The sequence below is a fragment of the Oncorhynchus tshawytscha genome, linkage group LG09 (assembly GCF_018296145.1).
Source record: "Oncorhynchus tshawytscha isolate Ot180627B linkage group LG09, Otsh_v2.0, whole genome shotgun sequence".
Taxonomy (NCBI): Eukaryota; Metazoa; Chordata; class Actinopteri; order Salmoniformes; family Salmonidae; genus Oncorhynchus; species Oncorhynchus tshawytscha.
This window is the reverse complement of record NC_056437.1, coordinates 30050223-30122311: the sequence shown is the minus strand read 5'-3', so window position 1 is coordinate 30122311 and position 72089 is coordinate 30050223. Positions and strand designations below refer to the sequence as shown.

General features: G+C 41.6%; 2 protein-coding genes across 8 annotated transcripts; one reads left to right on the top strand and one right to left on the bottom strand.

The window, feature by feature from the left end:
* Positions 1-3194: 3194 nt before the first annotated feature.
* On the top strand, positions 3195-4147 carry LOC112259110 (olfactory receptor 52D1-like). Its single transcript, XM_042327845.1, has 2 exons — positions 3195-3758; positions 3864-4147. Exons 1-2 carry the CDS (start codon positions 3203-3205, stop codon positions 4145-4147), a joined length of 840 nt encoding a protein of 279 aa, XP_042183779.1. The 5' UTR covers positions 3195-3202.
* A 19511-nt stretch (positions 4148-23658) lies between these two features.
* Positions 23659-69170, bottom strand: LOC112257763 (connector enhancer of kinase suppressor of ras 2-like). Of its 7 annotated transcripts, none has more exons than XM_042326767.1 (22): positions 68563-69170; positions 60961-61124; positions 56190-56392; positions 50750-50855; positions 49559-49600; positions 49289-49408; positions 46973-47032; positions 46720-46788; positions 46402-46548; positions 44690-44823; positions 44212-44417; positions 43123-43212; positions 38735-38916; positions 38536-38584; positions 38205-38380; positions 37959-38032; positions 37601-37672; positions 37281-37348; positions 37026-37129; positions 36351-36840; positions 24961-25160; positions 23659-24856 (listed from the first exon to the last, which is right to left on the bottom strand). In XM_042326767.1, the coding sequence occupies exons 1-22, from the start codon at positions 68624-68626 to the stop codon at positions 24809-24811; spliced, it is 2868 nt and encodes a 955-aa protein (XP_042182701.1). In that variant the 5' UTR covers positions 68627-69170; the 3' UTR covers positions 23659-24808. The 7 variants fall into 7 exon arrangements, with proteins under 7 accessions (XP_042182701.1, XP_024287358.2, XP_042182702.1 ...); XM_024431590.2 differs by having other exon boundaries at positions 38205-38383; positions 50750-50837; XM_042326768.1 differs by having other exon boundaries at positions 50750-50837.
* Between the last annotated feature and the right edge of the window lie 2919 nt (positions 69171-72089).

Genomic DNA, 72089 nt, shown 5'->3' with positions numbered 1-72089 from the left:
GTGATGATCCAAGGTCCGGAGCCTCCAGTGACGATCCAAGGTCCGGATTCTCCAGCGAGGGTTTGCAGTCCAGAGTCTCCAGCGACGGTCTGCGGTCCAGAGCCTCCAGCGGCGGTCTATGGTCCAGAGCCTCCGGCAACAATCCGCAGTCCGGTTCCACGGAAGCTGAGGGATCAGCGAGCGGAGCGGGGTCTACATCCCGAACCGGAGACGCCACCGAGGCTAGATGCCCACCCGGACCCTCCACCATGGAGTCAGGTTTGGGTCCGCACCTTTGGAGGGGTGGTACTGTCACGCCCTGACCTTAGAGAGCCTTTTTATTCCCCTATTTGGTTAGATCGGTGTGTGATTTGGGTGGGCATTCTAGTTTTCCTATTTCTTTGTTTGGCCTGGTATGGTTCCCAATCAGAGGCAGCTGTCTATCGCTGTGTAACCTGCAGAACTTTATGTTTGTTTTGTATTTTGTTGTTTTTCGGAGTTCGTTTTTAAATAAAGGAAGATGTTCGCCTATCACGCTGCATCTTGGTCTAATTCATCCAACGAACGTAACAGAAAGCTCTTAGAGACTTACTCAGAAAGACTCCCATGTGTAATCGCTGCCAAACGTCATTCTAACATGTATTGACTCAGGGGGTTGAATACTTATTGAATCAAGATATGTTACTTCTTTATGATTTTTTTCCAAATGTTCAAATTTTTCTTCCACTTTGACAGAGTATTTTCTGTAGGGCATTGACAAAAAAGACAATTAAATAAATGTTAATCTCACTTCATAGCACCACAAAATCTGGAAAAAGTCAGGGTGTGTGAATACTTTGATGTTACAGTATCTGTTTTACTGTTTAATGGGGAATGTCCCCCATTTGAAGGTATCATAAGTATTTGGACAAATTAATTTACAGTGTATTGAATTTTGATCCCATATTGCGCAATGACTACATCATGCTTGTGACAACAAACATGTTGGATGCATTTGCAGTTTTGTTTTGGTTTTGTTTCGAATTATGTTGTGCCCAATAAAAATGAATGGTATATAATATATTGTGTCATTTTGGGGCACGTTTATTGTCTATAAGAATATAATATGTTTCTAAACATTTCTGCATTAATGTGGATGCTGCCATGATTATGGATAATCATGAATTAATTGTGAATAATGATGAGTGAGAAGGTTAGAGAAATAAATATCATACCTCACCCAAATTGGGGCAGCAAGAAGCAAAAGGTCACTGGTTCGAATCCCCAGGCCGACTAGGTGAACATCTTCAAGGCACTTAACCCTAATTCCTCCTGTAAGTCGCTCTGGATGGGCTAAAATGTACATGCACTGTAAGTGTTCAGTACATTTTACGAAACATATTCGATAGAGTTGGACTTTACCAGACTGTAGGTCATAAACTGCACGTGGTAGAAATGAATGCAAGTCACCAAGTCACCAAGTCATTTGTTTTGGAAAACCATTGTAATTGACATGGGCTGTCTAGGGACATGCAAATTACAGCTGGTGTACTGTGGGATGGTACTTGATGTCAGTAAAATGTGCAAGACAAATAGGTGACATCACCATGTTCTGACCTTATACTCCCATCATGCACATCACCATGTTGTTGTTTTTTACCTTGTGATTCCCATCATGTAGTCTACAAAAGCCGTGCGCAAAAATATCATAATGTTATACTTCTGGCAACCTGGAGAAGAGTGTTTGGCTTGGATAGATAGGGACTCTCAGAAACAGGTAAATCAGATCCACAATGATGTTTTATTTATTCATGAATATTCTGAATATCTGTTTGTTTTCTACTGAAATAGTTCATTTTAAAAGGCCTTCATTGGATGAATGTGTTGATGTATTCACTTGTTATCTGTTTGATTTAGTTACGATCATTTCATTTTCATCAACAGTGGGGCTTCACTGGGGCCATTAAATTGTATTAAGGATTTTCTTTCCAGTTTCAACCCGAAACAGAACTTCCAGTTTTCACACTGATTAAGGAAATTTAAAGGGATTTTCATAACATCGCGTCTCATCATTGGTGTGCCGTGAAGACCACCTTACCTGATTTGACAGGAGATCAGATTTAAAGAGTTCATAAGCTCTTCAATTCAGGTCATACAACTGGTGGGGAGATACAAGTACAAAGGTGAATGATTTTAATGTTTCCCATGTTTAATTTCTGTCTACAAAATGATGCTACAGGGTAGAAATGGCAAGAGCTGAATTTTTTATATATTTACTCACACACTGTTTAATATTCACACAAACAATGTCGATTTGTCTGCTAACTAATAGTACCATTTAGAGACCTATGCTGAATGTGAACTTATCACAATTCTGTCTTATGACCCAAAGTCTGAAAAACCTCATAACCCCAATAAGATTGTAACAGTATAGGAGTCAGTTGTAACTGTCTTTGATGGTGTACATGAAGGGTAATTCACCAATGTTATGATTTGAAACTGATATTTGATGAAAATATATTAAATTGACATAAAATATTTTCATATGATCTTTTAGGCATGTATTGGCAATAAAATTAGTTGCAAAATTGTATATTTTGTTTTAAATGTTAAACATGTTATTTTGTTTGTCTGTTGACGTTAACAAGTGCAATTTGATATAAATCTGTGAATGTGTCTATATACTATAACACTTTATGTAAGGGGTCAATTCTAACACTACCTTACAATTTAACACAAGCATAGAAGCCTTTACTTTTTAGAGTCATGAGAAAATACAACAAGAATTATTGTCATCAACTATACCTATCAAAATCCCTTCTTACTATATCATAAAAATGATATATGTTTAACACATGATCTTTCACAGGTTAATAATACAAAAAGAAAGGTGACAAAAATATATATTTGTTTTTAGCCTCAAATGTTTTGTCAATTAAACCCCCCAAAATGTATGGATTAACAATAAAAATACAAATATGTTTAGGCATGAGAGATATAACCATGGATCATACTATTGAATAACAGCCGTTTCTAATTTGAGTTATGTATGCCTGTTACAACTGACCTGTGAAACAATTGTCCCCAGTCTCCCCTACTTATTATAGACATTTCACATATAGCATATAATACAAATTAAAAGCAAGACATTTATGATGATGGAAAATTAGCTAAATGTAGGACATTACCTCTAACATCTAAGCATTTATTTTCTTACAGTATTTGAAGAAATACATTTCAGGTGATGGAAAATTCATCAGCAGTATCATCCATCATACTGTCTGCATACTTTGGAATGGAGGATCTTAAGTATTTGTACTTCAGCATTTTCCTTATTTTGTACATTGCAATTGTTGCTGAAAATGTCATTCTAATTGGAGTAATCTACACTGAGAAAACATTGCATCAACCAATGTATTTCCTGGTGTGTAACTTGGCAGCAAATGGTCTCTATGGTAGCACTGCGTTGCTGCCAGCACTGTTGAAAAATGTAGCTTCCCACCCTAGTGAGGTATCTCTAGCCAGCTGTCGAACACAGATCTATTGTATACATACATATGCTATTGTTGAATTTACAATTTTAGGAGTGATGTCTTATGATAGGTATGTTGCTATATGCCATCCACTGCGGTATCATACCATCATGTCTCTGACAAAAGTGTATAAACTTGTAGCATTCACCTGGATTTACCCTTTGGTAGCATTTCTCATCTTTTTCATTATAACTCTTCAACTGAGATTTTGTGATAAAACTATAGATAAATTATACTGCATCAATTACTTGCTTATAAAGCTCTCCTGTACAAATACGTCTGTTGTGAACATAATAGGATTAATGTCTGTGGTTTTGTATAGTGTACCACAGTTAGTTATGATAATTTACTCATATGCACATGTCCTGAGAGTCTGTGCATTATCTTCCAAAGAATCCAAACTCAAAGCACTGCGAACTTGCACTCCACACCTGTTTGCTATTATCAACTACTTTGTGGGTTGCTACTTTGAAATATTGCAAAGCCGATTTGACACAAGTCATTTACCTTACAGAACTCAAGTGTTTATGTCACTTTACTTTTTGATATTCCCTCCCATTCTTAATCCAGCAATCTATGGGTTAAGTATTCAAGCCATAAGAGTGAAGCTGTTGAAACTTTGTTATAATAAGAATAGGATATTGTCAATACAGTAGCCAATGATGTTGATTTGATTTCCATTGTACATGTTTCTCTATTTATCTATAATGTTTGTATTGTGTTGAAGTAATAGTATAGATTACACTGGTTGTACATATAACATAGATATTATATATCTAACAATCTATGAAATGTAATAAACTGCAGAACATCTTCTTAATGCTGTTTTATAATAAAATACATAATCATGGAATGACATTTTTCTTTTGAAGGAAATGGTTCAAGGGTGATGCTGGAGTGTGTAAACACACGGTTGCCAATCTATTTCCTTTTGCGTAAACTTAAGCCAATCCCAAACTCTAACCTTAACCAATTCTGATAATTTATTCGAGGCCTGAGAGGTTTTGCCCTCAAGGAAAATCCGTGCCAGAGCTGCCCTTAAAAATGTTAATGAAAGAGCCTTTAGTTGATCATTTATATGCAACGTGTCTTTGGCATCATTTAACTGAAGACTGTAATTTTATCAAACCAATTCTCTGTAACTATTATTACGTGTGTTAGGAAAATTATGATTAAATGACCGAACAAATCATTTTAAATGGAACTATAACTAAGTAAACTTATACTCTGTTTTATTATATCTGATTAACAATATGACTTAATAAGAAGGGATTGTGTGACACAGACAAAGAGTAATTCAAGTTAATGAGTAAACAGATAAGGTAGTTAACCTATGGTTGAACTGACAAAACTTAGCTCTGGGGTGTTTTAGATAAGACAGTGAGTGCATTCCTAGGTTTTCTGTTAATTAGAACTGTCAGCTAAGTGGTGATCGATAATGTTGAGGGGTCAAAAGTTAATTCAGTTATGTTGTGTGACCTGTGAGTGTGTTAGTGAGTTAGAATGAACTTTTAACCTCACTTGATTCTAGGTCAGGAGGAGGGGATTCATTCTAGAAGCAATGAAATGACGTCATGTTATTGTATATAAACTATTGCTCGTGGTAACGTGGGAGCGCATTCCGAGAATAAATTCTGTTACCTATTATTGATAAGACTGGTCTCCGTCTATTTTATGCAAACAAGAATCTTACAAATTCTCATAAAATAGATTAAGGGAATTCAATTAATGAAAACACATTGATATAATTAAATTACAGTAACAATTGGTCCTTCGAGCGGGATTCCACAAACTTGCCTCTGTCGTCCGAAGGGAAAGCCAAAAGCCGTGCACGGACGGGTCTGGACTCGTTATTTAAAGACCTGGCCTCTGGATCGAGGTTTTAAAAAACAGGCCGGTATATGATCTAAGGGCGACAGAGAAGGTGACGGAATCTAACCGGCATTGCTTTTCCCAGTCTACAGGACAAAGGTAAATAGTCTTTATTCTCGAATTTGGGAGGAATTATTTAAGGTATTTTTGATTGAATGTTTTAAATAATTAAACAGCAGCAGTAAAATAAATATACAGGAGGTATCAGTACGGAATCAATGTGCAGGGACACCGGTTAGTCGAGGTAATATGTACATGTAGGTAGAGGTAAAGTATGCATAGATTATTAACAGAGAGTAGCAGCAGCGTAAAAGAGGGCTCTGGGTAGCCCTTTGATTAGCTGTTCAGGAGTTGCTTGTGGGTAGAAGCTGTTATGAAGCCTTTTGGACCTAGACTTGGTGCTTTGGTACCGCTTGTCATGCGGTAGCAGTGAGAATAGTCTATGACTAGGGTGGCTGGAGTCTTGGACAATTTTTAGGGCCTTCCTCTGACACCGCCTGGTATAGAGGTCCTGGATGGCAGGAAGCTTGGCACCAGTGATGTACTGGGTCATACGCACTACCCACTGTGGTGCCTTGCAGTCGGTGGCTGAGCAGTTGCCATACCAGGCAGTGATGCAACCAGTCAGGATGCTCTTAATGGTGCAGATGTAGAACCTTTTGAGGATCTGAGGACCCATGCCAAATCTTTTCAGTCTCCTGAGGGGGAATAGGCTTTGTCGTGCCCTCTTAACGACTGTCTTAGTGTGTTTGGATCATGATACTTTGTTGGTGATGTGGACACCAATGAACTTGAAGCTCTCATCCTGTTCCACTACAGCCCCGTCAATGAGAATGGGGGTGTGCACGGTCCTCTTTTTCATGTAGTCCACAATCATCTCCTTTGTCTTGATCACGTTGAGGGAGAGGTTGTTGTCCTGGCACCACATGGCCAGGTCTCTGACCTCCTCCCTATAGGATGTCTCATTGTTACCGGTGATCAGGCCTACCACTGTTGTGACTTCTGCAAACTTGATGATGGTGTTGCAGTCATGCTTGGCCATGCAGTGATGAGTGAACAGGGAGTACAGAAGGGGACTGAGCACGCAGCCCTGTGGGGCCCACATGCTGAGGATCAGCATGTCAGATGTGTTGTTCCTTATCCTTACCACCTGGGGGCGGGCCATCAGGAAATCCAGGATCCAGTTGCAGAGGGATGTGCTTAGTCCCAGGGTCCTTAGCTTAGTGATGAGCTGTGAGGGCACTATGGTGTTGAATGCTGAGCTGTAGTCAATGAATAACATTCTCACATAGGTGTTGCTTTTGCCCTGGTGGGAAAGGGCAGTCTTGAGTGCAATAGAGATTGCATCATCTGTGGATCTGTTGGGGCGGTATGCAAATTGGAGTGGGTCTAGGGTTTCTGGGATAATGGTGTTGATGTGAGCCATGACCAGCCTTTCAAAGCACTTCAAGACTACAGATGTGAGTGCTACGGGTTGTTAGTCATTTAGGCAGGTTACCTTAGTGTTCTTGGGCACAGGGACTATGGTGGTCTGCTTGAAACATGTTGGTATTACAGACTCAGTCAGGGACTGGTTAAAAATGTGTCAGTGAAGACACTTGCCAGTTGGTCAGTGCATGCTCGGGGTACACGTCCTGGTAATTTGTCTGGCCCTGCGGCCTTGTGAATGTTGACCTGTTTAAAGGTCTTACTCACATCGGCTACGGAGAGTGTGATAACACAGTCGTCCAGAACAGCTTGTGCGCTCATGCATATTTCAGTGTTACTTGCCTTGAAGCGAGCATAGAAGTAATTTAGCTGATCTGGTAGGTTCGTGTCACTGGGCAGCTCGCAGCTGTGCTTCCCTTTGTTGTCTGTAATAGTTTGCAAGCCCTGACATATCCGACGGCCGTCGGAGCCGGTGTAGTACAACTCAATCTTAGTCCTGTATTGACACATTACCTCTTTGATGGTTCATCGGAGGGTAGAGCAGGATTTCTGATAAGCTTCCGGGTTAGAGACCTGCTCCTTGAAAGTGGCAGCTCTACCCTTTAGCTCAGTGCGGATGTTGCCTGTAATCCATGGCTTCTGGTTGGGGTATGTACATACGATCACTGTGAGGACGACGTCCTCAATGCACTTATTGATGAAGCCATTGACTGATGTGGTGTACACGTCAATGCCATCGTAAGAATCCCAGAGAGTGCTGTAGCTTAGCATCTGCTTCATATGAACACTTTCTCATTGAGCGAGTCACTGTTGCTTCTAGCTTTAGTTTTTGCTTGTGAGCAGGAATCAGGAGGATAGAATTATGGTCAGATTTGCCAAATGGAGGGCAAGGGAGACTTTGTACACGTCTCTGTGTGTGGAGTAAAGGTGGTATAGAGTTTTTGTTTTACCTCTGGTTGCACATTTAACATGTTGGTAGAGTTGAGGTCAAATGCATTTGAGTTTTCCTGCATTAAAGTCCCCAGCCACTAGGATGGCTGCCTCTGGATGATTATTTTCCTGTTTGCTTATGGCCGTATACAGCTCACTGAGTGCGGTATTTGTGCCAGCATTGGTCTGCGGTGGTATATAGACAGCTACAAAAAATATAGATGTAAATTATCTTGGTAAATAGTGTGGTCTACAGCTTATCATGAGATACTCTACCTCAGGTGAGCAAAACCTCGAGACTTCATTAGATTTCATGCACCAGTTGTTTACAATTATACATTGGCCGCCACCCCTTGTCTTACCAGAGGCTGCTGTTCTGTCCTGCCAATAAAGCTTAAAACCCGCTAGCTGTATGTTATCATGTCGTCGTTCAGCCACGACTCGGTGAAACAATAGATATTACAGTTAATGTCCCGTTGGCAGGATATACATGCTCGTAGTTCGTCTATTATATTATTGATTGATTGTATGTTGGCTAATAGGACCGATGGTGAAGATAGATTTCCCTCTCAGCGACGGGTCCTTATAAGGCACCCGGACTGTCGTCCACAATATCTCAATCTTTTCCTCTTGCGAATGGCGGGGATGAGGACCCTGTCGGATGTCCAAAGTAAATCTTTCCCGTCTGACTCGTTGAAGAAGAATTCCTCCAGTACGGGGTGAGTAATCGCTGCCCTTATATCAATAAGCTCTTTTCGGTCATAAGACATGGTGGCAGAAACATTATGTACAAAATAAGTTACAAATAATGTAGAAAACATACACAATAGCATAATTGGTTACAGGATCATAAAACGGCAGCCGTCTCCTTCGGCGGTATTATAAATAAAAAGCACAAATAGTGTACAGACATGAAACACAGACAATAAAGCCTAGGGAAAGTCTGAGGAGGTGCTGATGCGCGTAACGATGGTGACAGGTGTGCGTAATAATGAGCAGCCTGACAACCTTGAGTACTGGAGAAGGAGTATACGTGACAGTACCCCTCCCTGATGCGTGGCACCAGCCGCAGGTTGCCAACCAGAGGGACGGTCCCGAGGAGCAGGCCAGTCACTTCTGCTGAGGCGCAGGAACCTGTCGAGCCGGCAGAGGTGCGGGAACCTGATGAGCCCACTGAGGCGTGGGAGTCTGATGAACCGGCTGAGGCATGGGGAGCCTGACGAACCGGCTGAGGCATGGGGAGCCTGCCAAGCCAAACAAGTCTTGGGAGCCTGTCACACCAGCTGAGGCATGGGAGCTTGACGAGCTAGCTGAGGCATCCTCAGTAGACTCGGCAACAGACTTTTGATGGGTCAACCGGGTCTTGTAAACCTGACAAGCCGGCTGAGGCATGGAAGCCTGACGAGCCAGCTGAGGTATCCCCAGTTGCGGCACCCGGGCCTGACGTCACATACACTAACAAAAAAAATAAAAACACTCCCTGATGCTCCCCTTTGGTGAGGTGTTATTTTGTAACGTGTACGCTGGGAGTCAGGAAGCAATTTCGGGGAATAATAAATAACACAAGGAACAAAACAAGAAACACAAGTAGTGTACAGACATATAACACTGGAACAGGATTAATAACGCCTCACCAAAGGGAAGCAACAAGCCTCATCAGGCCCCCGCGCCTCAGCCGGCTCGTCAGGCCCCCGCGCCTCAGCAGAAGCGACCGGCCCGCTCCTGGTCCTCGGGACCGTCCCTCTGGTCGGAATCCTGCAGCTGAAGCTGAACATCAGGGAGGGGGTACTGTCACATATACTCCCTCTCCGGCGCTCGAGGTCGTCAGGCTGCTCATTATTATGCACACCTGTCACCATCGTTATGTGCATCAGCAACTCAGACTCACCTGGACTCAATCACCTGCTTGATTACCTTCCCTATATATGTCACTCCCTTTGGTTCTTTCCCTAGGTGTTATTTTTTCTGTGTTTCATGTCTGTACGCTACTCATGTTTATTGTTTTGTCCATGTTCGTTTATTTATTAAATTCGTTTCCCGACTCCTAGCATACACGTTACAGATGTGTAATTTTTTGAAAGCATACTTTACCATTTGAGCATGATGAAGATATTAATTACACTTTGGATAGTGTATAAGTGCACCCAGTCACTACAAAGCTACAGTACTCCTTCTTAACTCAGTTGCTGGAGAGGCAGGAAACCACTCATGGATTTCACCATGAGGCCAATGATGACGTTAAAACAGTTACATAATTTAATGGGAGAAAACTGAGAAATAGTTTTAATAGGAGAAAACTGAGGTTGGATCAACAACATTGTAGTTACTCCACAATACTTACCTAAATGACAGAGTCAAAAGAAGGAAGCCTGTACAGAATAACAAATATTCAATATCATGTGTCGTGTTTGCAACACAAAAGTAAAACTGCAAAAGTGTGCCAAAGAAATGAACTTAATGTCCTGAATACAAAGTGTTATGTTTGGGGCAAATTCAACATATAACATCACTGAATAATAGTGGCTTTATCATGTAATGGGTATGCTTGTCATTGGCAAGGACTAGATAGTTTTTTAGGATAAAAAGAAACAGAATAGAGCTAAGCACAGGCAAAATCCTAGTTTTGTCTGCTTTCCAACAGACAGTGGGAGACAAATTCACCTTTCATCAGGACAATAAGCTAAAAAACAAGGCCAAATCCAATTCCTCCTTTGGTCGTCTTTCCTTCCAGTTCTCTGCTGCCCATGACTGGAACGAATTGCAAAAATCTCTGAAGCTGGAGAATCACATCTCCCTCACTAGCTTTAAGCACCAGCTGTCAGAGAAGTTTACAGATCACTGCACCTGTACATAGCCTATCTGTAAACAGCCAATCTATCTACCTACCTCATCCCCATACTGGTATTTATTTATTTTGCTCCTTTGCACCCCAGTATCTCTACCTGCACATTCATCTTCTGTCGATCTACCATTCCAGTGTTTAATTGCTATATTGTAATTACTTGGCCACCATGGCCTATTTATTTCTTTAACTTACCTCATTTGCATTCACTGTATATAGACTTTTTGTTTTCTTTTGTTCTACTGTATTATTGACTGTATGTTTTGTTTATTCCATGTGTAACTCTGTGTTGTTGTATGTGTCGAATTGCTACGCTTTATCTTTGCCAGGTCGCAGTTGCAAATGAGAACTTGTTCTCAACTAGCCTACCTGGTTAAATAAAGGTGAAATAAATAAAATAAAAAAATAGCTATATATGACAATGCAATGTCATAAAGTCAACCGTGGGCACACAGAAACTGATCAAACGTGCCAAGTAGTTTTTACTTGTGTCCCCACATGCCAATGTAACCACTAACTGGTGCTCACAGTGAGTATGATATAAGACATTGGATGAGCAAAATGTTAGAGTCCAAACAAGGGCAACCATGGCTGTTAATTATAATGAAGTTATGGATTATAATCACAAGGCTAGCTATTCGACAATTATTGTGGCTCATGACGACATTGTAGCGCAATGGCATACAAATGGCAAAACCCGGTCAACAGCCATCCCAAACAGAACAGAGGACTGAAAGCTGCAAGTGTAGTGAACAAACCACATCTGCAACAAACATAATCCTTGAGGAAAAACATTAATCCCAGTGGCAAAACTGAATATCATTCTGGGAACAATCCAAAAGGGAGTTAAGGTGTCAATACAAGCAATAGAACCTATCAGCACATACATAGGTGAATGGAGAGTCTTCTGTATCGCAATAGTAAATACCAGAGCCATGTTGGTAGTCATTGAGAAACAGAAGCCGAAAAAGGAAGGAATGAAGAGGAGCCGTCGATACTCTTTCAGGGAAGTAAATTCAATGAAATAAAATTCTGAATGGGAGAAATTTCTGAAGGTTCCAAATTCCATTCCCATTCCAGCACTTGGGAGGTTAAATCAATACCTGCAACCAAAATAAGAAAACAGATATTAGTGCAGCTTTAGTCCATATTTCAACCTATCATGAAAACAGTGAGCAATGACTTAATCTAAAAGAAAGAAATCACTTTTTTCAACTGACCCCCAATAGTTCTCCAGCAGTATTCTTTAGACAGTGGTTTTCTGTCTTCGCTCAAAGCTGTGTATATGGGGTAATTTAAGCATATACATTTCATTAAAAGATTTAGCATTTGAAGTGAAGTCAGCAAGAAAATGTGATCAGCGGATGGTTTCTCTGTACCTTGTTGTTGATGTATCAAGGCATCCCATTATTGACCCTGTCATGTAAATGTCTCATCACTTCTCATAGACTAAAGAGAACAAAGGAAGGAGCACCAACAGTACACTGTCCACAGTGTCTTACCCCTCATCCTTATTGGCTATATTCTCCTCCTGGTCAAACAATGGCCCCATCTTAAATTCTCCTCCCAAATTCCCAATTCCCTTAGCACTGTCGCCAAGACCAGTTTGGGTTCTAATTGGTGTTAGAGTAACTATGACTGTAGTAACGGGTTGCTGCACCAAGGCCACTGTTATTCACAACCCTTTCATCATCACCACACAATTGACAAGACTTTCCACCTATATCATAACAAGTTCCTAAAGAACTTGCAACCGGGACCAAAGTTCAAAATAAAATTTGAAAACATGACCCGCTTCACACTACTCACTGCTTGTCTGCAACGTGCTGTTAGAATGACGATAATCCATCCTAACCAGGACAGAATAAAAAAATGTATAATGAATTCTGGTGTATGTATGTTGTTCCTCAAGCCTTGGTAGGGTCAAAGGTGATATGGAGATCTGTGGTGTGTTCATGAACACGCCATCATTTGCCATGTGGATGCCATTAACTGCTTCTCAGGTAAGGTTAAAATATTACTCAAGTAAGACATGATGAGAGTAATGCCATGGCCATGGAGCCTGTATACCAGAAACTCAATACCCACCACCCTAAACACACTTTACTGTATTTAGTGTGGCCCTGTGCAGACAGAGGTGACAGAAAACTTGCAGGTGAATCAAAATATCCCTCAAGCCGACACCGTGATGGCTCTCAAAGAACTACAGTACACTGGACTATGTGCAAACTGGAAACCCCATATCCTAAGGCCGCATTTATTGTAGCTATGGACATTAATAAAGGAAATCTGGGGACACATCTGCTGTGCTACATAAACATCACGTAATCAGGATCATTGCTACTCTCCCTTCTGGGACAGCTACAAGGCTCACCCCCGCCCACCCTTCGGCAAATCATATTACGCCTCCATCCTGCTCCTCTTCACCTATAGGCAGAAACTTAAACAGGACGCATCCATAGCAAGGACTGTTCAACGTTGGTCTGACCAAATGGAATCTATGCTATGTTTTGAACATGCTGACTGGGAAATGTTCCAGGTCGTCTCTGAGAATAGTATTGAAGTATACACTGACTCAGTGACTGGGTTCATCAGGAAGTGCATAGAGGATGTTGTTCCCACAGTGACAATTAGAACTTATCCAAACTGTGGATAGATGGCAGCATTCCTGCAAAACTGAGAAGTGCAAACCAATCAAGAAGAAAAACGACAGTACATGGACAAAATGGAATCTCAATTCAACTGCTCAGACACGAGACGTGAGATGTGGCACAGATTCCAGACAATCACGGATTACAAAGGGAAAGCCAGCCACATCGTGGACACCAACGTCTCGCTCCCGGGTAAGCTAAACACCTTCTTCCGCCGCCAACGTGGGCCCGCTTCGTTCATGAGGACAGTGTGCTCTCGTTCTCAGTGACCAATGTGAGTAAGTCATTTACTGTAAGCGTGCTAAAGTGACCAGTGTTCAATGACTATGTACAGTACCAGTCAAAAGTTTGGACACACCTACTCATTCAAAGGTTTGTACATTGTAGAATAACAGTGAATACATCAAAACTATGAACACATATGGAATCATGTAGTAACCCAATAAAGTGTTAAACAAATCAAAATATATTTTATATTTGAGATTCTTCAAAGTAGCCACCTTTTGCCTTGATGACAGCTTTGCACACTCTTGGCATACGTAGACTCTGGGAGTCGAGAAGCAGGTGCAGGTGGTAAGTTTAATACGACAAAGAACATGGAACAATACAACATAGCACGGAGTAGCGTCCCGAGTACCAAATAAAGGGGAGGTAATGAGTGAGGTAATGGAGTCCAGGTGTGCCTCATGATAAAGTGCAGGTGCGCGTAATAATTGATGCCAGGTGCACGTAACGATGGTTTCCAGGATCAGTGGTTAGTAAACTGACGAGGTCGAACGCCAGAGAGGAGGAGCGGGAGTAGGCGTGACATAGTTTTAGAATGGCCCACAACATGGTTTATGAATGTAAAAATATTTATTGGTGATCCGCTATAGGAAGATAAAAATGTTGCGCCAGTAATATAGGTCAGATATTTTGACCTGGTTGGGCTAGCAGCAAGCCATTTTGTTTGGAGTAATGGTGCAACCATGACACTAACGAATCTGCAATCGATTGTTTCTCTAGGGCGTACAGAAACAACACTACAGCAAAGTCTTATCATTACAACAATTATTATCTGGGAGATTCTTTTCATAGTCGCACAGTGCTCCCCAAAAATAAAGCTCCTGGTCACAGACCAAAATATTTTGTCGCACATGCGAATTGGTCACACTTCAGAGCCCTGCTTAATGTAGTTGAATAACCAAAATATAGTTTTTCAAACTCAAGGTGTCATATCATAGCTGGCACACCTTTTGCAAAGATATTTTGTATCTTAATTCTGAGTAGATTTGAAACAGGGTTTGGGAAAACTTTATTTCTGCTTCTTCAAGTAAATGGGTTTTTGTAAGATTTTGTTTTGTTGATTTTGTTGAAAATGTTACATATAGTCAAAGAGTTTTGCATAGAGCTGTATCGTTTGTTTAACTATGCAATCAATGTTTTTTGTTTGGTAAACATTTTAAAGTGAAAATCTGAATCTCAGTATCATTCTGGTACCGTGGAATTACACACATACACAGTGCCTTCAGAAAGTATTCAAACGTTTTGTTATGGCAAGCCTAAATAAGTACAGGACTAACAAGACTTGCTTAACAAGTCACATAATACATTTCATGGACTCACTCAGTGTGCAGTAATAGTAGTTAACATGATTTTTTAATGACTACCCCATCTCTGTACCACACACATAACATTATATGTAAGGTCCCTCAGTCGTGAATTTCAAACACAGATTTAACCACAAAGACCAGGGAGGTTGTCCAATGCCTTGCAAAGAAAGGCACCTGTTGGTAGACAGGGTGAAAATTTAAAAAAGCAGACACTGAATATCCCTTTGAGCATGGTAAAGTTATTCATTACACTTTGGATGGTGTATCAATGCTCCACAATACTAACCTAAATAACTGACAGATTTTATGGGGATTTTTGTATTATGCTAATTATATTTCAGTGGGGGACATCAACCTTAGAGGGTTAAATACACATTGGATGGTGTGTCAATACACCCAGTCACTACAAAGATACAGGTGTCCTTCCTAAAGCAGTTGCCGGAGAGGAAGGAAACCGCTCAGTGACTTTAAAACAGTTACAGAGTTTAATGGCTGTGATAGGAGAAAACTGAGGATGGATCAATAACATTGTAGTTACTCCACAATACTGATGCAATTGACAGAGTGAAAAGAAGGAAGCCTGTACAATATTCTGAAACATGCACCCTGTTCGCAATAAGGCACTAAAGTAATGCTGCAAGAAATGTGGCAAAGAAATTAACCTTTTGTCCTGAATAAAAAGTGTTATGCTCATGGCAAATCCAACACAACACATCACTGAGTAAGACTCTTCATATTTTCATGTATAGTGGTGGCTGCATCAGGTTATGGGTATGCTTATGACTGTCAAGAACTATGGAGTTATTTAGGATGAAAAGAAACGTAATAGAGCTAAGCACAGGCAAAATCCTAAAGGACAAACTGGTTCAGTTTGGTTTCCAACAGACACTGGGAGTCAAATTCACCTTTCAGCAGGACAATAACCTAAAATGACAAATATACGCTGGAGTTGCTTACCAAGATGACATTGAATGTTTCTAAATGGCCTAGTTACCGTTTTGACATAAATCGTCTTGAAAATCTATGACAAGACTTGAAAATGCCTGTCTAGCAATGACCAACAACCAACTTCACAGAGCTTAAATCATTTTAAAAAAGAGTAATGGGAAAGTATTGTACAATACAGGTATGCAAAGCTCTTAGAGATTTACCCCACACTCACAGCTGTAATCACTGCCAAATGTGATTCTAACATGACGCTGCCAAAGGTTATGATATGGCTTCCAGGACACATACTTTAGTCATTTTAAAAAGAACAAGCTCAAACAATTTAAAATATATTGAGATGTTCACCCCCAATCGATAGAATCTTTGTTTTCTAGCTCGTCACACTATTTTTCCAATCACCTTGATTTTGGAGTATAGACCCATTTCCCGACCGCTTCATGAAAAGTAGTGTGGTTAATAATGGGATGGAAATCCTTTTTAGTTACATATCCTTAGGAAAAGCTTATATTACCACAACAAGGTTGTTGGTTGAAGTTTATGTCTTTATCTCTTTGTTCAATTAATGTCAATTAATTCGTAATTTACTCAAGCGTAAGGCTATTTTCCTGTATTGCAAACGGTTTAATGCAGAATCATACTTTTTACAAGCTTGTTCTTCCAATCTATCTTTTTGGAAAAATCAATGGGGTAACACTATCTGGTTATCATATGGCAACAACCACTCTGCAGGTGTAGCAATTTTAAGAGGTGCATTTAAAGAGAAGATCATCAGTAGTAAGACTCTGGACTTTGTAAGACCACTCTGGATGTTGGTTAATTTTAACAGTATATTTCAACAGAAAAATGTTTTTATTAGGGAATATTTATGCATCCAACAACAAACAAAACAACAGGATATTATTTCAAGAATTTGAAGAAGAAATTCACAGAGTTATAGGTGTATTTCAAGATATCAAAATTATCTTAGGTGGAGATTTTAATTCTGTATCTAATGTGATGATTGACAGATATCCACCTCCTATGTATTGGTCTTGGATTAGTAGATATTTGGAGATCTAAATGTCCTGATAAAAAGGAATTCACTTGGAGTAACAATGACATGCCCAGACAGTCAAGAATTTACTTCTGGTTGATTTCTAATTCATTAGATAATTCTGTAGTCAAGGTATCAATTGAACCATCAATTCTTACTGATCATAAAGTTATATTCTTATCTTTAAATATGAATGGATCTGAAGTTAAACCGAATCAGAGTTATTGGAAACTCAATAGTAGACTGTTGGAAGATGATAATAACAAATGTGTATTTTGTGATTGTGACCCAGAGACTCTTGACCATTTATTTTGGGACTGCTCTTATGCCAGAAGACTTTGGTGTGAGTTAGAAGATTTTATTTTAAAAGAAACAACTATGAATGTTAATATGAAAGACTCTGATATTATGTTTTATTTTGAACCAAATGATATGGACCCTGATTTAACTTTCATTGTTCGTTTGTTTATCTTTCATGGAAGATTCTTTGTCCATAAAATGAAGTGGGACCATAGCAACAGACCTTGGAACTCTACATGAATAACCAATAGATGTTATCCTGCTGACTCCTCTGAAAGGAGTCAACAGGAAAAGAACCAAGAGGTGTAACCATAGTTGGCCATAACAGTTACAAGAATAACCACATGCATGTCTCGTGGTGTCCAATGACCTAGAGCACATAGAGTGAACCAGTTTTGCTGGCTCCTTCTGAAATAAATAATTGCCACATACACACTGAAAAATTCACAATAGCGGTAACTCTCTGTGGTTCTAAATCAATAATTGTTTAGCAGTCCGAAAATATCGGAAACATTACCTTGCTTGACCATGCTGTAGGTCATGTAACTGTTTGTTACATGCAATATGTTTTGTAGACTTCACCAGACAGATGTCTCTCTCCGGTTTTGTAATGAAACAAATGTGTGGTTGAATGTATTCTGCCACTGTGTCTTCTTATTGCCTCGGGTTTAGGCCTATATACTGTATCACGGTGTCAAGGCATATGAGCGAACAGGTTGTAGATCAAACAACGCAACACATAGATTGTAATATGGCTGTTTTTCTGGATTGGCTTCCCCAGTGAGTTTACCCACGCACCGCTACTAATTGGATGTGACATGGTTAGACATCCCCTTTTGTTTAACATACTGTTAAGCAAGTTGATTTGTGTGTTCAGTGTGTTATTCATGCAATCTGTGTAAGTTGATGTATGTAATGACAAGTGTAATAACTATGCATTGTGGAGCAGACTTATAAATGCATATGTTAAAATTTATTGGAATCCAAACTGGATTCAAGACCAGCAGGTTAAGAATATTGTTCTGCATTGAGCTAGGTACACTACATTACCAAAAGTATGTGGATACCTGCTCGTCGAAACATCTCATTCCAAAATCATGGGCATTAATATGGAGTTGGTCCCCCTTTACTGTTATAACAGCCTCCACTCTTTAGGGAAGGCGTTCCACTAGATGTTGCTTTGCTGCAGGGATTTGCTTCCATTTAGCCACAATAGCATTAGTGAGGTTGATTACTGATGTTGGACAATTAACCCTGGCACACAGTCAGCATTCCAATTCATCCCAAAGGTGTTCAATGGGGTTGAGGTCAGGGCTCTGTGCAGGCCAGTCAAGTTTTTCTACACCGATCTCGACAACCGTTTCTGTATGGATCTTGCTTTGTGCATGTGGGCATTGCAATGCTGAAACAGGAAAATACCTTCCCCAAACTGTTGCCACAAAGTTGGAAGCACAGAATCGTCTAGAATATTCTGTGAGCTTGTGTGGCCTACCACTTCGAATTGTTGTTCCTCCTAGATGTTTCCACTTCACAATAACAGCACTTAAAGTTGACTGGAGCAGCTCTAGCAGGGCAGAAATTTGATGTACTGACTTGTTGGAAAGGTGTCATCCTATGACGCTGCCACTTTGAAAGTCACTGAGCTCTTCAGTAAGGCCATTCTACTGCCAATGTTTGTCTATGGAGATTGCATGTATGTGTTCTCGATTTTATACACCTGTCAGCAACGGGTGTGGGTGAAATAGCCGAATCCACTAATTTGAAGGGGTGTCCACATACTTTCGTATTGTGTAGGTAAGAGTTAGTGTATAATGAGTTGGGGTTGATCTTCATCCCAGATCATGAGATGATCTCCTGTTGATGTTCGTTAGATTTGATCTGTGGTGTCCCTTCCGGCTGCTGCTGCTACTACCTCATTCATCAACCTCCTTATAAGCTGACAGTAATGTTGAAGCTTCTCCCTTCTCTTGTCTTTAAATGGATATTATAGAGAATGTTCGGAGCTTTTCAAAAGCGTATCCATATAAGAGTTTACAGGTAAGAGGTACTTATTAATGCTCACTGCTGATATAAAGAACCATCCAACATGGAGGGAGAAACTTTTAGAGGAAACGTTTTATTTATCTTCTACAATCTGGGACAAGAATTCACCCTGGCATTTTATCGACACCAGCCCACATTCCTGCAAGCGCCACAGACTCACTATGCACATTAGTAGCTGTCATACAGTATGTGTTCCCCTGAATCCACACCTACCCTAAGGGCTCTATAAAATCTGTAAAGCTGAAGCATTACAGATTCCGCAATAGAAATGTAAAGGTCATTTCCGATTGAGCCGACATATGCAGAGTTTACCGTGAATGTAGTCTCCGCTAAAATAGGAACATTGCCATTCAATTTCAATGACGTTGTAAATCTGAACTTTCGCAATACGGATTGAATAGAGCCCTAAGTGTTCTGGTTATACCGAGATAACCTGAAGTATCTATAGTGCCCTGTCCAATCCAGGGAACGGGACGCTAACCACCTCTAGCACCCCGCTGCCGGTTAAGGGGCGGGGCTGAAGGTTTCGTATCGCGACAGCACCCTTTCCGTTTTTATGATCCATGATCTTAGCTGTCTAACTGATGATAGAGTCAGAAGAGCAGGTATCTTTGTTGATGCCACATTTGACTTAGAATGTGAGTTTGCATTACCTCATCTCAGAAAACCGGGCCAGCCGTTTCCCACTGATCAGCCAAAGGCTCCTTATAGATCAGTATAACAAAGAAATTGCAAAAAAAATAAAGTTAAAAAATGACAAATTAACAGGCCCATGGGCCGCTGGCCACGTCACCTTTTACATTATTTTTTTTACACCAAACAAAAAATGGTCCAGCTCATCTGGCATTTGCAAGAATTGCCTGATGGCCAATCCGCCCTTGTCCCCTCATCAGGAATAGAGCACCAAAGAAAATATTTGAAATGGAGGAATCATCATTAAGGGAGAGTTCTGGAGATGGACAAGCCTTTGTTTATTATTATTGAATAAAAAAGTAAATTAGCCACAATACGGCAAACATGTGCAACTTCCATATATTTCAAATGGCATGGTATTCTGTTTAAGTTATACAAAGCATGCTCAAACATTGAACAGTTTATAAATACAGTTATTTACCTTTTAGCAGAGATCACTTCAAAAACAAACACTTTCTCCTGTCGCTTTTACTTAAATGTAAAATATTTCTTTGAAACACAATGTGGACGATGGGTTCACACCAGCAGTTTCCAGATCACACACACACACCTCGGAATACAAAACCATTTACAAACATTTGGATAGATAGCATGCATACAAAAATAAACACGTGTTTCTGATCAATGCTTCACAATTTACAGTACTGGTTTATTATTGCCAGTCCTCTTCTCTGTGCACCAGTTTCTGTTTATTATAAGAGAGAAATTCCACCCTGCAGCCATAATCTATGTTCACCCAGTCCTGGAGTGTTAATACTTTCAGAATCTCTGAGGCACAACACTGAAGTTGAAAGATAATCTCCTTGCATTTTGTGCTGACATAGCAGTTGCGTGATATCCAGTTTATGAAATAAATATATACGCTTAACATACTGTACACTCTCATAACACACAGACATACAGCACATACTCATTTACCATTCACACATGCATAACATAAACATTGTAGACATCAAAAATACAATTGCTTATTATAGTTAATTTAGGATCAAGATTAATTGTAGTGATACTGTGCACAACCCTGGCAGAGTCTTTAGAACAGACAGTACTGTACAGAAGCAGAAGATTCTAACATGGCCATGCAGGTGAGCAGTGAGTTAAAGGGCGCCCCACTAATGCAGTCTTTCAGAAGGGTGGAAATATCCAATATCATCAAACCAGAAAAGGCTGTAGATGTCATGGTTGCCTTCTAGAAAAATAAATCAAACAATACATTCCTCCACAGACAATGTTCTGAGTACGAGTGGGAGAGTGAGTGAGTGAGTCAACGAGATGGGGTGGACAGAAACCCAGAGTGAGATGTATGTGTGTTGAAGAGCCTCTGAAATAGGTGGAGGGAGATGGGCGTAAAGACACATAACGTGACATTATCCTCATACAAAACAATGAACTGTGCAAAAAAATACCATCAAACACAGGCCAGGATTCAATCAGATCAGCGCTAACCCCAGTAGTGACAAACGCATAGCTAAATATTGCTTTTGACAGATCCAACACAGTTACACCTTCCACCGCCTAAACAAAAGCAATATTTAAACCTCTTTGGGGCTAGGGGGCAGTAGTTTGACGTCTGGATGAAAATCGTGCCCAAAGTAAACTGCCTGTTACTCAGGCCCAGAAGCTAGGATATGCATATATATATATATAGAGAGAGAGAGAGAGAGATTTGGATAGAAAACACTCTAAAGTTTCTAAAACTGTTAAAATAATGTCTGTGAGTATAACAGAACTGATATGGCAGGTGAAAACCCGAGGACAAACCATCGCAACAAAAAAAAGATTCAGTTTACCACTGTTTATAATAGCTATCATTTTTAATATGAGGCGAAAATCTCCCAGATTGCAGTTCTTAGGGCTTCCACTAGATGTTAACAGTCGTTAGAAAGAGTTTCAGGCTTGTTTTTGGAAAAATTAGCTAGAATGTGTAGTCTTTCTAAGTTGTTGTTTGACTTGTTTGGAGAAGTTTATTGGTAACGTTCGGGATTAATTTTGTATGCATTGTGAAGGAGGGAAACCGGTGGATTATTGAATGAAGCGAGTTTTGGGGATATAAAGAAGGACTTTATCGAACAAAAGGACCATTTGTGATGTAGCTGGGACCTTTTGGAGTGCCAACAGAAGAAGATCTTCAAATGTAAGGCATTTATCTTATCGCTATTTCTGACTTTCGTTGCGCACCTGTCTGGTTGGAAAATGTTTTTAATGCATTTGTGTTCGGGATGCTGTCCTCAGATAATCGCATCGTGTGCTTTTGCCGTAAAGCCTTTTTGAAATCTGACACAGGATTAACAAGAAGTTACGCATTATTTTCATGTATGACACTTGTATTTTCATGAAAGTTAAATATTACTATTTCTGTCATTTAAATTTCGCGCTCTGCAATTTCACCGGATGTTGTCGAGGTGGGTCGCTAGCGGAAAGCCTGCGCCAGAAAGGTTAAGCCATGCATTTGTCGGTTACCGTGGGTTAACGCTGATCTGATTGAATCCTGGCCTCACTATATTCTCCAGTGCAATTTCTGCTGTAACTTTCCTTTAACCTTTTCATACTTGAGTTCCAAATATCTCGAACTGTCGCCCCTGTGTGAGTTTTTTCATGAGCGTGATGTCAGAATGCTCTCACTGTTCAAAAATGTGAGTGTTACACAACAGGACAGTTACCCGCGCTGCCCTCAAACCAAGGCACGCTGCCTGCTAATTATTAATAGGCTATGTTTCGACTTGTCAATTTCAAAATATTTTCTAACAAGTTTGGATTGAGGTGTGTTCCGCCTCCTCGTTAATTTGCATAAGAAGTAGCCCATTTCACTCTTGCTGACAATTTATGTTTGAGGCTTTACTGAGCAGACAAACTTCTCTCTTCAACTTGAGCCCAAGACATTGCGCATCTCTCATCAGAATAGGCCTTGCACAAACGTTTTTCCCCAGCACATTTTCTGGCTGGGGCCCACATTGTCTTCATGGTTCTTTGTCTTACAAATTGGACTTTGGGCATGTTATTTATGTTTTATTTAACCTTTATTTAATAAGGCAAGTCAGTTAAGAACAAATTCTTACTTACAATGACAGCCTACCAAAAGGCAAAAGGCCTCCTGCGGGGACGGGGGCTGGGATTAAAAATCAATTTAAATGTAATACAAATATAGGACAAAACACACATCACGATCAAGATATTTGTATGGATCATAATGTGTTGACTCTTTTATTAACATGTTTTCAAGTACTGGTGACAAATAATGTATTCCGATTCTTGCATAGATTGTAATGGACACATATGATGCGTGTAAAATACTTGAATGTTGTACTGATTATGATGAGCTAATGCTAAGCTATTTGCCGGCTATGTGTGGCGCCATGTTTGTGAACATTCTGTTTGTCACGTTAGCGTCTGTCAGACCAAAGATGTTATAACAACTCGACTGACTTATGGTGCTTTCAAGACAACTGTGAACTCTGAAAAAAACTAAGCAAAATCATGGCATCAATGATCTTTGGGTCAGAAAGTTGGAGCTCTAGAAAGAGGCCCGAGTTCCCAGGTTGGAATTCCGAATTGGATAACCGTTCAAAACTTTTTTCCTAAGTTCCCAGTTGTCTTGAACGCGGCATCAGATTGTAACTTTGGTACCTCAGGGTTACCAACTCCGATCCCTCTTTCCAGGGGGTTTATTTTTATTTAGCATATAACCTTCTTGTGTTTGCCCCCCATTTATTGATAAATCCCCCATCTTAGTAGTATTTCCTGCATCCTATCCCCACAAGATACCTTCCCCCATTTCTACCCCCAATGGATTTGAAACCCCCCACAAATGAAAGGAACCCCCACAAACCCCCTAAAATGGTTTCATCCCTGTTTAGGTTTTGCACTATGGTTAGGCTAGGCAGTAGGCTTGTATTTGATGTGATGCTCTGTGAGGTAAAAACCTTTATTTGCTTTGTGATCTGTCAGAAACGGTTAATGACTTGTCAAGTCATGTGCTCCAGTTCTTGTATACACTGTAACAAGTACATCAACAATTTGTAATATGCTGAAAAGTGGCTAAACTAAGTTAATATTTTTCAGGCAATAAGCGCAGCAATCTTTGATTTTGTTTATTTTCGTTTTATAGTGAATAGCATTCTGGGATTAGAGTTTTTGCTTGTCAAACGTAAACCAACATGGCTGCCATCTTAAAGAATTGAGCTGTTGTTAGCTTAGCTGACACGCATTTCTTTTCTAAACAACATTACGTTAGTCTCATGCTCACCAGAGATGTGGTACATTGTAAACTAGCCTAGCTGTTAGGTCACTAACTTCAGTTTTATTTTTTTGTCAGCGCAACCTGTTATTTAGACTGGTTTATGGAATGAGTTTGGCTGTGGATGTGTTCCGTGTGATGCTTGGATGATGAAGTTCGCATTTATCTTTTACAATAAAATATAAAATTGAGGAATAAAGTTTAAGAACTTTATTTTCCATCAATACAACAAAAATATTTAGATGCTGTTCAGACAACAATGGTGTTTAGACGCGTTTGTTGCATCATACATTCTGTTACTACTGTTCCAATTACGTATTTGAGATCGCACGCTGCAGGGACCACTCAACAATGATCACAAAAATATGTGTTTGTACGCGTCAAAGGATTAACAATGTCAATGAGAAGAAGACTATTATTGAACCAGAGTTTAAGTAAATAGTGTGAACATGCATTGCACGCATTTTATGATGCAAAGTCATCTCATCTATTTAATCTGTTATCATTATTTTGCTCACTGAACAAATTATTTTGCATGAGGAAAGGTCCTTAGAAGCAGATGTGGGCATGCAGAGAGAGTGAGATTGAGTGAGTGTGTGAGAGAGAAAGAGAGGGGTGTAACACTGGTTGTTATGGTTGTCTTCCAGGGATGAGGGGATGTCTGGGGTAGGGCAGTAAGGGCACGTCCCTTGGCAGGATGTATGGGATGACTGTAATGGCGCTGCTGTGTCCATGGTCTGTTCCACATAGGCTATCCTAAAAAACCCAACGATGGGTCAGAGTCCTGAAGAGGGACATTCTGTCAGGAGGAGAAAAGAGTACGATTTAAGAGGTAATACACTGTATACACTACACAGTACACACACACTGTACATACACTATATTCTATAGGTCCTCTCATACCTTGAGAGCACTCTGTAGGATGCGGAGACGGTGCAGCTTTTCACTGAGCAGTGGGTCGTTGACGCGGCGGACGAAGGAGCGTTTGTACTCCAGACGGGAGGAGGGCCGGTGATCGCCTATGGAGGACAGGTTGGCCCTCTCCAGGGCCCGGTACAGGTCCCCCAAAGAGTCAGCCTGAGGACGTCCCTCCCGCTCGCAGCCTGAGGACAAGCAGATTCACCATACGTGTCATTCATGTGCTGTTTTATTTTGCACCACATAAACAACAACAACAACATACATGTGAATCTAGATCTCAGCACAGCATTGCACTTCCTCAAGGGCAGGCAACACACACACGGTAGGCTGCTACTGTGGAATTTCCCATGTTATCCTTTACATACAGTGCATTCAAAGTATTCACTTTTTCCACATTTTGATACGTAACAAGCCTTATTGTCAGGTATGCGTAAATGGCTGTATGGGAGTCAGGTGCAGGAGAGCAGATATTGGGTAGCCAATATTTAGGCAAACAAAAAGCACATGGCAAAATAAACACTAAATAACAATTTGGGTTAACATAACCCAGCACAACAGACTAACGTGCGCATAACATGAAACAGAATAAACAATACCACACAAAGACATGGGGGAAACAGAGGGTTAAAAACACAACACATAATGAGGGAAATGAGAACCAGGTGTGTGGAAAAACAAGACAATACAAATGGAAAATGAAAAAGGGATCGGCGATGGCTAGAAGACCAGCGACGTCGACTGCCGAGCACCGCCCAAACAAGGAGGCATTGACTTCGGAAGAAATCGTGACACTTATTCTAAAATTGATTAAATTGTTTTTTCCCCTCATCAAAATACACACAATACCCCGTAATGACAAAGTAAAAACTGTTTTTTAGAAATGTTTGCAAATTTATTACAAATAAAAAACTGAAATATCACATTTACACAAGTATTCAGAACCTTTACTCAGTACTTTGTTGAAGAACCTTTGGCAGCGATTACAGCCTCAAATCATCTTGGGTTTGATGCTACAAGCTTGGCACACCTGTATTTGGGGAGTTTCTCCCATAATCTGCAGAGCCTCTCAGACTCTGTAAGGTTGGATGGTTAGCATCGCTGCACAATTTTCACTATTTTCAGGTCTCTCTGTTAGATGTAAATCGGGTTCAAGTCCGGGCTCTGGCTGGGCCATTCGTGGACATTCTGAGACTTGTTCCAAAGCCACTGCGTTGTCTTGGCTAAGGCTCATTGTCCTGTTGGAAGTTGAAACCCCGCCCCAGTCTGAAGTCCTGAGTGCTCTGGAGCAGGTTTGCATCAAGGACCTCTCTGTACTTTGCTCTGTTCATCTTTCCCTCGATCTTGACTAGTATCCCATTCCCTGCCGCTGAAAGACTTCCCCACAGCATGATGCTGCCACCACCATGCTTCACCGTAGTGATTGTATTGGCCAGGTGATGAGCGGTGCCTTTTTTCCTCCAGACATGACGCTTGGCATTCAGGCCAAAGAGTTCAATCTTGGTTTCATTTTGGCTAACTCCAAGCGGGCTGTCATGTGCCTTTTACATTTCCTCATCTCTCACCCCTTCTAATACGACTAGCCCCGATGCTCCTCCATATTTTTCCCCTACTCCGCTACAAAGTTTCTCCCTGCAGGCCGTCACTGAGTCCGAGGTGCTAAAGGAGCTCCTTAAACTTGACCCCCAAAAAACATCTGGGTCAGATGGTTTAGACTCTTTCTTCTTTACGGTTGCTGGCCCTATAATCGCCAAGCCTATCTCTGACCTTTTTCACCTGTCTCTTCTCTCTGGGGAGGTTCCCATTGCTTGGAAGGCAGCCACAGTTCGTCCTTTGTTTAAAGGGGAGATCAAGCTAATCCTAATTGTTATAGGCCTATTTCTATTTTGCCCTGTTCATCAAAAGTGTTGGAAACACTTGTCAATAATCAACTGACTGGCTTTCTTGATGTCTATATTATTCTCTCTGGTATGCAATCTGGTTTCCACTCAGGTTATGGATGTGTCACAAGTCCTCAATGATGTCACCTTTGCCCTTGATTCTAAGCAAGGTTGTGCTGTTATTTTTATTGACTTGGCCAAAGCTTTTGATACGGTAGACCAGGTATTTCCAAACCCCCAGAGGTACGAGCAATGCCGTCGGGGGTACGCCAAATAAAAATTTGATTCACATGAAAAATTATTATTATTATTTATAAAAAACATTTTCAAACAGTACATTTATATTTTCCAATGAGACTATACATTTGGGTGAGTTTTTTTTCTCTCCTGAGTAGCCTCGTTTCACTGCCAAAAATAAAATTAAACCATCTAGTGTTCAGCGAAATAACATAATGTCAAATACAGGTATCCTAGTCTAATAATTAACATCCAATCACATTAACCGTTACTCTCTCGCAGGAAACCTTCACTCTTGCTCAGACATTTAGAAATGAAACATGACAATTTGAAAAATAAGCCATGGGAGTTTTTTGAGCGAGAATAAAGATGACTTTTGAGTAGTAAGACATGTATAAAAGCAACAGATACCATTTATAAGAAGGCTAGAAGTGTCTTCTATGGTGAGCTACCGAGTGGCTAGGACAGGCAAGCCCCATACTACAGACTTAATTCTTCCTGCTGCCTTGGATTTGGCTGGGACAATGCTGGAGGAAAAGGCCAAAAAAACTATACAGACAATGCCTTCATCAAACAACACTGTTTCACAACGCATCAGTGACATGGCATGAGATGTTTTGGAACAATTACTGCTTTGCATACAAGTCAGTGAATTATATACATTACAGCTGGATGAGTCAACAAATGTAGCAGGCTTGGCACAGCTCCTGGTATATGTCCATTACATTTATGGGGGGTCAATTAAGGAAGCCATCCTCTTCTGCAAACCACTGGAAACCAAGGACAACATGAGAGGATATTTTTTAAGTACTGGACAGCTTTGTGACATCAAATGGACTTTGGTGGTCAAGATGTGTTGGTATCTGTACAGATGGCGCAAAAGCCATATCAGGGAGACATAGTGGAGTGGTAACACGCGTGCAAGCAGTTGCTCTCGACGCCACTTGGGTACACTGCAGCATCCATCGAGAGCTTCTTGCTGCCAAGGGAATGCCTGACAGTCTGAAAGATGTTTTGGACACGATTGTGAAAATGGTTAACTTTGTTAACTTCTTATGGCTACAATCCCGTTAACGGGAGCGATTTGACAACAACCAGTCAAAGTGTAGGACGCCATTTTCAAAACAGCAAAAATCTCATAATTAACATTCCTCAAACATACATGTGTCTCATACCATTTTAAAGCTATTCTCGTTGTTAATCCCACCAAAGTGTCCGATTTCAAATATGCTTTTCAGCAAAAGCACTACAAACAATTATGTTAGGTCTCCACCAAACCACAATAAGCACAGCCATTTTCCAGTGAAATATAGCATTCACAAAAAGCAGAAATAGAGACAAAATTAATCACTAACCTTGAATTATCTTCATCAGATGACACTCATAGGACTTCATGTTACACAATACATGCATGTTTTGTTTGATAAAGTTCATATTTATATAAAAAAATCTGAGTTTACATTGGCTTATTAGATTCCCTAGTTCCAAAAACATCAAGTGATTTTGCATAGCCACATCGTTTCAACAGAAATACTCATCATAAATGTAGATGATAATACAAGTTATACACATGGAATTATAGATATACCTCTCCTTAATGCAACCGCTGTGTCAGATTTCAAAAAAAGTTTACGGAGAAAGCAACCCATGCAATAATCTGAGACGGAGCTCAAAACAGAAGCCAAATTAGCCGCCATGTTGGAGTCAACCGAAACAAGAAAATACATGATAAATGTTTCCTTACCTTTGATGAACTTCATCAGAATGCAGTTCTAGGAATCCCAGGTCCACATTAAATGCTTGATTTGTTCGATAATGTCCATTATTTATGTCCAATTAGCTACTTTGGTTAGCGCATTTGGTAAACAATTCCAACGTCACAAAGTGCGTCCACTATAACGTGACGAAATGTCCAAAAGTTCCGTATCAGTCAGTAGAAACATGTCAAACGATGTACTGAATCAATCTTTAGAATGTTGTTTATATATACTGTATCTTGAATAACGTTCCAACCGGAGAATTAAAATGACTTCAGATGACCAGTGGAACGCAGGTCCTTCCCCTGTGAACGCGCATAGTGAAAGCATGGTCAACTCGTGGCAGTGGTGACTATTTCCTGTCTCATTCGACCCCCCTTCACATTAGAGTCATCAGACAAAGTTCTATTGACTGTTGACATCTCGTGGAAGGCGTAGGAAGTGAAAACTCATCCATATCTCGCTGTAATTTCAATGAGAGCTTGGTTGAAAATCTGCCACCCCCAGACAAAATACAAACAGGAAGTGGAACTTCTCAGGTTTTTGCCTGCAATATGAGTTCTGTTATACTCACAGATATAATTCAAACAGTTCAAACTTCAGAGTGTTTTCTATCCAATACTAATAATAATATGCATATATTAGCAACTGAGACCGAGGAGCTGGCCGTTTACAATGGGCACCTTTTCATCCAAGATAGGATATGCATATAATTAGTAGATTTGGATAGGAAACACTCTAAAGTTTCCAAAACTGTTAAAATAATGTCTGTGAGTATAACATAACTCAAATAAAAAATCAAATCAAATCAAATCAAATTTATTTATATAGCCCTTCATACATCAGCTGACATCTCAAAGTGCTGTACAGAAACCCAGCCTAAAACCCCAAACAGCAAGCAATGCAGGTGTAGAAGCACGGTGGCTAGGAAAAACTCCCTAGAAAGACCAAAACCTAGGAAGAAACCTAGAGAGGAACCAGGCTATGTGGGGTGGCCAGTCCTCTTCTGGCTGATATGGCAGGCGAAAACCCGAGGAAAATCCAACCAGGAAGTACTATTATTTTGAAATGCTGTTTTTCCATTGAAAGCCTATCCACCATACAAAGACTTACGACCCAGTTCACGGGCTGTGTGGCTTCCTCTACATGTGGCCAGTCTTTAGGCATTGTTTCAGGCTTTTACTCTGAAAAATGAGGGAGATACAGCACTTTCAATCATTGGCCAATGGAAATTTCCATTCATCAGCCTGATCGGGAACGCACCTTTCTTGTTTCTCCTTTTCTATTGACGAAGCTTTTGTCCGGTTGAAATATTATTGATTATTTATGAATAAAACAACCGGATGATTTATTTTAAACATCGTTTGGCATGTTTCTACTAACTTTATTGTACTTAAAAAAAAAACATTTCTCTGGACTTCGTGCACGCGCCTTAAGCATTCGGAATACTGGACAAAACGTGCGAACAGAAAGGAGGTATTTGGTCATAAAGGGGGACATTATCAAACAAAACAAACATTTATTGTCTAACATGGAGACCTGGGAGTGCCACCAGATGAAGATCATCACAGGTAAGTGATTTAATTTTAATGCTATTTCTGACTTTTGTGACACTCTCCTTGGCTGGAAAATGGCTGAATGGGTTTCTGTGGCTAGGTGCAGACCTAACATAATTGCAAAGTGTGCTTTCTCCGTAAGGCCTTTTTGAAATCTGACACAGCGGTTGCAATAAGGAGAAGTTTATCTTTAAATGTATGTTAAATACTTGTATCGTTTATCAATGTTTATGATGAGTATTTCTGTAATTTGATGTGGCTCTCTGCACTTTCACCGGATGTTTGTTTGAGACAATGCATTTCTGACCATAACGCCAATGTAAACTGATATTTTTGGTTATAAATATGAACTCTATCGAACAAAACATACATGTATGGTGTAACATGAAGTCCTATGAGTGCATTCTGATGAAGATCATCAAAGGTTAGTGATTCATTTGATCTCTATTTCTGCTTTTTGTGACTCCTCTCTTTGGCTGTAAAAATGTCTGTATGGTTTTCTGTGACTAGGTGCTGACCTAACAGAATCGCATGGTGTGCTTTCACAGTAAAGCCTTTTGAAATCGGACACGGTTGGATTTAAAAGAAGTTTATCTTTAAAATGGTGGATAATACTTGTATGTTTGAGGAATTTTAATTATGGGATTTCTGTTGTTTTTTAATTTGGTGCGTCCGACTTGTACCAGAGAAGTTAAAGTTTTCTTTACTGACCCTAATATTCACTTGTCTGACCGCTTGCATGATGACGAGTTTCTCACACGGCTGGCCTATCTGGGTGAAGTTTTTTCTCGCCTGAATGATCTGAATCTAGGATTACAGGGACTCTCTGAAACTATATTCAATGTGAGGGACAAAATTGAGGCTATGACTAAGAAGTTGGAGCTCTTTTCTGTCTGCATTAACAAGGACAACACACAGGTCATTCCATCATTGTATGATTTTTTGTGTGCAAATTAACTTAAGCTTACGGACAATGTCAAATGTGATATAGCGAAGCACCTGAGTGAGCTGGTTGCGCAATTACGCAGGTACTTTCCCGAAACAGACGACACAAACAACTGGATTAATTATTCCTTTCATGCCCTGTCTCCAGTCCATTTACCGATATCTGAACAAGACAGCCTCATCAAAATTGCAACAAGCAGTTCTGTGAAATTTGAATTTAATCAGAAGCCACTGCCAGATTTCTGGATAGGGATGCGCTCAGAGTTTCTTGCCTTGGCAAATCGCGCTGTTAAGACACTGATGCCCTTTTCAACCACGTACCTTTGTGAGAGTGGATTCTCGGCCCTCACTAGATACAGTTACAGACTGTGTGTGGAAAATGATTTAAGACTGAGACTCTCTCCAATACAACCCAACATTGCAGAGTTATGTGCATCCTTTCAAGCACGCCCTTCTCATTAACCGGTGGTTAATGATGAACAAATAAGGTTTTATATATAAGATGGCTAAATAAAGAGCAAAATTATTGATTATTATTATATTATTATTTGTGCCCTGGTCCTATAAGAGCTCTTTGTCACTTCCCGCGAGCCAGGTTGTGACAAAAACTCACACTCATTCTTATGTTTAATAAATGTATCGTATAGTGTGCATGTGTGTGGCAGGCTTACAATGATGGCAAAAAACTACATTTGAGAGTGAGCTGACACTGGTGCTAGAGGGGGTACACAGCTGGAGTTTGAAGAGGTACAGGACTATAAAATGTTTGGGAACCACTGCGGTAGACCATTCCATTCTTGTGTGCCGGCTAAGGTGTATTGGTGTCTCTGAGGGGTATTTGGCCTGGTTTGCTAACTACCTCTCTCAAAGAGTGCAGTGTATAAAGTGTAAGGGATTTCCTCCTCTTCTTCCGAAGAGGAGAGGCGAAAAGGATCGGAGGACCAATATGCGGCATGGTAAGTGTCCATGGTTCTTTTAATAAGAAATAGTACACATCAACAACTGAATACAAAAACAATAAACGTGGAATGAACGAAACCCAAAACAGTATCGTGTGGTGAAAAACACAGACACGGAAACAAACACCCACAAACACACAGTGAAACCCAGGCTACCCAAGTATGATTCTCAATCAGAGACAACTAATGACACCTGCCTCTGATTGAGAACCATACTAGGCCGAAACATAGAAATCCCCAAATCATAGAAAAACAAACATAGACTGCCCACCCCAACTCACGCCCTGACCATACTAAATAATGACAAAACAAAGGAAATAAAGGTCAGAACGTGACATAAAGTCAGAACATCTGCTGTCTCAGACACTGCCTGTCACCAAGAGTGTACCCCAAGGCTTGATCCTAGGCCCCACGCTCTTCTCAATTTACATCAACAACATAGCTCAGGCAGTAGGAAGCTCTCTCCTTCATTTATATGCAGATGATACAGTCTTATACTCAGCTCTGCCCCTCAAAGGATGGTGTGTTAAACACTCTACAACAAATCTTTCTTAGTGTCCAACAAGCTTTCTCTGCCCTTAACCTTGTTCTGAACACCTCCAAAACAAAGGAAGAAGAAGAAGAATGCCCCTCTCCCCACAGGTGTGATTACTACCTCTGAGGGTTTAGAGCTTGAGGTAGTCACCTCATACAAGTACTTGGGAGTATGGCTAGATGGTACACTATCCTTCTCTCAGCACATATCAAAGCTGCAGGCTAAAGTTACATCTAGACTTGGTTTCCTCTATCGTAATCGCACCTCTCTCACCCCAGCTTGCCAAACTAACCCTGACTGAGATGACCATCCTACCCATACTAGATTACAGAGACGTAATTTATAGGTAAGGGTGCTCTCGAGCGGCTGGACGCTCTTTACCATTCAGCCATCAGATTTGCCACCAATGCTCCTTATAGGACACATCACTCTTCTGTAAACTGGTCATCTCTGTATACCCGTCGCAAGACCCACTGGTTGATGCTTATTTATAAAACCCTCTTAGGCCTCACTCCCCGCTATCTGAGATGTCTACTGCAGCCCTCATCCTCCACATACAACACCCGTTCTGCCAGTCACATTCTGTTAAAGGTCCCCAAAGCATACACATCCCTGGGTCGCTCTTCCTTTCAGTTCGCTGCAGCTAGCGACTGGAACGAGCTGCAACAAACATCCAAACTGGACAGTTTTATCTCAATCTCTTCATTGACCGAATTGCAAAAATCGCTGAAGTTGGAGACTTTTATCTCCCTCACCAACTTCAAACATCTGCTATCTGAGCAGCTAACCGATCGCTACAGCTGTACATAGTCTATCGGTAAATAGCCCACCCAATTTTACCTACCTCATCTCCTTACTGTTTATATTTATTTACTTTTCTGCTCTTTTGCACACCAATATCTCTACCTGTACATGACCATCTGATAATTTATCACTCCAGTGTTAATCTGCAAAATTGTAATTATTCGCCTACCTCCTCATGCCTTTTGCACACAATGTATATAGACTCTCTTTTTTTCCTACTGTGTTATTGACTTGTTAATTGTTTACTCCATGTGTAACTCTGTGTTGTCTGTTCACACTGCTATGCTTTATCTTGGCCAGGTCACAGTTGCAAATGAGAACTTGTTCTCAACTAGCCTACCTGGTTAAATAAAGGTGAAATTAAAAATTAAAAATAAAATTCAAAATTCAAAGACTCAATCATGGACACTCTTACTGACAGTTGTGCTGCTTTGCATGATGTGTTGTTGTCTCTACCTTCTTGCCCTTTGTGCTGTTGTCTGTGCCCAATAATGTTTGTACCATGTTTTGTGCTGCTGCCATGTTGTGTTGCTACCATGTTGTTGTCATGTTGTGTTGCTACAATGCTGTTCTGTCATGTGTTGCTGCCATGCTATGTTTTTCCTCTTATGTCTCTGTTTATGTAGTGTTGTGTTGTCTCTCTTGTCATGATGTGTGTTTTGTCCTATATTTCTTTTAATTTAATAAAAAAAAATAATCCCAGCCCCGGTCCCCACAGGAGGCATTTTGTCTTTTGGTAGGCCGTCATTGTAAATAAGAATTTGTTCATAACTGACTTGCCTAGTTAAATTAAGGCCCGATTGGTGGAGTGCTGCAGAGATGGTTGTCCTTCTGGAAGGTTCTCCCATCTCCACAGAGGAACTCTGGAGTCACCATCTCTGCAGAGACCTGAAAATAGCTGTGCAGCGACGCTCCCCATCCAACCTGACAGAGGTTGAGAGGATCTGCAGAGAAGAATGGGAGAAACTCCCAAAAGACAGGTGTACCAAGCTTGTAGCGCCATACCCAAGAAGACTCAAGGCTGTAATCGCTGCCAAAGGTGCTTCAACAAAGTACTGAGTAAAGGGTCTGAATGTAGTATTTCAGTTTTTGCTTCGTCATTATGGGGTATTGTGTGTAGATTGATGAGAAAAAAATGATTAAATTAATTTTAGAATAAGGCTGTAACGTAAGAATGTGGAAAAAGTGAAGGGGTCTGAATACTTTCCCGAATGCACCGTATACTGCCCTCTTATGGTGCTATTGTCACATAGCTCTTATTTTATGTTAAGTTATCTGGCAAGCTTTGTGGACTCAAACAGCCCCAAAGGTTTTGTGTCTGGTGGTTGTCATACTATGTTGTCCATTTGTGAGACGTGCTGTGTGTTTCGGGGGTCAGTTGTAAATCGGTGCCTCTTGAAGTGTATCATGCAGTGTTTGCTGCATGTTTTGTGTTAGATATAGTCTACAGAGAGAGCAGTAGAGAAATTAGGACAGAAAAAAAGTCCCCTTAGGCATGTTTCTTTGTCCTCTTCAAAATTCAACATTAACATGGGCTGAAAGGACACGGATGCGTTTCTGTGTGTGTATGTGTGTCTATTTGTTATCTTAGGGCAGGCTTGAACATTTAAGGACATTTGTCTGCTTGCCTCTACACATGACAGCGTCCGATTGAATATTTACGATATGGATTTATGGAGATGTTATATGTATCTTTTAAACTGAATTAATTGCTGTGTCTGTGTTTGTTATGTACTGTATATGGATGTATGAACTTGTCAGGATATGGCTGTAAGCTACCTCTCTCTGTCTCTCTATAGGGCATGTACATCAAATCCACATATGACGGCCTGCATGTCATCACTGGAACTACAGAGGGAGTGAGTAAATCTTCAACATGCTCAGTCAGGGCTATGAAGCCATTTGGCATGTAGATCATTCTCCTATGATACAGACGGAGAAGTGTCACTCATGGCTGTGTCACAGTGAATCCCATTAATGACAGTGAACAGCATCAGGCCAATCTGTTTTTATAGCTGTGTGATGTGTCTTCCTCTCCATAAGTCTCTGGCTGACCGCTGTAAGAAAATCCACGCAGGCGATGAAGTCATCCAGGTCAATCATCAGACAGTGGTGCATCTCTCTCTTTTCTTACCTTATATTATCTCTCTGCCCATCCCCTTTATCTTATTGTCATTGTACGTTTACATACTGGTATATGACTACCCTATGATTTCTACTATGCTTGTGTGAAAGGTCGCCCTATGTGTTTTTCATTGTGCGTGTGTGTGTGCCTGGAAGACATCGAGGAGGGGGTTGGGCTGCCAGGATGAATTAGTGTCAATTAGGACACTAAGATTTCACTTCACTTTAGAATAGTGTCCTGGAGGTCTGTAGGGATGGGGGATGGGGCCGGTCTAAATTTCAGACAATCAGCAGTGTCTGTGACACAGACTGTCTGAACAATGCCTTTAATTAGCAACGTCACTCACTTCTGGTTACCAGGTTATAACCCTACAAGTAATAATTTCCATTTAAGTATATTCAACTATTTATACCCATCAAGTTATATCCTAGAATGTGGCAGAGAGTGTGAGAGTGAGGTTGTTGTCAAATCTCTTTCTTCTCTGCCTCACAGTGTCATGTCTCTCCATTTCATGGCGTCATCGTGGCTGTCACATCTCTTTGTCCTGTGTCTCAGTCATGTCTCAGTAATGTCTCACCTGTGTCTCTGGCCAGCTGGTAGCGGTGGTGGTCCGTGTGGTCAGAGGCGCTGGCCGAGGCTGAGAGGATGGCATGGAGCCCACTGTCTCGGGGAAGGGTGAAGCTACGGGGTTTCCCCCCAGCCTCTACAGGGACACTGGGGCTGAGTTGCAGGGGCAGTGGGCCATAGTGCTCCTGCATCAGGCTGCGCTGAGCAGGGAGGGTTGACTGGCGGCGGTACTCCACAGAAAGGCCACCTCCTCCAGGGGAACGCAGCAGGGCCTCCTCCAGGGGCAGGGTCTGCAGGTAGTGGAGCCCCGTGCTGCCCAGGGGAGTCTCAATCAAGTCCTGCCACGAACGCCGTTGACTGGAAGACTTCTGACCAGGGGAGCCGCTCCCGCTGCCCTCCTGTGGCTCGGGGTGGAACTCCTCATGAGAGGAGTGTGACTGGAAGGTTTCAGAGGAGAGGCGGCCGTGTTTGGGCTCCAGGTATGGACTCATCTGGGACACCTAAAGAGAACCAGACAGAGAGGTGTAATGACATTGTAACGGTTATTAATATAAATACCAGAATGATAAAAAAGGAAGAGACACAGCTAGAGAGGTATATAATGGCATTGTAAAAATAATGTAAATAACATATTAAAACTACGCACAGAGTTGTTGTCTAACTTTTTAAAGAGAGATTAACTTGCCGAGGGGGGCCTGGGGTAGCTGTCGTAGGGGGGTGGAGGGCTGTCCTGTTTGGGTATGGTTGACGGCATCTCCGTGTCCTCATGATCACTTTCACTCCAGTAGTCTGGTGACAATGGCAAGGAAGAAGAAGAAAAGAGGACACGTCACCATCAGAAAGAGACAATGTGGGGGGGATTTTCTAAAGTAGGGCAAACAAAGCAGCTATTGTCCTTTATTATTGCCAGCTTTATTAATGTGTATTCATGTATTCTCACCCTGGTCCTGTCGGATCCTCTCCTGCTCCGAGTAACCTGCCACTGCCATGGTCAAACGACTCAGCCACCTGTGAGGGAACAACACTGATGAAACGTGACAGCTACACACCATTCCAGATCTCACACACCACATACCATTCTGTTATTCCCTGTTGTTTTTGCATCTCACATCAGCTCACCTGGTCATTTGCCTAGCCCTATTTTCCTAGACTTTCCAGGTTTCTGTCAGTCTGTCTCACCTCCTTGTCTCTTCCTGTCTCCCCCTCTCATATCTCAGCTCTGTGTCAGCTACAGTAATCATCACTGACAGTGACTCTCACCTATTCATGTCATCCACATTGTCTGCTGCAAAGTAGAAACTCTTGATCTTTGGATGGCAGGCCTTGAAAGCACTGGAACACAGAAACATGATGTTAAGGACAGATTCCACTATACTGTAAATATCCTGGGGCACATACACAGACTGCATATTCTGTACTGTACATAGAGACACTAGACACCCATAAACATATCTTGCATTTAAAGACACACACACACACACACACACACACACACACACACACACACACATGTTCTCGACATATTCAAACAAACACATGTTGAGGTTCACAGAGACAAACAGACCCCAAGACTCAAATATGAATGAATCGGTATAGAAACACAAATACATGTACTCACTACTTCCTACGGCACTCAGATGCACGATCAATCTTGAATTCAGGGAGACTTACAAAGCCCTCTGCCTTTTCATCCTGAGGGGGGGAAAAACACAATATCATATATTGTTCTGACATCCATTAATTTTCTGACACATACAAAAAATATAAAGGGATGGTTCACATTTTAGATCAGATAATCAGGACAGGAAGCCACAGTACTACAAATCAGCAAGTCTGTCAGTGTCAGTGTCACTCACACACTCACCTCCTCATTCATGTACCAGTACAGGCAGGTATCTTTCAGGATGAACCAGTACTTTTTCCACTTCTGGGAGAAATAACTTTTAGCATCCTTCTTCTTCCACAGCCAGCCCTCACAGTCCCCACGTCCCAGGTCCTTACATGAGATACGCCTCTTACTGATGGAGGACAGAGAGCCACCTACTGAAGTGAGGAGAGAGGAGGAGATGGGTAGCAATGAATGGACTGTATTGGGTGATCTGCGTCAGCATACATTTATGTATCTACAGGAGGTGTATGTACTGCATATTTGAGACTGTACATAGGGTATCAACTGTAGGTTTTGAATAACTCACCTTTACTTTTCTTCCTAGACCTTGAGAGCAGCGAGGATCGTTCAAACATCTACAAAATAGCACACATTAAATTGAGAGATAGCAATACACATTGATTCGTCTCCACTGTTATCAGTCCTCAAAATAACTTACCATAATTACAACAAACAATCTGTATAAGCCAGTGTTGTCTCAGGGGTCTGGGACCAATGGGACTTACATGGTAGAGGGTGGCAGAGTCAGAGCTGGATGTGGACATGGAGACCTCCATCTGGAGGGCTGGGTGGAGGGCGTAGTGGGCAGGGCTGCTTTTGTCACTCTTCTTCCTGCTGCGTCCAGTCAGGTACTCCTCTGGCATGGCCTTGTCCTCACTCTGACTCACATAGCGCAGCAAGGAGTTTTCTATGGGGGCAGGAAAGGCCAGCAATTCTATCACTTTGTCTAATGCCATTTGATTCTATAGACCTACAATGTGTACATTATTTCTACCTACGGAATATTAACTGCGCTGTAACTTAGTTAAAACCCTGAAATCGGGACAGTTGCTACTCAATATTTGACTTGAATGGCATTGTAAACAAAAGCCAACTTTCCAGGGCATAGACATGTCTTATATGGTCAGAAAGCTTAGATGTTGTTAATCTAACCACAGTGTACAATTTACAGTAGCTATTACAGCTAAAAAATACCATGCTATTGTTTGAGGATAGTGCACAACAACATAACACTTTTATCAAGGCAACTGGTTTGATACATTCACCTCTGATGGTATATAATGTACTTACATTCGGTAATCTTGCTCTGATTTGTCATCCTGAGGGTACCAGAGACAAAATGTAGCATAGTTTTGTTTGATCAAATCTATTTTTATATCCTAACACGATCCATGTTTTATACAGCGTTTTGCATGAATTCCAACTCTTTCAACTTGCAACAAAACAATCTATGAAATCTAACCAGCTAAACCTTGTTTCACCCGGTCAAGTTTGGTTTCTGTGCAATCCTCAGACACTTTAGAAGGCAACCCAAAAAGTGTTAATCATTTTACATTACGTAATGGCTACACAACATGTTAATTAGCCCATGAAGGACAGCCATCATTATGCTTTACATGAGTATGTGATGGCCCTTTGTAGGACTAATGGCCATTGTCCTATGGCTGCGCGCAACACAATTCATTCCCCATTGAAAATCCACAAAGTTTTCTCAAAACTGAAAAAGTACAACATGGCTGCTAAGAGTATAAACGCTAAATCGAACTTCAAGTATACACATTTGGATGATATTATTGCAGAAATTGACCGTGAGAGTGACAAGAGGAGTCCTGCGAGCAAGAAAGTTTGGAAGGAGAAGGTAACGTTACTTTTATATCTGTAAGTAAAATACCTTTTTTCTTCTCGTGCTAATCCAGTTGTTTAAATGGATGCATATTCATTTAAGATATTTGTCTTTGATTTCTATATATGTACAGTATATATAATATATAGACCTAAGGCATACAATATATTAGTATAGTCTGTGTATGTTATGTTGGCTATGACATGCTGTGGCTGTGGCTTTTGACCGTCTTATAGGCTATTGGTCCTCGTATTTCATTATAGTGATTGTGTTCCCCATACTCTATGTAATATCCATATAGATACACTACCGGTCAACATTTTTAGAACACCTACTCATTCAAGGGTTTTTCTTTATTTTTATTATTTTCTACATTGTAGAATAACAGTGAAGACATCACAACTGTGAAATAACACATAACACATCCCAAACCATCTCAATTTGGTTGAGGTCAGGGGGATTGTGGATGCCAGGTCATCTGATGCAGCACTCCATCACTCTCCTTCTTTGTTAAATAGCCCTCACACAGCTTGGAGGTGTGTTGGGTCATTGTCCTGTTGAAAAACAAATGATAGTCCCACTAAGCCCAAACCAGATGGGATGGTGTATCGATGCAGAATGCTGTGGTAGCCATGCTGGTTAAGTGTGTCTTGAATTCGAAATAAATCACAGACAGTGTCACCAGCAAAGCACCACCACACCATAACACCTCCTCTTCCATACTTTATGGTGGGAAATACACATGCTGGGATAATCCGTTCACCCACAACGCGTCTCACAAAGACACGGCAGTTGGAACCAAAAATCTCACATTTGGATTCCAGACCAAATGACAAATTGCTACCGGTCTAATGTCCATTGCTCGTGTTTCTTAGCCCAAGCAAGTCTCTTCTTATTGGTGTCCTTTAGTAGTGGTTTCTTTGCAGCAATTCGACCATGAAGGCCTGATTCACACAGTCTCCTCTGAACAGTTGATGTTGAGATGTGTCTGTTACTTGAACTCTATGAAGCATTTATTTGGGCTGGTAACTCTAATGAACTTATCCTCTGCAGCAGAGGTAACTCTGGGTCTTCCATTCCTGTGGCGGTCCTCATGAGAGCAGTTTCATCATAGCGCTTGATGGTTTTTACGACTGCCCTTGAAGAAACTTTGATAGTTCTTGAAATGTTCCGTATTGACTAACCTTCATGTCTTAAAGTAATGATAGACTGTCATTTCTCTTAGCTTATTTGAGCTGTTCTTGCTATAATATGGTATTTTACCAAATAGGGCAATCTTCCTTATACCCCCCTCCCCCACCTTGTCACAACACAACTGATTGGCTCAAACGCATTAAGAAGGAAAGACATTCCACAAATGAACTTTTAAGAAGGCACACCTGTTAATTGAAATGTATTCCAGGTGACTGCCTCATGAAGCTGGTTTAGAGAATGCCAAGAGTGTGCAAAGCTGTTATCAAGGCAAAGCTTTTGACCGGTAGTGTTTGTGTTGTGTATTTGATGTATTGATGTAGTGCTAACCCCCTACTAAAATAAAGGTTAAATAAAATAAGTAATGGTAATCTTGAGTTCTAACTGATTTTTTAAAATCCTCAATAGTGTTAGAGACTCCTCCATCCCCCACTCATTCAAACATAGGACCTGAATCCTCCAGTCAGACCCCCTGCTGTGTCTCGCTACACACCCTAACCCCGCCCGGCAATCTAGAGGTGTGAAGGTTAGTACCTTTTATGTATGGAAGCTAATGATCCATCATGTATGACATTCCTAGGAGTGTGTAAACTTTATTACCATAGCATTTTTGTATGTTCCCAATTTGGCCACTTGGGTACATTTGGGCAAACTCGGGACACCTGGGAGACTTGATACAAAATATTATGTAGATCTCTCATTCTTCAATGTATCAGTCTGAAACTTTGCGCACACACTGCTGCCCTCTTGTGGGAAACATCTAAATTACACCCAGCTTCCTAAGTCAATGTATGGCCTTTCTTTTGCATTTCAAAGATGATGCAACAAAAATAAAAATAGAGAATGCATGCTTTTTTGTTTGTTTTGTCTTTTACCAGATCTAATGTTTTATATTCTCCTACATTAATTTCACATCTCCACAAACTTTAAAGTGTTTCCTGTCAAATAGTATCAATAATTTGCACATCCATGCTAAAGGTCCTGAGTATGTCATTTTGGGCAGAAATTGAGCTGAAGGGTCCGATCCTTAAGAGGTTTAATGCAAATTTAAACAACAGCGGAAAAACAAGCCAAGCCAAAATCCAATTCTTGAGATTGTGTAATGATTGCTTGGATGAAAGTGGACAGTTGTGTGACTTGTGAGCATTAAGGCCTTATGACTGGAGCAAGGCCCATTGATGAATGTCCTCCATCTGACTTATGGGCAAGTTTTGTGAGTCATGTCATTGGGAAGTGTAATTGATGTTTTGTGTAGTCCTGTGGTGTGTCCAGGCATTCGACTTTAGGGCTCTAAGGCTTTACTCTGCCTTGTCATTCAGACAAATATCTAGACTTCACTCAAACTCCATTACTGCACTGAAACAACATAGCCATTCCTAAAGGACTGTCATTATTTTGATATCTGCAGGGCATTTCCCTCAAAAATAGAAATAAATGTTGCATTCAGGAAGAAATTCAATATGTCAAAGATACTGCCTCTTGCCAAAAAGGCAGATAAATATAGCACCCTCACTGATGCTGAAAACCCCACAGGAACAATAGACTGCCTGCCACCACCCCCTTCAGGAAGCACAAACATAACACCACAATGTCTGCCTCTCAGACTGAAACAAGGCCATTCGTTCTCTTCCTACTCTGTTTGCCACTGGGCTTGGCAGCAACCAATGAAAGGCACGAATCTTGGGAAGATCCTGGCTACAGTTGCCAAGGCAACGACATACAGTACCTTCAAGACCCAAAAGCAGAGAAAGAGACCGAGAGAAAGAGGTGAGAGAGGAAGAGAGAGAGCAGGAAGGACTAATTGAGATACACAGAAAGAAGATACAGGAAAAGAGGGACAGATAAAGAGGAAGATAGCTAATTCAGTATCATATCTATCATGCACTGAGCCCTGCCTCACATGGCTGCTCAGCCTCCTGGTCCCTTGGCTAAGACATCTGAGATGGGGAGGTAGAAAACCCGTCCCTGGCCCAATTATGAGAGATATCCACCCACTCACCTCTGCTGCTTTATCTCTCTCTTTCTGTCTCCCCTCTCTCTTTATCTCTCCCTCTCTCTCCATCCCAGCCTCCCACTCACCTCTCCTGCTCTCTCTTTTCAGCTTGGCCGAGTCTTCATAGTCTCCCACCCAGTTATATTCCACTGGCATGGAGATGGGCCTAAGCCTGCCTGGAGCACACAGCACACATAACATACAACATTACAGACCTACCCAGGAACATCAAAGAGCTACAAACAGCCTATATTAACACCATAGTGACACAAACACTAACATTACAAACACATAAGGGATTGCATAGGAACAAGTGCACCACAGGCATCCTTCATCCAAACACACAGCCTTGGACTGGGTCATGCCATATGTGGGAGATTGACATCCCACATCCAAACACACAGCCTTGGACTGGGTCATGCCATATGTGGGAGATTGACATCCCACATCCAAATACATAGCCTTGGACTGGGTCATGCCATATGAGGGAGATTGACATCCCTCATACAAACACACAGCCTTGGACTGGGTCATACCATATGTGGGAGATTGACATCCCACATCCAAACACACATTCTTGGACTGGGTCATACCATATGTGGGAGATTGACATCCCTCATCCAAACACATAGCCTTGGACTGGGTTAATGCCATATCTGGGGGATTGACATCCCACATCCAAACACATAGCCTTGGACTGGGTTAATGCCATATCTGGGGGATTGACATCCCACATCCAAACACACAGCCTTGGACTGGGTTAATGCCATATCTGGGGGATTGACATCCCACATCCAAACACACAGCCTTGGACTGGGTTAATGTCATATCTGGGGGATTGACATCCCACATCCAAACACACAGCCTTGGACTGGGTTAATGCCATATCTGGGGGATTGACATCCCACATCCAAACACACAGCCTTGGACTGGGTTAATGCCATATCTGGGGGATTGACATCCCACATCCAAACACACAGCCTTGGACTGGGTTAATGCCATATCTGGGGGATTGACATCCCACATCCAAACACACAGCCTTGAACTGGGTCATCCCATATGTGGGGGATTGACATCCCTCATACAAATACACAGGCTTGGACTTGATCTTACCATACAGTATGTAGGGGGCTGACATCCCTCATACAAATATGCAGGCTTGGACTGGGTCATACCATAAGTGGGGGTGCTGTCTCTGCGGGCAGGTGGAGGTCCATGGTTCTGGTCGTACTCGTAGCAGTAGAGAACGGCATCCTCCTCCACCAGAGGAAAACGTCGGCGACACTCCTGGTCCAGGAAGGAGTTGGGGGACTCAGAGCCCTTGGCTACCGGGACTTCAGCTTGGAGGTCATCGTCACCTGGTAGATTCCCCTTGTCATCTCTGCAGCACAGATCATGGAGAGAGTCTGTTTGCCTATGGAGCATCGACTGCATAGGTAAACCTAAACAAACTCATATACTACAAGGCACATATATCACCCCTCAAAAGGGAACAAACTGACTAAATACACAGACTATCGTAATTACACAGGTAAAACCATTGTACAATATTTCACTGCAGTTAGCTTACTCACAACATATGAACAGTGACTACACTGTAATCCCTAAGGTAAGGCATACAGTATGTCATAGTGAGGCAGCTTGTGTGTGTACCTGGGGGTGTATGGTTCATCAGGGGGCGGGGGGATGAAGAGGTCCTGCAGGGCACAGCTGTCTCTCCTGGACGGGGTGCTCAGGGTACTGGTGGGCGTGGCCACACTGCTGCTGGGGCTCTGAGGGATGATGGGCTATGAGGAGAGAGATAAAGAGGGGGGAGAAGGGGGAGAGAGGGGGGGGGGGTTACTTTTCTGACATACTGCAGTGATGTGTAGTCTCGTAAACAGTTTAAGTCTACGCTTAATCAAACCATTAGAGCTTCAATATGTGGGAATTCTTTGTTTCTCAGTTGGAGAATGGCTAGAGGCAGGGTTTGGGAATGGAACATATATTTGATCCTTTGCATTTGATGAACTATAAATTCAAAGCATAAGACAATAACTGAATCTGGATGCATGATGAAACAAGAGGGAGAGGAATGTAGGGAGAGGAGAAGAGAGGTAGCAGAGAAGAGGTAAAGGAAAAGGTGAGGGGAGGTGGGTAAGATGGGGGGGATCAGGAGGTGGCAGAGCTCTGATGCGCTCCAGTTGGTCAGGGCCCCAGGGGGAGGGAGGAAAACAGCACTTAGCCCAGCACGGGACTCCGAGGGGGGGCAGGGATGAAGTCAAATATGCCCCTCACACACACGCTTCCTCCATGCACCAGTTCAGATATAACACCTATATTACACAACATTTTGCGGCAGAATATGACACACAGACAGACACAGTAACAAAAACTCACTGCTTTACTGAGACCCACCAACATACATGTTCACTCTCCTGATTGCATACTCACCGACACAATGCACAGACAGTCACATACTATGCACATGCAAAAGTTCACACACCATCTCAGTCACGAATCTACTGATAAGATAGAGGTATACCGTACATAAATCACCTCTCACTAAATGCCACCCTATTCCATATATACTATAAAGTAAGCACTATAAAGGGAATAGTGTGTTATTTCAGATTCGGCCACACATACACTACCCACCACTGCGACCTGTATGCTCTTGTTGGCTGGCCCTCGCTTCATACTCGTCGCCAAACCCACTGGCTCCAGGTCATCTACAAGTCTTTGCTAGGTAAAGCCCCACCTTATCTCAGCTCACTGGTCACCATAGCAGCACCCACCCACAGCACGCGCTCCAGCAGGTATATTTCACTGGTCACACCCAAAGCCAATTCCTCCTTTGGCCGCCTTTCCTTCCAGTTCTCTGCTGCCAATGACTGGAACGAACTGCAAAAATCACTGAAGCTGGAGACTCTCCCTCACTAACTTCAAGCACCAGCTGTCAGTGCAGCTCACAGATCATTGTACCTGTATATAGCCCATCTGTAAATAGCTGATCCAACTACCTCATTCCCATACTGTATTTATTTATTTTGCTCCTTTGCACCCCAGTATATCTACTTGCACATTCATCTTCTGCACATCTATCACTCCAGTGTTTAATTGCTATATCGTAATTACCTCGCCACTATGGCCTATTTTATTGCCTTACCTACCTTAACTTACCTCATTTGCACACACTGTATATATCTTTTATATATCTGTGTTGTTGTATGTGTCGAACTGCTTTGCTTTATCTTGGCCCGGTCGCAGTTGTAAATGAGAACGTATTCTCAACTAGCCTACCTGGTTAAATAAAGGTGGAAAAAAACAACAACAAAAAACAAACACATTCATCAGTTGTGTGGAGGTTGAAAGTATTGTCATACTTGCAGGGCTAAGGGTTTCCATCTCATGTTCTTCAGTAGTGCTGGGGTGGATGTGAGTGTGCTCTGTGGGCGCTTCTTCAGAGTCAGCATAACACCCCCGGGATCCCCGCGCAAAGAATTCACCAAGTTCTTCAACTGCCAGCCCACCTAGCGCCACACGCCAACAAACACACAATGAAAAACACATAGGGCGACCTTTCACACAAGCATAGTAGTAATCATAGGGTAGTCATATACCAGTATGTAAACGTACAATGACAATAAGATAAAGGGGATGGGCAGAGAGATAATATAAGGTAAGAAAAGAGAGAGATGCACCACTGTCTGATGATTGACCTGGATGACTTCATCGCCTGCGTGGATTTTCTTACAGCGGTCAGCCAGAGACTTATGGAGAGGAAGACACATCACACAGCTATAAAAACAGATTGGCCTGATGCTGTTCACTGTCATTAATGGGATTCACTGTGACACAGCCATGAGTGACACTTCTCCGTCTGTATCATAGGAGAATGATCTACATGCCAAATGGCTTCATAGCCCTGACTGAGCATGTTGAAGATTTACTCACTCCCTCTGTAGTTCCAGTGATGACATGCAGGCCGTCATATGTGGATTTGATGTACATGCCCTATAGAGAAACAGAGAGAGGTAGCTTACAGCCATATCCTGACAAGTTCATACATCCATATGCAGTACATAACAAACACAGACACAGAAATGAATTCAGTTTAAAAGAAACATATAACATCTCCGTAAATCCATATCGTAAATATTCAATCGGTCCCTGTGAATCGTAGAGGCAAACAGACAAATGTACTAAAATGCTCAAGCCTGCCCTTTGATGGGCTGTAAGTGCATAACAAATAGACACACAGACACACACACACACACACACACAAACACACACACTCAGTGCATTTCAGTCTGAGTGAGATGAGAGTAAGAGGTTTATTTTTATCCCATTCGGCCCACTCCTCTGTTCAGGTTATATTGACTGTACTGTATGTGAAAAGCTCTGTGGCCCTCTGTGGCCTGTGCATATGTTTGTGTGTGGGGGTGGGAGCTTACAGCCCCAAGCAGGACAGTCATATCTAAGTGCAAGTCAGAGCAAACATGGAGGTTTTAGATAACAGTTTATGTCCACATATTGTACAGGAGAAATCTACTAAGTAAATACAGTGTACTCGGAAAGTATTCAGACGCCTTCACTTTTTCCACATTTTGTTACCTTACAGCCTTATTCTAAAATTGATTAAATTGTTTCCCCCACCCATCAATCTACACACAATACTCCATAATAACAAAGCAAAAACAGCTTTTTAGAATTGAAAAAAAACAACAGAAATATCACATTTGCATAAATATTCAAACTCTTTACTCAATACTTTGTTGAAGCACCTTTGGCAGCAATTACAGCCTCGATTCTTCTTGGGTATGACGCTACAAGCTTGGCATACCTGTTTTTGGGGAGTTTCTCACATTCTTCTCTGCAGATCCTCTCAAGCTCTGTCAGGTTGGCACAGCTATTTTCACAGATATTTACACAGCTATTTTCAGGTTTCTCCAGAGATGTTCGATAAGGTTAAATTCCGCAATCTGGCTGGACCACTCAAGAACATTCAGAGAATTGTCCAGAAGCCACTCCTGTGTCGTCTTGGCTGTGTGCTTAGGGTCATTGTCCTGTTGGAAGGTGAACTTATGCCCCAGTCTGAGGTCCTCAGTGCTCTGGAGAAGGTTTTCATCAATGATTTCTGTACTTCGCTCCATTCATCTTTCCCTCGATCCTGACTAGTCTCCATGCTGCTGAAAAACATCTCCACAGCATGATGCTGCCACCACCATGCTACACCTTGGGGATAATGCCAGGTTTCCTCCAGATGTGACGCTTGGCATTCAGATCAAAGAGTTCAATCTTGGTTTCATCAGACCTGAGAATCTTGTTTAGGAGTCCTTTAGGTGCCTTTTGGCAAACTCCAAGCGGGCTGTCATGTGCCTTTTACTGAGGTGTGTCTTCCGTCTGGAATAAAGGCCTGATTGGTGGAGTGCTGCAGAGATGGTTGTCCCTCTGGAAGGTTCTCCCATCTCCACAGAGGAACTCTGGAGCTCTGTCAGAGTGGCCATTGGGTTCTTGGTCACCTCCCTGGCCAAGGCCCTTCTCCCCCGATGGCTCAGTTTGGCCAAGCGGCCAGCTCTAGGAAGAGTCTTGGTGGTTCCAAACTTCTTCCATTTAAGAATGATGAAGGCCACTGTGTTCTTGGGGACCTTCAATGCTGCAGAAATGTGTTGGTACCCTTCCCCAGATATGTGCCTTGATACAATCCTGTCTCGGAGCTCTACGGACAATTCCTTCAACCTCATGGCTTGGTTTTTGCTCTGACATGCAATATCAACTGTGGGACCTTATATAGACCGGTATGTGACTTTCCAAATCATGTCCAATCAATTGAATTTACCACAGGTCGACTCCAATTAAGTTGTAGAAACATCTCAAGGATGATCAATGCAAACAGGATGCACCTGAGCTCAATTTCGAGTCTCATAGCAAAGGGTCTGAGTACTTATGTAAATAAGGTATGTCTGTTTTTTATTATTTTTTTATTTGCAAACATTCCTAAAAACCTGTTTTAGCTTTCTTATGGGGTATTGTGGGTAGATTGAAAAAAGTAATGTAATACATTTTACAATAAGGCTGTAACATAACAAAATGTGGAAAAAGTCAAGGGGTCTGAATACTATCCGAATGCACTGGTTATAAGAGTTACCCATAATATTGATCTATTACCCAGAAAGAGTGCCTGTTTTGTATTTGTGTGAGAGAGAGAAAATAAGTACAAGGCACAATACCTAGTATGTACTGTATGCCTGAGTAATTGGGGAGTCTTACCAGTCCCTCAGTAGACTTGATGTTGGCCAGCTGAACTACCTCCAAATGGGCTGACTGAGACACCATCGGGTCAGAGGACAGAGAGATGATGTGATCACACACTCCAGATAGAGTCTTACACTGGAAAAGGGAAGGATGGTGCGAAGGGGAAAAGAGTGAACAGTGATTTTAGATTGATTAGGGATGAGTCGCCAGCCAGTAACTAAATTATGGGGATTCTAATTCTGTTTGGATGTGTTGAAGGGAATTGAAATAAGTGGGCCCACTCACCACATGCAGAATCTTATTTTCGGTCTCATACACAGAACAGTCCTGAAATACAGAGGGAGATGGAGAGGCAGAGGTCACCACAGGACAATGTGTCAGAGAAGTGATTATTATTCCAGTTATAACAAAGTGGCTATTTGCAAAGAACAGAGAGGTTCAGCACCAATGCCCCCCCACACACACACACACACAAACAGTCCACCGTGAGTCACTCTGCCCTTACGGGGCCTGCATCCCTCGCCACCTCTCTCCACTCCTTCTCTCTCTCTACAGGTGATATCTCTCTGCCATCAGATAGACTCTAAGGACAGCCACACACGGATGAAATCTCTGCTGCAATACCTGCTGCTCTTTTGGAGCACCTCCCCAGCCTTTGACCAGACCCTCTCCTAAGTGGCATAGCACCGTTTCGCGAGGCCCCCTGCAAGGTCTAAGCAAGCCCCCAACCCCTAACTAATCTCATGCAATTCTATACATTTTGCCATGAGGCTGAGAGAAAAATGTGTAGTTTCATAGCTAACCTTATGCTATCCTAAAATAAATCCATGAGGCTGAGAGAAAATGTTGCAGTTTTAAAGCTATGTTCCTGTAATTCTAAACATTTTGCTATGGCTTATGATGTGTTCATTTGCTATCTGGGGGGTCTTGAGCTTTTGGGTGGACTGCGGGGGTGCGTCCTACACCACTGCCTCTCGTATGTGCCTGCCTGTCCTTGTGCCAATCCCTGCAGGACCCAGGGCTGAACTAACACTCCCTCCCTCCCTGCAGCCCTTCCCCTACAGTATCATGTCCTGCTCTAGTGAAGACGGATGCCTCTACACAGTGCCAGCCTTCCCCTATTTATATCTATTGGAACACCTCAGCACTGTTCCCGCAGTATGAATTAGAGCAACACAGAGAAACACATCCTCCCAGCGTGCACACATACTGTATGGTAGGCATGCAGACCGTCATGCTCTTTACAAAAGGTAAGGCTACATTTGAGTAGCCAGAGGCTGTCCTCTCTCCATGGACATGATGACACATATAGTCATTTTCAATAGCAGAGCAGAGCACACAGCTCCTGTGTTGACTAACTTAATTGAAAAAAGGCCTTTGAGAAATGTTTGTTTATAACCCAGTTTTGGGAAACAGTAACGGTGGTAATGCTAGCTCGTGGTACAGCTGTATATGGGACTGTGTTTGATGGCTTACCTGCTGTACAATCGTGGTGAGCTCTAGACACAGCTGAATCACATTGTTTCTTGTCATGGAGTAGTCTGCCACTGCTGCGAACGGAGACCTGAAAAAGAAGTAGCACCTGGAATTAACCATTAGATCATTCTTCATTCTAATCCCTTTGACTGGACAATACATGTGGGTGAGTATGAAGTGTATATCGTGTGCCATATTATATATGACAATGACAGGCATCTACAGTGCCCTCCCTAATTATTTTCTTCTTTTGGCTCTATACTCCAAAAGTTTGGATTTTAAATAAAACAATGTAAAAGTGCATATTGTCAACTTTAATATGAGGGTATTTTTATCCATATCGTGTGAACCGTTTATCAATTACAGCACTTTCAGTGCATAGTTCCCCCATTTTATGGGACCAAATGTTTTCGGACAAATTCACACTTCTTTTTTCATTTAACATTTATTTAACTAGGCAAGTCAGTTAATAACAAATGTGTTTCTAAACATTTCTACATTAATGTGGATGCTACCATAATTATGGATAATCCTGCATGATGAGTGAGAAAGTTACAGATGCACAAATATCATACCCCCCCCCCCCAAAAAAAAATTGTGAGGTTAGCATGTCTTGAGGGTATGATATTTGTGCGTCTGTAACTTTCTCACTGATCATTATTCAGTATTAATTCAGGACTATCCGTAATCATGGTAGCATCCACATTAATGTAGACGTGTTTAGAAAATTCTATTCTTATTTACAATAAAAGTGACACAAAACATTATTTACCATTTATTTCTATTTGGCACAAAATAATCTGAAACACAAACAAAACAAACAGCAAATGCATCCAACAAATTTGTAGTCAGAAGCTTGATGTAGTCATTGCGTGGTATGAATATGGGACCAAAAACGTAACTTTTTATGACTTGAAAACACATATACTGTAATTAAATTTGTCCCAAAACCTTTGGTGTCCTAAAATGTGGGGACTATGTACAAAAAGTGCCGTAATTTCGGAACGGTTCACCCGATATGGATGAAAATACACTCAAATTAAAGCGGACAGTTTGCACTTCAACCGTATAGTCATTGTTTGAGTTTAAATCCAAACCTTTGGAGTATAGAGCCAAAAGAAGAAAAAAATGCACTGTCCCAATATGTACTGAACGAAAATATAAACACAACATGCAACAATTTCAAAGATTTTACTGAGTTACAGTTCATATAAGGAAATCAGTCAATTGAAAGAAATTCATTAGGCCCTAATCTATGGATTTCACATGACTGGGAATGCAGATATGCATCTGTTGGTCACAGAAACTTAATAAAATAGGAAGGGGCATGGATTAGAAAACCAGTCAGTATTTGGTGTAACCATCATTTGCATCATGGAACGCGACACATCTCCTTCGCATAGAGTTGATCAGGCTGTTTATTCTGGCCTGTGGAATGTTGTCCCACTCCTCTTCAATGGCTGTGCGAAGTTGCTGGTTATTGTCGGGAACTGGAATACACTGTCATACACGTCAATCCAGAGCATCCCAAACATGCTCAATGGGTGACATGCCTGGTGAGTATGCAGAACTGGGACATTTTCAGCTTTCAAAACTTGTGTACAGATCTTTGCAACATGCTGAAACATGAGGTGATGGCGGCAGATGAATGGCACGACAATGGGCCTTAGGATCTCGTCACGGTATCTCTGTGCATTCAAATTACCATCAATAAAATGCAATTGTGTTCGTTGTCCGTAGCTTATGCCTGCCCATACCATAAACCCGCCACCGCCATGGGGACTCTATTCACAACGTTGCAAACACTCGCATACACGTGTTCTGCGGTTGTGAGGCCGGTTGAACGTACTGCCACTCTCTAAAAAGACGTTGGCGGTGGCTTATGGTAGAGAAATAAACATTAAATTCCCTGGCAACAACTCTGGTGGACATTCCTGCAGTTAGGTCCCTAAAAACTTGAGACACCTGTGGCATTATTGTGTGACAAAACTGCACATTTTAGAGCAGCCTTTTATTGTCCACGTCACAAGGTGTACCTGTGTAATGATCATGCTGTTTAATAAGCTTCTTGATATTTTACACCTGTCAGGTGGATGGTTTATATTGGAAATGGAGAAATGCACACTAACAGGGATGTAAACAAAATTTGAAAGAAATAAGCTTTTTGTGCATACAGAACATTTCTGGGATCTTTTATTTCAGCTCATAAAACATAGGACCAACACTTTACACTTTACACTTTGCGTTTATGTTTTTGTTCAGTGTAGTATATGACGCTGGAATTGTTCAGTTCTTAAATTGCAGTGCAAGTCGAGGGAATCAAACTAGTTATGCAGAAAAAATACATTTTTGTTTACTGCATATCTTAATACATCCACCAACACACCCGTACACACACCCGTACACACACACCCGTACACACACACCCGTACACACACACCTGTACACACACACACACACACACACACACACACACACACACACACACACACACACACACACACACACACACACACACACACACACACACACACACATACACACACACCCACTGTCTGGCAGCATCTCACAGAGGACCTGAGGAGGATAAACAGCAGCACCTAACAGACACGCTCTCTCATGGCCAACCTCTCAAAACAACACTTACATAAAAGCTTACTCATCTTTTGTTTGTCAGCTGATTGCTAATGGAAATTATGTAAGGACATCAACTTAGTCATGTTTGAGTGGTCAAAATCAAATCAAATGTTATTTGTCACATGCTCAAAATACAACATGTGTAGACTTTACAATGAATTGCTTACTTACAAGCCCATAACCAACAATGCAGTGTTAAGTGTTAGTTATATTCCAAGATAGCGTAGCAGTCAGACGTCTTAGTCTTCATCTTGTCATGTCCCATGTATATATATTTTTATATCTTTGTTCTTCGCATATACTTTTTCTATTTTTCTTAGCCTCAACTTCAACATACTCTCCTGCAATCCGCCTCACCCAATGTGGTATGGATTTGCTATTTTCTTAACTTTAGAACCGGAACCCCCAACAGAAGCTAGCCAGCTAACTATCTACTAGATAGTAGTCTGCTAGCCACTGCTAGCGGCCATCAGCTAAACTTTCGACTCAAGCAAATCTAATACGAGAACACTGACTGACGTAGACGAATCTCCAGAGTGAGATGAACCTCTCAGACCACGTGAAACTCTCACACGACGACCCGGAAGAATCTACAAAGGACAATGGCGACATCGACTGTGCAAACCAGAGCCTTACCAGCTCTACTATCGAAGCCAGCTTCACGTAAATACAATGCATTGCTTTTCCCAATGAGCTATCGTTAGTGGCATATGTATTTATGTGAGAATAGCTTTCCAGGTCCAATAGAGACTCATGTTCCTTAGTCTTCCTTCCAAACCCCTTTCTCTTCTCTCTGAATCTATCATGTTATAACCAAACTGTTTTTGTTCAGTCCACTAGAGACGGAATTTACTGTTTAATGTTATTATGTATTGTACATTCTGTAATTGTTGAATTAGTTAGTAAGTACAGTGCCTTGCGAAAGTATTCGGCCCCCTTGAACTTTGCGACCTTTTGCCACATTTCAGGCTTCAAACATAAAGATATAAAACTGTATTTTTTTGTGAAGAATCAACAACAAGTGGGACACAATAATGAAGTGGAACGGCATTTATTGGATATTTCAAACTTTTTTAACAAATCAAAAACTGAAAAATTGGGCGTGCAAAATTATTCAGCCCCTTTACTTTCAGTGCAGCAAACTCTCTCCAGAAGTACAGTGAGGATCTCTGAATGATCCAATGTTGACCTAAATGACTAATGATGATAAATACAATCCACCTGTGTGTAATCAAGTCTCCGTATAAATGCACCTGCACTGTGATAGTCTCAGAGGTCCGTTAAAAGCGCAGAGAGCATCATGAAGAACAAGGAACACACCAGGCAGGTCCGAGATACTGTTGTGAAGAAGTTTAAAGCCGGATTTGGATACAAAAAGATTTCCCAAGCTTTAAACATCCCAAGGAGCACTGTGCAAGCGATAATATTGAAATGGAAGGAGTATCAGACCACTGCAAATCTACCAAGACCTGGCAGTCCCTCTAAACTTTCAGCTCATACAAGGAGAAGACTGATCAGAGATGCAGCCAAGAGGCCCATGATCACTCTGGATGAACTGCAGAGATCTACAGCTGAGGTGGGAGACTCTGTCCATAGGACAACAATCAGTCGCATATTGCACAAATCTGGCCTTTATGGAAGAGTGGCAAGAAGAAAGCCATTTCTTAAAAATGTCCATAAAAAGTGTTGTTTAAAGTTTGCCACAAGCCACCTGGGAGACACACCAAACATGTGGAAGAAGGTGCTCTGGTCAGATGAAACCAAAATTGAACTTTTTGGCAACAATGCAAAACGTTATGTTTGGCCTAAAAGCAACACAGCCCATCACCCTGAACACATCATCCCCACTGTCAAACATGGTGGTGGCAGCATCATGATTTGGGCCTGCTTTTCTTCAGCAGGGACAGGGAAGATGGTTAAAATTGATGGGAAGATGGATGGAGCCAAATACAGGACCATTCTGGAAGAAAACCTGATGGAGTCTGCAAAAGACTTGAGACTGGGATGGAGATTTGTCTTCCAACAAGACAATGATCCAAAACATAAAGCAAAATCTACAATGGAATGGTTCAAAAATAAACATATCCAGGTGTTAGAATGGCCAAGTCAAAGTCCAGACCTGAATCCAATCGAGAATCTGTGGAAAAAACTGAAAACTACTGTTCACAAATGCTCTCCATCCAACCTCACTGAGCTCGAGCTGTTTTGCAAGGAGGAATGGGAAAGAATTTCAGTCTCTCGACGTGCAAAACTGATAGAGACATACCCCAAGCGACTTACAGCTGTAATCGCAGCAAAAGGTGGCGCTACAAAGTATTAACTTAAGGGGGCTGAATAATTTTGCACGCCCAATTTTTCAGTTTTTGATTTGTTAAAAAAGTTTGAAATATCCAATAAATGACGTTCCACTTCATGATTGTGTCCCACTTGTTGTTGATTCTTCACAAAAAAATACAGTTTTATATCTTTATGTTTGAAGCCTGAAATGTGGCAAAAGGTCGCAAAGTTCAAGGGGGCCGAATACTTTCACAAGGCACTGTAAATTATTGAGCCAATTTGTGTATGGATGATTCATAAGTAAAGTCTGGGTTCGTGCAGATAACCAAGAATTTTACGACATTCAGATAAGACTGATATTAGGTCAAGAATAATTACTATGTAAACTAACAAACTATACTACCTAACTAACTATATAAACTAATACTTCCGAAAAGCAACCTATGAAACTAGTCTGGGTAGAATAGTGTGCCTGAGCATGTATGCGTGTGATTGTGTGTGTACTGTAGCTCATTGCAAATCTCACCTATCCAGCCATGCCAGCAGGCTCTTGGCTGCAGCGATGAGGTCCACCACAGAGGTGAGGAAGTCATTGGGCAGCTTGCGGGCGGCACGGCCGTCATAGTGACCACTGCGACGCCGCCCTGTGATGAAGTTCTGCAGGTTCTTGGCTGAGGCATTAAGCTTATGGGATAGAGTCTTCAGATTCTCTGTCTCCAAACCGTAGTTCTGAGTGAGAAAGAGAGAGAGGAGAGGGAACATGATTTTTTTTGTTTTGGTCGATTCTTGTTGTCGTTATAATTTACATGGGATTGTTGATGCTTTCTGTTGTTTTATGTTTCTACAGAACCCTCAGAAAGAGGTGATGTTGTGTCTCAATGGGTCTCAAGTGGTTTTACCTTGTAGATATAAATTCCAAAAAAACAAAAGCAATGTCACAGCCAATATTATACACAATTACAGGAAGTCGACTGCCACAGGTGCATTTCACCAAAGGAGATCTTCACTATAGTGTGTGAAGAATGAGTGCACACTAACCAGTGAGTCACATCCTGTACATGTGAAGGCAACTAAAAGAGAAAATGAAAGGCTACTCAAATCAAATCAAAGTTTATTTGTCACGTGCTCCGAATACAACAGGTGTAGACCTTACAGTGAAATGCTTACTTACAGGCTCTAACAAATAGTGCAAAAAAACATATTAGGTATAACCTTCCCCAAGAGCTGTAAATATACTGTATGATAATGTTGTTGAGATAAACAAGTCTACGGTAATTATAAAAACGCTCCCTAAACTCCCTTGTGCGTAAGCACTGTTCACACTGTCGTTCAAAGGAAGTGATTGTGGAATAAACAAATAATTCACTGTAACGTTTCTTTCCATGCAGGCAATGAATGTACAGGGATTAAAAGTGTGGTAAATAAAAAGTCAGTCGTACTGGCAGGGGCTCATAGGGATTCCTGCCCGCCTGCTTACGCCTGCCTCGCTGTGTGACAAACATGTGAGGATCTAACAGAACCAGCGATCCATCAGACACACCCCCACTCTCCCTCCAGCTGTCACCTCGCATGTGTTGGGAAACCAGAACACTCATTATGCACTACCCACAATGCCCCCTATGTACGTGGAGGTCTGTGGGCTTCTGTCATGCCAGTGTCATGACTGTCCTGTGAGGATCCAAATAGGTCAGATCAGCTTTGCAATAAATACGTTAAAGCAGACCCCCTCTCACCTGTAAGTGGGGGTTAACACCTCACATCCTGTTGTAAATCAAGGACAGAACAGTCAGACATCCCTCTCACCTGTAAGTGGGGGTTAACACCTCACGTCCTGTTGTAAATCAAGGACAGAACACTCAGACATCCCTCTCACCTGTAAGTGGGGGTTAACACCTCACGTCCTGTTGTAAATCAAGGACAGAACACTCAGACATCCCTCTCACCTGTAAGTGGGGGTTAACACCTCACGTCCTGTTGTAAATCAAGGACAGAACACTCAGACATCCCTCTCACCTGTAAGTGGGGGTTAACACCTCACATCCTGTTGTAAATCAAGGACAGAACACTCAGACATCCCTCTCACCTGTAAGTGGGGGTTAACACCTCACATCCTGTTAAATCACAGAACACTCACATCCTGTTGTAAATCAAGGACAGAACACTCAGACATCCCTCTCACCTGTAAGTGGGGGTTAACACCTCACGTCCTGTTGTAAATCAAGGACAGAACACTCAGACATCCCTCTCACCTGTAAGTGGGGGTTAACACCTCACGTCCTGTTGTAAATCAAGGACAGAACACTCAGACATCCCTCTCCAAATTCACCCAAGGAAAGACTTTTCTAGCCGAAACTCTAACACGTTCAAAAGTAACTACTGGAACAATTTTTCTAACATTGAACGTTGGGAATGGACAGAGGCGACATAAAAGAACACTAATGTCATTTGTGATGTCATTAAAAATGTTATAAAGGAAATACTGTAACTTGAAAATTATACACACTACATGAATGAAGTTTCCATTCTCTGCCTTGTGTATGCTATATGAAAAAGAATGAAAGTATTTTTGCTAAGAGCGGGTTGTGATTTTAGAAACTGTAAGAAAAAATTGTTTCTATAACTGTGCACAGTAAGTAGTCACCGCCTCCTTGAGTGAGGTCAGAGAGCGTGTCAGCCTGACGGAACCGCCCCTTTTGAATGAACTCACGTTTAAAGTGGTTTGAGCTCTGAATCTTAACACGAGGAAGAGACGATGAAGTTACCTTCCGGACAATCACTGCTAGCTGTCCTAAGTAAAGTATCTAGAAAAGTGAACTTAAGTGGGACCACTCTACTACTCTTTTCAAGCCATCGTAGTACGCTACTCCCATTACTCCATTGGGAACCATCAACACGGCTGGCTAGCCTATCTTCAAAGAAGCTTCTTCCAGAGCGAATGGAAGGAAAATGAACTTGTAGTTCTGTTCAGGACTAAACGACAAGTCACCGGATACTGGACGACAAGCAGAGGAGAGCAACAGAGAAAACCCTTTTGGAAATCAGAGCCTTAGAAGCATGCCGTGAAAAGGTCCAACCCCCTTTCCAAGGCGGCCCGGTTAGGAGAGATACACGGCGAACCAAGGCATTTTCACGTAAATACATTCATGATTTCTTACTCCAAGCGGGCGGCGGTTTGTGTGCAAAGTATATGATTACTGTGAGAGTAGTTTCTAAATTGACCAACGTTAAGTGTCTCTGTCTCTCTTTCTCACCCTCTCCATGTCTTTTGTAGCAAGCAGCCATATTGTTGTCAGTCGCTAGGGACCTGATTCTAATGTATTGTGTATGTTTATCCTGTGTTATCATTTAGTTAGCTAGTAAATAAATAATTAAATCAATTTGTGTAGTACTGAATCATAAGTAAGGCCCAGGTTTTTGCAGATGCAAGGAGGTTATGACTGTTCAGAATGATGATATGATACGGGGTTATGATTAATAAGTTGATTATTTATGTATGTGGTAGGTAAAGACCTTAAGGGTTTAATTTGGGAGATGGTTACTCTTTAAAGAACCGCTCTCATGGTGCCTCAAATCCTAATTAGTTAATTGTTACATAGTTAGTTGATTAGATAAATAACAGTCATCAAATGAAAGTAAAGTCGCAACACCAGGGTTTCTTGGATGGGGGCTGGCCGATGAGTAATCATATTTAATACAGCATGCCTGACGGACTGATTTAACCAAATCCCAGTTACATAAGGGGCTTTGGGAGTGAAGACGAGGCTTACCCATATGGCTATGGAGGATGAGTGGGCTTCAGATAACATCTGTGACCTCTGTCTCCTAACTCTCCGTCCCCTCCTCTCTATCTCCTCTCTCTCTACATCACTCCTTCCCACTCTCCATCCCACCTCCTCTTTACGCGTCACTCGTTTCCCTTTAGTCCCATTAATCTCACCCACTCAATCTCTGCTTGCACTCTCTATCCTCTCTTTCTTCCTCTCTCTCCCCCTCTTTCTCTCTATCTGTTCTATTCTCTTGGTCATCACTCTCTATCATCCACGTGTCACACCCACCCAAACCACCCTAGAAGCTGTGTATTGTTTTGCGTCTGTGTGTGGGGTGGTGTGATTGTACAGTATGTGTGTGTGTTTATTTTCTCTGGAATCAATTACAGTGAGTGACTATCCCTCCAGCATACACAAGGACCAGTGGAAGTGAACTGACAAACAGGGTAATTACCTGGTCTAACGCAACACTATCAGCCTAAATCAGAAGTTTAGCCAGCTGTGAAGGTGGCAACTAATAATTATCAATAATCAGAAAGAAAATGCAACCTAAAGGGGATTATAAAATGATATCTCCTAAGATTGACACAGACGTCAGGCAAAATAAAACGTATAAGATTGAACAAGAGTCTGAAATGCTGTCAGAGCAAAAATGCTTCAACATATCCTAGCACTGTACTCCTAAGCTGTAAAGACTCTTACAGTTAAGCACTATCCCCACCAGCTGCCTGTCTGACCTCTATAAAAGGGGTCTTCACTATGTCCAAAAAATTCAAAGCAAAACAGATTAAACACCAAAACCTGACTTCCCAGACACAGATTACGCCTAGGCTTGGACTAAAAAGCTACTTCAGTTGGTGAGTCTCTGGATGGTTCTCTGATTTTCTGACTTGATTCACACTCTTTGGGGGGTTCATGGATCCTCTGGATGAGTCATTGAATCTCTGTTTAAATCGTAGATTCTCTGTATGATTCATGACTCCACACAGCCTGGTGGTGACTCTAGAGAGGAATAGGGGTGGAGTGAAGGGGGTGGAGTCACATCCTGTGCACCAGGGCACAGCCTCTAGGATAAGCTCTAACTCTAGCTAGCCCTAACCCCTGACCATCACCCCCTGACACCATCATGAATACTCACCAGAGCACAGAGTAGGTCCACAGCCTCTAGGATAAGCTCTAACTCTAGCTAGCCCTAACCCCTGACCAGCACTCCCTGACTCCATCATGAATACTCACCAGAGCACAGAGTAGGTCCACAGCCTCTAGGATAAGCTCTAAATCTAGCTAGCCCTAACCCCTGACCAGCACCCTCTGACTCCATCATGAATACTCACCAGAGCACAGAGTAGGTCCACAGCCTCTAGGATAAGCTCTAACTCTAGCTAGCCCTAACCCCTGACCAGCACCCCCTGACTCCATCATGAATACTCACCAGAGCACAGAGTAGGTCCACAGCCTCTAGGATAAGCTCTAACTCTAGCTAGCCCTAACCCCTGACCAGCGCCCCCTGACACCATCATGACTACTCACCAGAGCACAGAGTAGATCCACAGCCTCCAGGATGAGCTCCTGGTGTCCGATACGGGACACTCCCAGGTCCTCCAGCTCCTGGTGAGTGATACGAAGCAGCTGATCTCCCCCCACCTTCTCCCTCTCAAACGTCTTAATGTACTGCTGCAGACAGTCATCCAGCCCTGGAGAGAGAGGAGACGAGATGACGCTGTGAAGACTAATTACAAAGGGAAATATTAATTTGATAAATGAATTTGTTCTGGCTCACTCCTCTTTGCTCCTGTCTGCTACTACCTCATATACATGTCTTGATGTTTCATTGAAAAATGTTTCTGGTAAGGAACTGTAATAGCATATAACTTTGAGAAACAATATAATATTATTCAAGTTACAATAGTCTTTGTATCAACTCCATCCATCCATCCAGATTATTATGACCAACTAAGGCCTACGCAGGCAGTGTGTTTCAGATGTAAGCCCCAACAACCTCAGTCCCTTCCAGACATCAGTCTAAATATTGTGTGTGAAGATGTTATGTTATCTGGTCAGGGCTGTGTGAAGAAACTCCCTCTTATCAGTTCAGCTCTGCAGTCCTGAGGGGTTTACAGTGACTCAATCACTTCATCTTCTCTCTCTCTCTCTCTCTCTCTCTCTCGCTCTCTCTCTCTCTCTCGCTCTCTCTCTCTCTCTCTCTCTTTCTCACTTTCCCCTCTTTCACTCCCTCCCTCTAAGTGTGTGTGTGCGTCTGTGTGTGAGTGTGTGTGTGCATGCATCTGCATGTGAGTGTGTGCGTGCGTGCGTACGTACGTGCGTCTGTGTGTGTGTGAGTGTCTCCGCATCTCTCATTTCTGGGCTTTGAAACTGTAGCCTTTGAGTGTGTGCCAGTGCTTGGTTTAATACTAACTGACACACAGAGATCTCAAAGATGAACACACGTGGCAGAGCTGAACATAGTGCTGTTCTGGGCACAGCTGAACAGACATACATACACAGCCTTAGCCAGCCATAGGCAGGCTTTAATCACCCACGTTACACAGACCTCCACGGATGTCCAACAAATTACAATGGTACATACAACCCACACACAATCAACCCTTTCCCCCTACGCATACCATTACATACAACCTTCCTCCTATTATTAACAGAACCGACACACATCATACATTTATTAAGACCATGACATATTCAAACACTCACAGCATTTACTACACACATACAGCCCACTCACAACCAACAGTTGACAGCCCACTCATAACCAACAGTTGACAGAGGCCTGTCAAAGAGTAAACATTTAGTCCCACATTAAACCCAATGGACACACAGAATCATCCTTCCATTCTTCCATCCTTTCATCCCTGGGGGAGGAATAGAGGAGCTTTTCAAATTGATCCTCCCATCCCCCTGGCATACAAAAACAGAGATGGCACCATCTCAGTGATCCTCTCTGAAAGCTTTAATTCACAGCTGTACAAATACCATCAGTCAGTGTCTATCTAAATGTGGACTCAACACTGACACACAATTTCTCCAGCACTGACACACACTGCTTACAGATACACACACACACACACACAAACACACACACACACACACACATCATGCTGGTAAAGTGTGCCTTGAATTCAAAATAAGTCACAGACAGTGTCACCAGCAAAGCACCCCCACACCATAACACCTCCTCTTCCATGCTTTACGATGGGAAACACACATGCTGAGATCATCCGTTCACCAACACCGCATCTCACAAAGACACGGCCGTTGGAACCAAAAATCTACAATTTGGACTCCAGAACAAATTTCCACCGCAATTCGACCATGAAGGTCTGATTCACACAGTCTCCTCTGGACAGTTGATGTTGAGATGTGTATGTTACTTGAACTTTGTGAAGTATTTATTTGGGTTGTAATTTCTGAGGCTGGTAACTCTAAGGAACTTATCCTTTGCAGGAGAGGTAACTCTGTGTTTTCTATTCCTGTGGTGTTCCTCATGAGAGCCTGTTTCATCATAGAGCTTGATGGTTTTTGCGACTGCACAGAAACTTTCAAAGTTCTTGAAATGAGCCTTATTGACTGAACATCATGTCTTAAAGGAATGATGGACTGTCGTTTTTCTTTGCTTATTTGAGCTGTTCTTGCCATAATACGGACTTGGTCTTTTACCAAATAGGGCCATCTTCTGTATACCACCCCTACCTTGTCACAACACAACTGATTGGCTCAAACGCATTAACTTTTAAAAAGGCACATCTGTTAATTGAAATGCATTCCAGGTGACTACCTCATGAAGCTGGTTGAGAGAATGCCAAGAGTGTGCAAAGTTGCCATCAAGGCAAAGGATGGCTATTTGAAGAATCTCAAATAATTTGTGATCTATTGCATCCCACAACTATCCCATACTATGTTTAGAATATTTATTTCTCAAACAGAAACAGAATATAATAGGTCGACTTTTGTACTATGGAGGATAGTAGTTTGACATAGTGTCACGCCCTGACCTTAGAGAGCCTTTTTATTTCTCTATTTGTTTAGGTCAGGGTGTGATTTGGGTGGGCATTCTATGTTTTCTATTTCTTTGTTTTTGGCTGAGTGTGGTTCCCAATCAGAGGCAGCTGTCTATCCTTGTCTCTGATTGGGAATCATACTTAGGCAGCCTTTTCCCCACCTAATGTTGTGGGTAATTATTTATTTTCTGTGTGTGGTTGTGTGCTTCACGGTCGGTTTCGGTTTACCTGTTGTTGGTTTTTGTGAAGGTTTCACTTTATTAAAGATGTGGAACTACATGCACGCTGCGCCTTGGCTCATTTATGACAGGAAGTTTGAAGACAGTGAACGTGACACATAGGCTATTGGTTTCGCTCTTCGTTAGGCCTACTCATCTTGTTGGCTGACGAAAAGTAAATGTGAACAGTTCTTCCAATATCTTCAATATGCACTTCGGAATTGGATAAGGACGCGCGCAGTTGCGTCCCGGATGTGTCTGGCCTGTAGCCTGTGAGAAAGACCCGATCAGGTGACGGAGAGCCATGCGAGTGAGAGACGCTTCGGATTGTGCAGCACTCTCAGGGAGAACCGCACATCACAGCACTCCGGGCCGCAAAAGGCATGGATTTGTTTAGGGGTCATTACGGCCACAAAGGAGATGCCGCCGTGAAAATCGAGGCATTATCAAGTGCTTGACAAATTGTGAATGGAAGACTATTGGAGTGTGTACAGCCTGCGCAAAAAAAAACAAATAAACAAAGCAGAGCTCATGCCTTTCAAGCGACTTTTTTTCAAATCATCATTAGAATCTCATCATGCAGCCTTCCAATGTATTACATATCAAAACGTATAGCCCAACGTTTGTAGAACAACTAAAGTTACAATAACTCCAAATGAAGAATATAGGAGTACCTATTTCTTTGTTAACCGCTCTACACAGAATAGCCGCTTATGCGCACTTTGTTCAATTGTATTCTTCATACTATAAAATAATGCCATTGAATTATAAGCAAATATTGTCTGCTAAATGAACTAGTGTTGCCCACAGCTATTTGTCATAGCCAGATCAGGATCTAACATAAGGGCAACTCAAGAGTATGCTATTCTGTTCTTCTGAAATAGACTACATTTTCTTCATATCATGCTTCTTTAGACCTGTCTAAAATAAATAATGGATTTATTGTGAAGGGGGAGGCTATATTACATGGATTTATTAGACTTTTTAAAATGGCTTGTAGGCTATGTGTGGAAGCCAGGGGATGGTAAATGTGTTATGTTAATTAACGGTCACCTAGTCATGGAAGCCATTATTCCTTACATTGGCTAAAATACAGATAAACATATAAACACACAAACATCCATGTAAACACACCTTTACATACAACAGACAAGAAGGAACTGGAGAGGAAGCAGAACCAGTCAGGTTGTCTGTTTTGGTCCAGAGCACAGCAGCTCCATTTCCCTCATCTCTCTATCTCAGTGTTTCTTCATCTCTCCCTCATCCACTCTCCCACAATCTTTCTATCCTTTCTCCTCCCTTGGTCAGCCTCCCACAAAGAAGGCGGTGGAGCCCTCATCTCCTCCTTTTGATTTAATCTCAATGTCTTCTTGGGCCTAGACCTAATGAAGGATTCAGCTCAAGTTCAGCTGGCAGCTAAATGATGGAGAAGCTGCAAGAAGAGAGCTCCATGGCTTTGTACACAATTTAAGGGCTTAACAAATCCACCTCTTTACCAAGTTAATGGAGACCCACTTGTCAATGAAAAAAATGCCCATGTTGCTATAGAAACCATGCAGTGGTGTTTGGAGTAGAGTCTGCTGCAAGACGACAATACTGTAAGTAAACATGTAATTGAAACGTTATGGATATAGAAATAAAACCTCTAAACTTCAACCCACCAAAACAAGCAGGGACATTGTCTAAAGTATGAATGCTCTCTCCAGATAACATATATAAACACACAGATAATCCATTCTAAAGGACAAACACGTATTTGTTCTTTAAACATCTATATTACACCTCAATTCAGAGATGGGCTTTGTCCATCTAAATGGGCAGAGCAACCCCTCCATAACAAACTAGCCTATAGCTTTACCCCAGAAATCCCCCCTTAATCAACGGGCCTGGCCTCCTGTTAATTAACAAACAGAGCTATTTTTGTGATGAGATCAATGGAGGAGACAGACAGCCACCCAGACCGGGAAGAGCACACAAAGAGACACAGAGAGAGATTAAATGAGAGATCTGATTAAGAGACTATTAATCCACTAGTAATTGAGGCTGAGGTGAGTAAATTCTGTTTAGTGTTGTGATACATTATTGAGTTGGCTTTTTAGGGGAGGGGCACTATGTTAATCTACATATTTTATCATTGTCAAGAGACATGGGCAGGGTGCCAGCCATTCAGATCAAAGAGGTGTCACTACAGACCCTGGTTTGATTCCAGGCTGTATCACAACCGGCAGTGATTGGGAATCCTTTAGGGTGGTGCACAATTGGTCCAGTCTTGTCAGGTTAGGGTTTGGCCTGGGTAGGCAGTCATTGTAAATAAGAATTTGTTCTTAAATGGCTTGCCTAGTTAAATAAAAAATAAATGAAGATGATAAACACACTCTAACCAGAGAAACATGGTGTAAATGTGCACACACATACTCTAGGCTATACATTCACTCCCATACCCAACATATGGCTCATAATATTCAAACATCAAATATGCATGCTATGCAACCCAAGTGAGGAGATTGGTCTTTTTCAACATGATTCTACTTGGACAGTGCATTAGAGCTTAGCTAGCTCCATGATCATCTTACTAATCGCCTTTAGCACAAATGTATGGCAGGTGTTTTGTGTGAAAATAATTTATAATTTATGAAACTGTTTCTCTTTTCATAAAACACTTAGCTTGAACATGAACCAAGTATTTGCAGCTGTTTAAACTGCAATATATGTCTAAATAAGCACAGTTCGCCCTTAATTTAAAGGCTCCATATATTTTCCGTAAGTGGAGGGGTATTCTCTGTGGAGAGGCTTTTGTCAGTGCTGATGGAGTAGAGAGGCATGGACACAGGAAACACCGGAGGATGCAGAGAGTGGCACTATGGGAAGGCCACTGGGTGCTCCTATATGGCCTCAGGACATCACTGAGCTGTATGCTAATAATGGAACCTCTGAATGGTAATGATGAGACCGAGATGCTGTGGGCCCTTGGGACTGGGAGTATAAGAATGGATCTTAGACAAGATTACACAAACTCCATTTCCTTTCATTCTCTCTGTGACTGTTGCTCCCTCCATTCCTCCATCCCTCACTTTACATCAACATTACTATAGGCTTTGCGCCTAGAACCTGTCTCAGCTCTAGTCATCAGATGTGGCTCGGCTACCATAGGGCCCTCCCTCTGAAATGTCTTCCCTTCCTCATCTCCTCTCCATCTCTTCCAATATACAATCTCTTTCTCTTCTCTAAATCAGCTCTGAATCTCCTCATTATTATCATTTTACTCTCTCCTCTGCCATTCCCACTTACTCTTCCATTACATAATCCTCCTGTTCCACTAGTCTTTCCAAGCAAAAGCTCTCTCTCACACACACACACATGCACACACACACAGACACCTAGACTAATATGTACTCTTTTACAGAACTTGTGAACTGCTTTGTGTCTAATCCCAGTAGCCAGTCAGGAGTATGTCTGACTCAGCCAGCCAGCCAAGCTCCTGTGTATGTTTGGAGCGTGACTGCGTCTGTGAATGAGCGTGTGTTGAGGCAGTGTGGAGGCATGAATAAGTAAATTAACACATTAGTTTGAGCATCACTGCGAGGGTATACTCATCCACATGAGTACCCTGCTCAGCACAGACCACCAACACATTACACAGTAATAATGATACATATCAACACAGAGGTACACAGGCATGAGATACACATGAAACACATGACAGTAACACACAATCTATGGAATCAATAACCATAGATTGAACAGACAACATATTCTCTCTCTCAAATGGAAAGTGTGTGTGTGTGTGTGTGTGTGTGTGTGTGTGTGTGTGTGTGTGTGTGTGTGTGTGTGTGTGTGTGTGTGTGTGTGTGTGTGTGTGCGTGCGTGCGTGCGTGCGTGCGTGCATGCAGGCGCATGTGTGTGTGTGTTAAAGATAGTCTTATCAACTGCTGTTCCATCAATCCACAGTGGCTCAGCAACACATGGGGATTTACCACCATCTGGTTAAGCATCTCTCCAAAACAACATGGGCCTACCTCCAGCCTTGATCCATGACCTCACACACACTACATCTCTCATATGAATCCCCTGAACTAGCACCACATACTGTAAGAATCGTCTGTCTTCTCGTCTTCATTTAAGATATAATTATTACTGCATTATCACGCGCTGTATTGCAGATGTGAAATAATATTTTGGGATGTAGTTAATAAATAATCAATATATTTAGCATATGCACTTGATCCACTCCAGAGGAATGTAATAGCTATTAGTAATATATTCTCTACAAAATCCATCTTTTACATTCCCTATAACTAACCTCCACAGAAATTAAAGTAATTTTACATATATTAGTGTCTAACATGCTACACTTCAAATACCTACAGGTCTACATTACTAAAAATACTTTTTTCACTTCAGAGTCAAATTCATCCCAATGCCTTAATTTCGGTGGATCATTAATCCCATAATGGAAATATTCAGACCCTTCTGATCGGCCATTTAAAAGGAAAAGACTGTACTGAACCAACTGAACTGAACCAACTGAACCAACTCATCCTCTAGTGCTTTGAGATTCTCTCAGGTCCAAATCTATATCACTGCCAATTCCACACCCCACATTTCTACTGAAAATGTCATTCCATTTGTGGTATAGAGATACCACATAGAATATAATAATATAATATAATAAAATATCAGTATGTTGCCATTATATAATTGACTACATATACTGAGGTTCAGCAGGTGTTTTTGTTTTCCCCAATCCCCAGTGATGGCTCTAGCCTCGCACTGTTTATTGATCGGAGTGGGCGCATTTAGTGCAGTTATACTTGAGTCAAGAGAATATATATTTCACTGCATTTTGTGTGCAGGTTGGTTGCCAACAACTAATGTACATATATCTTAAAACCGTGGCGTACCTTTCATCCAGTCCACCACTTGACTCGAACTCCACTTGCTCACAGGCTCCATGACCAGAGCCATTGTGGAAGTTTTTCAGGTCTCGCCTGACAAAATAAACGCTTTAACACTTCAATCTATTACATTCACCAAATTCACCAATGTTTGATTCTGTAGTCCGTTTGCGTGTTTTCTAACAACGGCGAGGGAGGTCCATCGGATCCGAGGCGACGTTATGCGTGGCTTGATTCAAGTCCGATAGATGTCTACACAATCCTCTGCGCTTGGTGCTTGTGTTGTTCGCTCGAATATCGCGAATATCTCCTTTATTTGTCATTCATTTCGGCTGCTGCCAACACTGCATGATTCTGGTGGAACCGTCTGCGACCCTCTCGCCAATTAATCTCCAGACTAGTATCAACTGATCAATACAGCCATCCTCCAACCATCCAATAGAGAACGCATTCACTGGCATCTGTGGGTGTATTTCCCAGTCGCATTGTGCAGTCCATGTATTCTCCTTCAGACCAACCCACTGAGTCACACTAGCGCTTGCAGGCTTTTTTTAATCCTCATCAGATGCACGTTCACTGTATCTCCCTCGCCTCTTTGTCGCTGTTCTCGCCTCCATCATACAAGCGCTGCCTAGCGGAAAATAGGGTCGTAACAGAGGCTGAGGATGCTGTAATGTCCCCCTCTCTTATTATCATCCTTTACGAAGAAAGTTGAGATGTAGCCCTATTCAATATACCATGAATTGATCTGTCTAATTGAGAGTATGAAAGAGAAGAATGAATGGGCATTGCAATATGGGCATTGCAATATATATTTTGTTATTTGAAATAACCGTACAATCAACCATTACAAGTTTGTAACTCACAATTTGTAATGTTTTATACCCAATAGTTTCACTATGCATTATGAGTTTCTATTGAAGGCATATGATACTGTAGGCCTATTTATATTAAATATGACCGTATCAGGGTTACACAAACACCATACATTACAGGACTAAGCTGGTTATGAAAGAGTGGGCGCTTTTATCCATTAACAGAAAATAATTAGCCTTGCTTAAAAATAAAAACCCTTAATTGAAACAATTACAAAGCTGACACCTCGCATGTTTTGGTAAAACGCTAAGTGATAGGCCTGGAAAAATATAACCACTCTCAAATTCATAGAAAGAGTTATGCAAGAACTGACCATCCATGATATCAAAATGATAGTTTTAACCATGTTTTGAGGCATTACAGTGTGTACATTTACAGGAAAACAAGCTTATATTTTGGGTTCTGATGGGGTATGACAGATGAACTAAGCTCATGAGGCATTCATTTATAAGTTATATTCTTAAAGAATCAAAGGGTATATATCAATCAATCAATCAATTAATGTATTTATAAAGCCCTTTTTACATCAGTCAATGTCACAAAGTGCTATACAGAAACCCAGCCTAAAACCTCATACAGCAAGCAATGCAGATGTAGAAGAATATATCATTCATTTATAAGTCCAAAAATGAATGTAGCAATTAAGGATTCTAACTTTAATTCACACATATCAATGGGAGGCCTTGGGATGTTGCTCCCTGTCAGCATAGCCTGGGTCAATCAAGGCACACCCAGTTCACTGGGGCTGGAGAGCGCCAGGGGCTGACCGTCACATCAATTACACCCCCTATTAAATAAATCCACCAACAGACTCAAGACTCAGTCACGACTACAATGAATCTCTTTGACATAACAAACATCCCACTCACTCAGGTGAAAGCAGTAGAAGACTAGCATGAATGCATCCCACTACTGCAACATGAATAGGCCCACCATAGGTTGACATGCTGCCTCATAAAGTAGGCTCATGGAAACAACAAGCTCAGATTAATTGATGTGATTTTGCTTTACTGGTTTGGCATAATGTGCATATGTGGCTTTCATGGCCTTAACCAGATGTGATGTAATGTATATCTGCACACTGAACTATTCTGAGTCGTATTCTGTAAATAATAATCTAACCTAAAGCACGGATACAGCCACTTCAAACCCCTCAGTATTGGTAGTTAGACTGTTGCACACTAGCCCAAAATGCACAATGCCTCTATGAGAGAGCCTATAGAGCATCAGAACAAAGAACCACTCTTTTTCCATGACCCCTGACCTGTGCAACAATATTGTTCAGGCTTTGCACAGTTAATGTTTTGTGTCAAATTAGTCACCATCGTGTTATTGACGTAAAATGGTTGTTCTTCCCAGAATCATGGTACAACAAAGAGTCAGCCTCTAATTTTCTAAAATGCCTCAAAGACTAATTCTCAGTGATATCAATCAAGATGTATATCAAAAAATGAGTGTTTGAAGTTTAAGGATATACAGGAAGCGATACACAAGATAAGAATATATTATATAGGCCTATCTCATAGGACAATAGCTGTTAACCACCAAGTCTTGCTTTGTTAAATCAAAGCATCTTGGCTTGTCCTTTGTTTTATTTATGTAAGATTAGCAATGGCTCTTGCTCCTCTGCCCCACCCCTACGGGTATGTGAATACATTTGCTCTGTGTGGAGGTATCTTTGTCAGCATCTCTGACTAATTTAAACAGAAGAATGTGTAATCTGCTTTGCAAGACTGGCATTGTCACGTTCTGACCATAGTTCTGTTATTTTATTCTTTGTTTTAGTATGGTCAGGGCGTGAGTTGGGGTGGGCAGTCTGTTTGTTTTTCTATGTTGGGTTTTGTGTTCGACCTAGTATGGTTCTCAATCAGAGGCAGGTGTCGTTAGTTGTCTCTGATTGAGAATCATACTTAGGTAGCCTGGGTTTCACTTTTGGATTGTGGGTGTTTGTTTCTGTGTGTGTGTTTGGGCCACACGGTACTGTTTCGGTTTTGTAAATTCACGTCATCGTTTATTGTTTTGATTCAGTGTTCAGTGTTTTCTTTAATTATAATCATCATGAACACTTACCACGCTGCGCTTTGTTCCAATCCTTACTCCTCCTCAGACGAAGAGGACGATATCTGTTACAGGCATGTGAAATACAAGAGCCTTAAATTACAACTGTTCAGTTCATTTTCTCCTTGCAAGTTATGAATGGAACTTTTATGTCGCTATTAATTTCCCCATTATCTGTGAATAAATGTATATCTTTGGGGAAGCTCTCTCCTCTCTCCTGCTATTATTACTCTACCCTTGTAGACTCGTATCTGTCCCTGTGCTCTGAGTGTGTGTGAGCAGCTAATGGGTCAGTCTACATCCAAAGAGTCTGTTTGGTTTCTCATAAAATTTTGTGAACTAAGTTGCAATTCATAATATTGCGAGTATTTTAAGAATTATGTCCATAAACTGTTGTATACAATATTATAGAGTAGGTATCAGATGTGTGCGTACTGGTAGCGAAGTCAGGTGCAGGAGAGCAGAGATTTGTGAACAGGCGCACACTTTATTTAGGCAAAAGTGCAGAAAGCGCAGAACAGTCACAATAATTATGTTTAACAATAAACATCTTTGTGAAAAATAACACGGAAAAAACAAGCCAGTCTGGCGCGTCAACA

Excerpts from the sequence above, each read along its gene's own strand:
- LOC112259110 (XM_042327845.1), top strand. The coding sequence starts at position 3,203 with ATGGAAAATTCATCAGCAGTATCATCCATCATACTGTCTGCATACTTT. Across the intron at positions 3,759-3,863 it reads CTTGCTTATAAAGCTCTCCT|TCTGTGCATTATCTTCCAAA; the intron begins GTACAAATACGT and ends ATGTCCTGAGAG.
- LOC112257763 (XM_042326765.1), bottom strand. The coding sequence starts at position 68,626 with ATGGCTCTGGTCATGGAGCCTGTGAGCAAGTGGAGTTCGAGTCAAGTG. Across the intron at positions 56,393-60,960 it reads TGGATCTACTCTGTGCTCTG|AACTACGGTTTGGAGACAGA; the intron begins GTGAGTAGTCAT and ends TTTCTCACTCAG. Across the intron at positions 38,917-43,122 it reads GAAAAGAGAGAGCAGGAGAG|AAAACTCCTTGCTGCGCTAT; the intron begins GTGAGTGGGAGG and ends CTGCCCCCATAG.